Raw genomic sequence first — 72,089 nt, forward strand, 5'->3', positions numbered from 1 at the left:
CAATTTCAGAGCTTGCTGTTGGCCTATTCAGGGATTCAACTTCTTCCTGGTTTAGTCTTGGGAGGGTATATGTGTCCAGGAATTTATCCATTTCTTCCAGATTTTCTAGTTTATTTGCATAGAGGTGTTTATAGTATTCTCTGATGGTAGTTTGTATTTCTGTGGAATCAGTGGTGATATCCCCTTTATCATTTTTTATTGCATCTATTTGATTCTTCTCTCTTTTCTTCTTTATTAGTCTTGCTAGCAGTCTATCAATTTTGTTGATCTTTTCAAAAAACCAGCTCCTGATTTCATTGATTTTTTGAAGGCTTTTTTGTGTCTTTATCTCCTTCAGTTCTGCTCTGCTCAGTTATTTCTTGCCTTCTGCTAGCTTTGAATGTGTTTGCTCTTGCTTCTCTAGTTCTTTTAATTTTGAAGTTAGGGTGTCAATTTTAGATCTTTCCTGCTTTCTCCTGTGGGCATTTAGTGCTATAAATTTCCCTCTACACACTGCTTTAAATGTGTCCCAGAGATTCCGGTATGTTGTGTCTTTGTTCTCATTGGTTTCAAAGAACATCTTTATTTCTGCCTTCATTTCTTTATGTACCCCATAGTCATTCAGGAGCAGCTTGTTCAGTTTCCATGTAGTTGAGTGGTTTTGAGTGAGTTCCTTTATCCTGAGTTCTAGTTTGATTGCACTGTGGTCTGAGAGACAGTTTGTTCTCATTTCTATTCTTTTACATTTTCCAAGCAGTGCTTCACTTCCAACTATGTGGTCAATTTTGGAATAAGTGTGATGTGGTGCTGAGAACAATGTATATTCTGTTGATTTGGGGTGGAGAATTCTGTAGATGTCTATTAGGTCTGCTTGGTGCAGACCTGAGTTCAATTCCTGGATATCCTTGTTAACTTTCTGTCTCATTGATCTGTCTAATGTCGACAGTGGGTGTTAAAGTCTCCCATTATTATTGTGGGGGAGTCTAAGTCTCTTTGTAGGTCTTTAAGGACTTGCTTTATGAATCTGGGTGCTCCTGTATTATTGGGTGCATATATATTTTGGATAGTTAGCTCTTCTTGTTGAATTGATCCCTTTACCATTATGTAATGGCCCTCTTTGTCTCTTTTGATCTTTGTTGGTTTAAAGTCTGTTTTATCAGAGACTAGGATTGCAACCTCTGTCTTTTTTTGTTTTCCATTTGTTTGGTAGATCTTCCTCCATCTCTTTATTTTGAGCCTATATGTGTCTCTGCACGTGAAATGGGTCTTCAGAATACAGCACACTGATGGGTGTTGAGTCTTTATCCAGTTTGCCAGTCTGTGTCTTTTAATTGGAGCATTTAGTCCATTTACATTTAAGGTTAGTATTGTTATGTGTGAATTTGATCCTGTCATTATGATGTTAGCTGGTTATTTTGCTCGTTAGTTGATGCGGTTTCTTCCTAGCATTGATGGTTTTTACAATTTGGCATGTTTTTGCAGTGGCTGGTACTGGTTGTTCCTTTCCATGTTTAGTGCTTTCTTCAGGAGCTCTTGTAGGGTAGGCCTGTTGGTGACAAAATCTCTCAGCATTTGCTTGTCTGTGAAGGATTTTATTTCTCCTGCACTTATGAAGCTTAGTTCGGCTGGATACGAAATTCTGGGTTGAAAATTCTTTTCTTTAAGAATGTTGAATATTGGCCCCCACTCTCTTCTGTCTTGGAGAGTTTCTGCTGAGAGATCCGCTGTTAGTCTGATGGGCTTCCCTGTGTGGGTATCCCAACCTTTCTCTCTGGCTGCCCTTAACGTTTTTTCCTTCATTTCAACTTTGGTGAATCTGACAATTGTGTGTCTTGGAGTAGTTTTTCTTGAGGAGTGTCTTTGTGGTATTCTCTGTATTTCCTGAATTTGAATGTTGGCCTGCCTTGCTAGGTTGGGGAAGTTCTCCTGGATAATATCCTGCAGAATATTTTCCAGATTGGTTCCATTCTCCCTGTCACTTTCAGGTACACCAATCAGACATAGATTTGGTCTTTTCCCATAGTCCCATATTTCTTGGAGGCTTTGTTCATTTCTTTTTACTCTTTTTTCTCTAAACTTCTCTTCTTGCTTCATTTCATTCATTTCATCTTCAATCACTGATACCCTTTCTTCCCACTGATCGAATTGGCTACTGAAGTTTGTGCATTTGTCATGTAGTTCTCATGCCATGGTTTTCAGCTCCATCAGGTCATTTAAGGACTTCTCTACACTGGTTATTCTAGTTAGCCATTCGCTAATCGTTTTTCAAGGTTTTTAGCTTCTTTGCAATGGCTTCAAACTTCCTCCTTTAGCTCAGAGAAGTTTGATCATCTGAAGCCTTCTTCTCTCAACTCATCAAAGTCATTCTCCGTCCCACTTTGTTCCATTGCTGGCGAGGAGCTGTGTTCCTTTGGAGGGGGAGAGGCACTCTGATTTTTAGAATTTTCAGCTTTTCTGCTCTATTTTATCCCCATCTTTGTGGTTTTATCTACCTTTGGTCTTTGATGATGGTGATGTACAGATAGAGTTTTGTTGTGGATGTCCTTTCTGTTTGTTCATTTTCCTTCTAACAGTCAGGACCCTCAGCTGCAGGTCTGTTGGAATTCGCTCGAGGTCCACTCCAGACCCTGTTTGCCTGGGTATCAGCAGCAGAGGCTGCAGAACAGCGAATATTTCTGAACAGCAAATGTTGCTGCCTGATCATTCCTCTGGAAGCTTCGTCTCAGAAGGTTACATGGCCTTGTGAATTTACCATTGAGTCTCCCCTGCAGGGGGGTGCCTCCCAGTTAGGCTACTCAAGGGTCAGGGACCCACTTGAGGAAGCAGTCTGTCCGTTCTCAGATCTCAAACTCTGTGCTGGGAGAACCACCACTCTCTTCAAAGCTGTCAGACAGGGACATTTAAGTCTGCAGAGGTTTCTGCCGCCTTTTATTCGGCTATGCCCTGCCCCCAGAGGTGGAGCCTACAGAGGCAAGCAGGCCTCCTTGAGCTGCGGTGGGCTCCACCCAGTTTGAGCTTCCTGGCCACTTTGTTTACCTACGGAAGCCTCAGCAATGGCGGGTTCCCCTCCACCAGCCTCACTGCCGCCTTGCAGTTGGATCTCAGACTGCTGTGCTAGCAATGAGTGAGGCTTCGTGGGCATGGGACCCTCTGAGCCAGGCGTGGGATATAATCTCCTGCTGTGCTGTTTGCTAAGACCATTGGAAAAGCACAGTATTAGGGTGGGAGTGACCCGATTTTCCAGGTTTAGTCTGTCACAGCTTCCCTTGGCTAGAAAAGGGAATTCCCAGACCCCTTGCCCTTCCTGGGTGAGGCAATGCTTCACCCTGCTTTGGCTCACACTCGGTGGGCTGCACCCACTGTCCAACAAGCCCCAGTGAGATGAACCCAGTACTTCAGTTGGAAAAGCAGAAATCGCCTATCTTCTGCATTGCTTATGCTGGGAGCTGTAGACTGGAGCTGTTCCTATTCGGCCATCTTGGAACTGCCTTTCTTTTTGATTTTCTAAATGCACATTGTGTCATCCATGAAAAATGATAGTATGATTCTTCCTTTCCTAGACTAATAGCTTTTATTTCTTTTTCTTGTTCTGTTTCACTGACCAAGGCATCTGATAAAATAAAGGATGGATGTAATGATAGGAGATATCCTTGTCTTACTTCTGCTACCAGGGATAAAGTTGGAACCTGAATTTACCATTGAGTATGATTTAGGTTTGCTCTTATTCAGTAAAAATGTTTCAAAAATGCATTTGCTCTTGTTCAGTAAAGATGATTAAAAAAAGATAATGGATGTTAAATAGCATTGATTTTTCCAAATCTATCGAGGTGAGTATATACACAATATATGTGTGTACATAAACATATATATGCTTTTTAATATGTTAATGTGGTGGATTATATAAATTGGTTTTCTCATGTTTTACTGTGCTTTCATTCCTGGGATATAAACACTATAGGCTGATGTGGTGTATTTTCAAATATTGTTTGATTGAATGTAATATTTTGTCAAGGATATTTGTATCTATATTAATGAATAAGATTTACCTTTAATTATTATTTCTTGGATTTCCTTTGAATTATCTTAGACATCAAGGTTATACTAGCCTTATAAGGTAATTCAGAGTATATTCCCCCATTTTTTAATTGGCATTTTTTTTTAACATTTAAGTTGAGGGGTACATATGCAGATTTGTCACATAGATAAACTTATGTCATGGGGGTTTGCGATACAGATTACTTCATCACCCAGGTATTAAGCCTAGTATTCATTAGTTATTTTCCCTGATTCTCTCCCTCCTCCCACCCTCCACCCTCCACCCTCCAATAGACCCCAGTGTGTGTTATTCCCCTCTATGTGTCCATGTGTTCTCATCATTTACCTCCCACTTGTAAGTGAGAACATGTAGTGTTTGGTTTTCTGTTCCTGCATTAGTTTGCTAAGGATAATGGCCTCCAGCTCCATCCATGCCTCTGCAAAGGACATGATTCCATTCTTTTTTATGGCTTCATAGTATTCCATGGTGTATATGTACCACATTTTCTTTATCCAGTCTATCATTGATAGGTATTTAGGTTGATTCCATGTTTTTGCTATAGTGAATAAATAAATAAATTTCTTTATATAAAATTCTGTGTGCATGTGTCTTTCTGGTAAGATAATTTATATTCCTTTGGGTATATACCCAGCAAATGATATTTCTGTCTTTAGGTCTTTGAGGAATCACCACACTGTCTTCCACAATAGTTGAGTTAATTTACACTGCTACCAACAGTGTATAAGTGTTCTTTTTTTCTCCACAACCTTGCCAACATCTGTCATTTATTAACTTTTTATAATAGCCATTCTGACTGCTGTGACATGGTATCTTATTGTGTTTTTGATTTGCATTCTCTAATCAGTGATGTTGAGTATTTTTCTCATATGATTGTTGGGGGCATGTATATCTTCTTTTGTCTATTCATGTCCTGTGCCCACTTATTAATGGAGCTGTTTGTTTTTCTTGTGAGTTTGTTTAAGTTCCTTATAGATGCTGGCTATTATACCTTTGTTGCATGCATAGTTTGCAAAAATTTTGTCCCATTCTCTAGGTTGTTTGATTACTCTGTTGATAGTTTCTTTTGCTGTGCAGAAGCTTTTTAGTTTAGTTAGATCTCATTCATCAATTTTTGCTTTTGTTGCAATTGCTTTTGGTGTTTTCATCATGAAATCTTTGTCTGTACCTATGTCCTGAATTATATTGCCTAGATTTTCTTCTAGGGTTTCTATAGTTTTGGGTTTTACATTTAAGTCTTTAATCCATCTGGAGTTAATTTTTATATGTGGTATAGATATGGGGTCCAGTTTTAATCCTTTGCATATGTCTACCCAGTTATATTGTGATGAATTTGTAACAGATGAAAAGAATTTCTTTGTTGACTATTTGTTAAAACTTCCAGTTGAAGACACCTGAAACTGAATTCTTCAAATTTCTTGTCACTGATATTACTTTAACAGTTTTAGGAGACTTTCAGCTTTCTAGCTTTTCTGAAATATGCTTTGGAAAGTGTATTATTAAGGCTGTAAACAAGTAGTTCAGTTCTCCTCCTTCCAGGTATCTGATAGAATTGAATTGTCCCATTGTCCTTTAAAGTAGCTGCAGTCCTCTACCTGCCTGGGCCAATGAAATGTGAATAGAAGCAGTAACTGTGGTTCAGTCAGCAGAGAAATTTTGTATCTAAAAATATAAAAATATAAATTATTTTTTAAAAGATGGTTTATAAGCTTTTGTGCCTCCGTGGGAGGTTGGCTTTTCATTTCTGAAGGCCTCGTGTCATGTAAAACTCTTACTAAATAAATTTGTTATCCTATGGTGTTCTTGTGATAGTGAGTGAACTCTCATGAGATCTGATGGTTTTCTAAGGAGCTTTCCCCTGCTTTGCTTGGCATTTCTCTCTCCTGCCACCATGTGAAGAAGGACATGTTTCCTTCCCCTTCTACCATGATTATAAGTTTTCTGAGGTCTCCCCAGCCATGCAGAACCATGAGTCAAAAGAACCTCTTTCCTTCATAAATTACCCAGTTTCAGGTATTTCTTCATAGCAGTGTGAGAATGGACTAATATATTTCCCTTTGCTGTTCTCATCATAGTGAGTGAGTTCTCATGAGATCTAGTTGTTTGAAAGTGTGTAGCAGTTCCCCCTTCACTCTCTCCTGCTCCACTATATGAAGACAGTACTTGCTTCTTATTTGCCTTCTGCCATGATTGTAAGCTTACTGAGGCCTTCCAGCCATGCTACCTGTACAGCCTGCAGAACTATGAGTCAAATAAAACTCTTCTCTTTATAAATTACCCAGTCTCAAGTAGTTCTTTATTGCAATGTGAGAATGGATTAATACAGAAAATTGGTACCAGCGAGGTAGGGCATTGCTATAAAGATACCTGAAAATGTAGAAGTGACTTTGATACTGAGTAACCAGCAGAGGTTGGAACAGTTTGGAGGACTCAGAAGAAGACAAGAAGATGAAAGAGAGTTTGGTATTCCTAGAGACTTGTTAAATTGTTGTGACTGAAATGCTGATAGTGATATGGACAGTAAAGTCCAGGCTGAGGTCTCAGATTGATATGAGGAACTTATTGGGAACTGAAGTAAAGGTCACTCTTGCTATGCTTTTAGCAAATAAACTTATGGCATTGTGCCCCTGTTCTAGGGATCTGTGGAGCTTTGAACTTGAGAGAGATGATTTAGGGTATCTGTTGGGAGAAATGTGTAAGCAGCAAATCATTCAAGATGTGACTTGACTCCCTCTAATAGCATACATTCATGTGCATTTGTGAAAAGATGGTCTGAAATTGGAACTTACATTAAAAAGCAAAGCAGAGCATGAAAATTTGGAAAATTTGCAGCCTGACCATGTGGTAGAAAAAAAAAACAAAAAACATTTTCTGGGGAGGCATTCAAGCCTGCTGCAACAATTTGCATAAGCAAAGAGGAACCAAATGTTAATAGCCAAGACAAAGGAGAAAATGCCTCTATGGCATTTCAGAGATTTTATGGCAGATCCTCTCATCACAGGCCTGGAGGCCTAGAAGAAAAAAATCATTTCCTAGAAGAAAAAAAAATGGTTCCTCTCATCACAGACCTGGAGGCCTAGAAGAAAAAAATGCACAGGCCCCTCTGCTCTGTGCAGGCAGACATGGTACTCTGCATTGTGGCAGCTCCAGCTCCGGCCGTGGCTATAAAGGGCCAAGGTACAGCTTGAGACATTGCTTCCAAGGGTGCAAGCCCCAAGACTTGGTCGCTTCCATGTAGCCTTGGGCCTGTGGGTACACAGAGGGAAAGAGTTGAGCCTTGGGAGCCTGTGCCTAGATTTCAGAGCATATATTGAAATGTCTGGATGTCCACGCAAAAGTCTGCTGCAGGGGCAGAGTCCTCATGGAGAACCTCTGCTAGGTCAGTGGGGAAGGGAAATGTGGGGTTGGAGTCCCCACACAGAGTCCCCCCTGGGGCACTGCTTAGTGGAGCTGTGAGAAGAAGGCCACTGTTCTCCTGACCCCAGAAAGGTAAATTCACCTACAGCTTGCATCATGCACCTGGAAAAGATGAAGGCACTCAATGCCAGCCCATGGAAGCATCTGAGAGAGCTGTACCCTACAAAACCGCAGAGATATGGATTCCCAAAGTCTTAGGCACCCACCCCTTGTATCAGTGTGGCCTGGATTTAAGACATGGAGTCAAAGGAGATAATTTCAGAGCTTTAAGATTTAATGATTTCCCTGTTGGCTTTTGGACTTGCATGGGTCCTGTAGCCCCTTTGTTTTGGCCAATTTCTCCCTTTTGGAACAGGAGAATTTATGCAATATCTATACCCCCATTGTATCTTGGAAGTAACTAACTTGTTTTTTATTTTACAAGCTCATAGGTGGAAGGGACTTGCCTTGTCTCAGATGAGACTTTGGAGTTGGACTTTTCAGTTACTGCTGGAATGAGTTAAGATTTTGAGGGACTGTTGGGAAGGCATGATTGTATTTTGAAATCTGAGAAGGACACGAGATTTGAGAGGGGCCACGAAGGAAATGATATGGTTTGGCTCTGTGTCCCCACCCAAATTGCATGTTGAATTGTAATCCTCAGTGTTGTGAGAGGGACCTGGTGGGAGGTCATTGGATCATGGGGGCAGATTTTCTCTTTGCTGGTCTCATAATAGTGAGTGAGTTCTCATCAGATCTGGTTGTTTGAAAGTGTGAAGCACTTCCCCCCTTTGCTCTGTCTCTCTCCCCTGATCTGCCATTTGAGGACAGTGCTTGCTCCCCCTTCACCTTCCACCACAGTTGTAAGTTTTCTGAGGGCTCCCAGCCATGCTACCTGTACAGCCTGCAGAACTTTGAGTCAAACTTAATTTCTTTATAAGTTACCCAGTTTCAGGTAGTTCTTTATAGGAATGTGAGAACAGACCAATACACAGTCATGAATTTAGCAATGAGTAAGGAAAAGTTATTACTTTTTGTCCCTTACAATAGTGATGTATTTGTACAACATTTGGCCCAGAAAAAAAACACAGTTATTTTGGTATTTTCATGCTGATGAAATTTATTGAATTGGACTATTTAACATTAGTATCATATATGCTTTTCAATTTTAGATTGTGGAAATGGGCCATAAGTATTTGAGGGCAGAACTATTTTCTTGCTTGATTCCCCACACAGAGTATTATGGACATTACAGAGTATTATGGACAGTTCCCAATTTACGATGGGTTCAACTACAATTTTTCGACTTCACAACTTTACTATAATATAAAAGCCATACACATTCATTATACTCCTTGACTTAGGATGTGGTTTATCTGGACATAACCTGATCATGAGTCGAAGAGCATCTGTACTCAGTAGGTATTTATTGCATAAATTAATAAAATTGGTGAAGTGTTGCATTATGCTTTTTCTGCTACCTCTACTGGCTACCATTGAGGTTTTTCTTTTTCTTTTGTGGAGGTAAAACTGTTTTCAAATATCTGTCTAAAATTATGCTTTCTTCTAATATAATCTAAGAGTTTTCTCTGTGGTGGAGGAATAATGTAAGCAGTTAAAACTCTTCAAAAGAGCAAAGAGCAGAGGCATTGTTGGTGTTCCTTGAAATTCTGATTAGCTGGGAAACTCCTGCAAGGAGATCGGGCTACTGAAAGAAGGGCTTCTTGTCCTACCTCTCTTTGAATAGAATAAGGTACATGAAAAGCATGTATGAAGGAGAGGAAGTATAATCTTAGAAAATATGCTGCTTCAATGTTCCTTCTGTGATGAGCGATACAGCCATATAGTATCTTCACTATCTATACCATTTTTACAAAATGTATTCATTCAGCAACTGAACAGCAGGCATTTGGGCTTCCTTGGGAATATGTAAATAAATTAATTTTCTTTCCACAGGGCCCATGCATTCAGAGGAGGAATGATCCCTGTCCATGAAAAAAAAAAAAAAAAAAAGAAAGTAGAAAAGTTCAGAGAAGAGAAAAATTTTCCACTTGGGAGTGAGGGCATGAGAGCAGTGGGGAGGTGGTAGATATACTGACATGTTAATATATTAGGTCTTGTATTTCTTTTGTACATAGTCTCTCTTCTTTGACTGCCTCATTCATTCATTTCCACTATTTGAAAAATTATTTAATTTACAAGCATGTGCCAAAGTTCTACATCATGCTTCCTCTACGATTCTATGCAAGCCAGTTCAAAGATTTCTCTCTTAAAAATATTTGCATGAAAAAAAGACATGGCTAGGAAATCACTGTTCAGTAGGATAAAATAAAAGTGCAAGCAAACAAGTGATAGAGAACCTCTGCTTAAAGAGCTTTACCCTCCTGACTGATGGACTGATATGGAAACATTAAGATGAAGAATTTCCTAGCAGTTGTGAATCTCATTTAGGTTTATCAGAAAATTGTGGGGCAGGGAGAGTCAAGATGGCTTACTAGATGCACCCACCAAGAGAGACAAGATCATCAGGTAGACCAACACACTCCAAATAGATCTTCAAAAATAAGGCATTGAGTGTGAACAGAGGGCAGATGCAGGCCCCAGGCTGAAAGCGAAGGACTCTGGGAACTGCCAAGCACCAGGACATATTTCTGACACTAAGTGGCTCCTAGAGAAGGGATAAGCGAAACAGACATAGAGTGGCCCACTCTTGCCATGAATCTCCAAGATCCCAGGACCAGGAGACCCCATGACCCCCTTGGACATCTGGTCCGACAGGGAGAACTGCCTTAAGAGTTGGCACAGACAGAACTCCAGCCTGTGTGGAGTCCAGAGGGCTTGGTGCAGGAATGGCTGGCTGCAATGCAGCACAGCCATAGGCACTCATCGCTCAAGGCTCACCATATTCTTCTAGGTGGCTCTAGTCTGTTATCAGCTGCATCTAAAGAGGAGGGTTGTCTTGCCCATGGGATGGAGGCAGTCTGACCTGAGTAACCCACTGCCTGCTGGCCTCTCCCAGGGTCCTTGCCTTGCAGCACCTGCTTGCGGGGCAGCCTCAGTTTACCAGCAGCCACTGCCACAGCTCTTTTGCCAGCAAACCCTGCCTAACCATCCATGTGCTTTTATAGATTGACTCCCACAAGCACTCACTCACCTGCACATTTCACCCTGCCAGCGTTTTTTTGGCACCACCTGCAGCCCTTCCCCACCAGCACACACTTATCCACAGCATCTCCCTGCTCCCTCACCAGCACCCCAGCCAGCACACACGCACATGGGGACCCATTATCATCTCTTCCAGTGCACATGCACACAGGGACCCCTCCCACATCCTGCCAGTGTGTGTGCGTGCACACACACACACACAGGGACCTGCCACTGCCCTGGTGGCATGCATACACATGGTGACCTCTGACTGCCTCACTGGCATGCATGCATGCAGGGGTCTATTGCCACCCCTCCAGAGGACTCTTGCCAGCAGCCCCCATCAGAGCGTCACTGTCAACAGACTGGGAACACCTTGGCCCTTCCAATGTATCAGGTGCTTAACTCAGTGGGCAAGAGAATAAAGCTGCAGGCCTATTCCCAGTCCCTCAGGGATAGAGCACATAGCCAAAGAGTGCTGAGCTGAGCCTTTGCTCTCTGGAAGCAGTTAGAAATGAAGCCAAACAATTAAACCTAAAGTATACTATAGTCAAACCCTCAGGAACATTAAAAAATATGAAAGCAAAAATTTCCATCCAGAAAACAGCAACTTCAAAGATTAAATGAACATCAGCCCACACAGATGAGGAAGAGCCAATTCAAGAACTCTGGCAACTCAAAAAGCCAGAGTGTCTTCTCATGACAAAAAAAAAAAAATGACCACACTTGTTCCCTAGCAATGGTTCTTAGCCAGACTGAAATGGCTGAAATGGCAGACATGGAATTCAGAATCTGGATTGCAAGGAAGCTTATCAATCTATAGGAGAAAGTTGAAACCCAATCCAAGGAACATAGTAATATGGTCCAAGAGTTGAAAGATAACATAACCAGTTTGATTTTTAAAAAGAATCAAACTGAACTTCTTGAGGTGAAAAACTCACTACAGGCATTACAGAATGAAAATGGAAGCATTAATAACAGAAGAGACCAAGCTGAGGAAAGAATTTCAGAGTTTGAAGGCTGTCCCTTTGAATCAATGCAGGCAAACAAAAATAAAGAAAAAATAATTTTTAAAAATGAACAAAACCTCCAAGAAATATGGCATTCTATAAAAAGATCAAACCTATGACTCATTGGCATTCCTGAAAAAGATGGAGAGAGAGCAAGCAGCTTAGAAAACGTATTTGAGGATATTGTCCATGAAAAATTTTCCAACCTTGCTAGAAAGGTCAACATACAAATTCAGGAAATTCAGAGAACCCTTGTGAGATAATACACAAGATGACCATCCCCAAGACACCGTCATCAGATTCTCCAAAGTCAATGTGAAAGAAAAAAATCCTAAAGGCAGCTAGAGAGAAGTAGCAGGTCACTTACAAAGGAAACCCCATCAGGCTAACAGTGGACCTTTCAGCAAAAACACAAGAAGCCAGAAGAGATTGGGGGCCTACATTCAGCATAATTAAAAAAAACAATCTAACCAAGAATTTCATATCCAGCCAAACAAAGCTTCATAAGTGAAGGAGAAATAAAATCCCTTTTAGACAAGCAAATACTAAGGGAATCCTTTACCACCAGGCCTGCCTTACAAGAAGTCCTTAAGGGAGTGCTACACATAGAAACAAAAGACAAACACCTGCCGTCACAAAGACACACTTATGTAGATAGCCCACTGACATTATACAGCAACTGTACAATCAAGTCCACATAACAACCAACTAACAACATGATGACAGGTTCAAATCCTCATATATTAATATCAACCCTGAATGTAGTTGGGATGAATACCCCACTTAAAAGACACAGAGTGGCAACTTGGATAAAGAAACAAGACACAACTGTATGCTGTATTCAAGAGACCCACATCACATGCAATGACACCCATAAGCTCAACAGATGTAGAAAGATCTATCAAGCAAATGGAAAACAAAAAAGAGCAGGAGTTAATATGCTTATATAAAATAAAACAGACATTAAACCAACAACAATAAAAAAGGACAAAGAAGGGCATTACATAATGATAAAAGGTTCAATTCGACAAGAAGTCTTAACTATCCTAAATATATATGCACCAACACTGGAATACCCATATTCATAAAATAAGTTCTTAGAGACCTAAGAAGACCTTCCTACCCCTACTATTATTGTGTTGTTATTAGTGAACAACACAATAATAGTGGGAGACTTCAACACCCCATTGACAGTGTTGGATCGACAAGAAAGAAAACAAACAAAAATATTCAGGACCTAAACTCGATGCCTGACCAAATGGACTTAACAGACATGCACAGAATACACTACTCAACAACAATAGAGTATACATTCTCATCTGCACACAGCACATACTTTAAGATTGACTGCACACTTGGCCATAAAGCAATTCTCAACTAATTTTTAAAAACTGTAATCATGCCAACTACACTCTCAGACCACAGTGCAATAAAAATAGAAATCAATACCAGTAGATCTCTCAAAACCATACAAGTACATGTAAATTAACCAACCTGTTTCTGAATGACTTTTGGGTAAACAATGAAATTAAGGCAGAAAAAAAAAAAAATCTTTGAAACTAATAAAAACAAAGATACAACATACCAGAATCTCTGGGACACAGCTAAAGCAGAGCTAATAGGAAAGTTTATAGCACTAACCACCTACATCAAGAAGTTAGAAACATATCAAATTAAAAACCTAATATCACACCTAGAGGAACTAGAAAAACAAGAGCTAGCCAAAGCTAGCAGAAGAAAAGAAATAAGCAAAGTCACAGATGAAGTGAATGAAATTGAGACATTAAAACCCATACAAAGGGTCAATGAAACCAAAAGTTGGTTCTTAGGAACAATAAATAAGATTGATAGGCTGCTATGTACATGAATAAGGGAAAAAAGAGAGATCCAAATAAACACAATCAGAAAAGACAAAGGGGACATTACCATCAACTTTACAGAAATACAAAAAGAAAAAAAAAAGCCCTCAGAGGCTACTACAAAACCTCTATAAAACACAAACTAGAAAACCTACAAGAAATGAATAAATTCCTGGTAACATACAGCCTCCCAAGATTGAACCAGGAAAAAAAAAATTGAAACCCTGAAAAGATCAATAACCAGTTCCAAAATTGAATCAGTAATAAAAAACCTACCAACTAGAAAAAGCCCCAGAACAGATGGATTCAGTCAAATTCTACCAGAGGTACAAAGAAGGGCTGGTACAAATCCTACTGACACTATTCCAAAAAATTGAGGAGGAGGGACTCCTCTTGAACTCATTCTATGAGGCCAGAATCATCCTGATACCAAAACCTGGCAGAAACACAGTGAGAAAAGAAAACTTCAGATCACTATCCCTGCTGAATATAAATGCCAAACTCCTGGACAAAATACTAGCAAATCTAATCCAGCCGCACATACGAAACTATTCCACTATGATCAAGTAGGCTTTATCTCTGAGATGAAAGGTTGTTCCAACATAGACAAGTTAATAAATGTGATTAATCACATATATGGAACTAAAAACAAAACCCACATGATCATCTCAATAGATGCAGAAAAAGTTTTCAATAAGATTCAACATCATTTCATGTTAAAAACCCTCAACAAACTAGGCATCGAAGGAACATACCTCAAAATAATAAGAGCCATCTATGATGAGCCCACAGCCAACATTATACTGAATAGGCAAAAGCTAGAAACATTTTCCCTTAGAACTGGAACAAGATAAAAATATCCAGTCTTAGTACTTCTATTCAATATAGTACTGGAAGTCATAGCCAGAGCAATCAGGCAAGAAAAAGAAATAAAAGGCATCCAGATAGGAAGAGATGAAGTCAAACTATCTCTTTTTGCAGATGATATGATTCTATACAGAGAAGACTCCATAATCTCTGCCCAAAGGCTCCTAGAACTGATAAACAACTTCAGTAAAGTTTCGGGATACAAAATCTGTATAAAACTCAATAGTATTTCTATACACCAACATTGTCCAATCTGAAAGCCAAATCAAGAATGCAGTGCCATTCACAATAGCCACAAAAAAATAAAATACCTAAGAATACAGCTAACCACGGAAGTCAATGATCTCTATAATAAAAATTACAAAACACTACTCAAAGAAATCAGAGGACACAAACAAATGAGAAAAATGTGTATGCTCATGGATAGGAAGAATCAACATTGTTAAAATGGCCATGATGCCCAAAGCAAGTTATAGATTCAATGCTATTCCTATCAAACTTCCAATGTCATTTTTTACAGAATTAGAAAAAAAAAACCATTCAAAATTCACATGTAACCAAAAATAGCTCAAATAGCAAAGGCAATCCTAAGCAAAAAGAACAAAGCTGGAGGAATCACATTATCAAAGTTCAAACTACTACAAGGCCACAGTAACCATAATAGCATGGAATTGGCACAAAAATAGACACATAGATCAATTGAACAGGTTATAGATCCCAGAAATAAAGCTGCACATCTACAACCATCTGATTTTTTACAAAGTTGACAATAACAAACAATGGGGAAAGGACTCCCTATTCAATAACTAATGCTGGGATAACTAGCTAGCCATATGCGGAATATTAAAACTGGACCCCTTTCTTTACCACATACAAAAATTAACTGAAGATGGATTGAAGACTTAAATGTAATACCTAAAACTATAAAAACCCTAGGAAAAAAACCTAGGAAATCATTCTGAACATAGGCCTTGGCAAAGATTTCATGATGAAGATGCCAAAAGCAATTGCAACAAAAACAAAAATAGACGATTGGGACCTAATTAAACTAAACAGCTTCTGCACAACAAAATAAACTTTCAACAGACTAAACTGACAACCTACAGAATGGGAAAAAATATTTGCAAACTATGCATCTGACAAAGGTTAATATCCATAATCTATAAACAACTTAAATCAATAAGAAAAAAACAAACAACCCTATTAAAAATGGTCAAAGGACATGAACAGACACTTCTCAAAAGAAGACATACATGCAGCCAACAAACACATGAAAATAATTCTCCACATCACTAATCATTAGAGAAATTCAAATCAAACTACAATGAGATACCATGTCACACCAGTCAGAATGGCTATTGTTAAAAAGTCAGAAAACAACAGCTATTGGTGAGATTGTGGAGAAAAAGGAACACTTATACACTGCTGGTAGGAATGTAAATTATTTCAGCCATATAGAAAGTTGTTTGGAGAATTCTCAAAGAACTTCAGAAAGAACTATCATTTGGACCAGCAATAACATTACTGGATATATACCCAAAGGAATATACATTGTTTTACCAAAAAGACATATGCACTCGTATGTTCACTGCAGCACTGTTCACAACAGAAAACACATGGAATCAACCTAGATGCCCATCAATAGTGGAATGGATAAAGAAAATATGGTACATATACACCATGGAATACTACACAACCATTAAAAAAGCAATCCTGTCCTTTGCAGCAATATGGATGGAGCTGGAGGCGATTATCCTAAGCAAACTAACACAGGAACAGAAAACCAAATACTGCACATTCTCACTTATAATTGGAAGGTAAACATTGAGTACTCATGAACACAAAGTGGAGAGCAATAGACACCAGGGTGTACTTGAGGGTGGAGGTTAGGAAGAGTGTGAGATGAAAAACTACCTGTCAGGTACTATGCTCACTACCTGGGTAATGAAATCATTTGTATACCAAACCCCAGTGACACGAAATTTACCTATGTAACAAACCTGCATATGTACCCACTGAACCTAAAATAAAAGTTGAAGAAGAAGAAAAGTAACTGAAAAAGGAAATTGCCCAAGCATTTTATTAGAGATGTGAATTATTTTTCAAAAATTTTTGAAATATATTAGGTTAAAATATTTTTTCTTAGACCAAGTTTGGCTCAATTTTTCTTTGTCAGATTCTGCTTTTGAAGGAAACAATCATAAAGGATCTGGTTGTGTTAGAAAAATATCTGAATATATTTTCGTGCTAAATGTATTAATTGAATTTCTTGCTTAGTCAAAATGTATACTTAATATAGATAGCAGTAATGGGAGCTAGGCTAAATTAATACAATACAGCCCTCTCAATAGACAGAGCTGTGAAATATATGTATGTATGCTAACCCATGCATACATACTTATCTACCTTTCTGTATCTATCTATATGTATATTAAATATGAATTCATACTGATATCTCCAACTCTAATCCAGCAACACAGGGTGTATTCTCGTCCTCCCTTTCTGCTTATTTATAACCTATTTCCATGACGCTGAGAATTCTGGCTCTTATTATGTACTGCAAGGGTCAGCAAACTTTTCATGAAGAGATAGTTTTTCCTGTAAAAGACAGTAAATATTTCAGGCTTTGGGGGCCATAATGTCTCTATCACAACTCCTCAGCTTTGAATTTTTAAATAATTTTCATGTGTTATAAAGTATAATTTTTCTATTGATTATTTAAGCCATTCAATAATGAAATTTAAAAAACAAAAAAGGTTCTTTGTGGGCCATAGAAAAATAAGCTAAATTTGGCTCACAGTCCATAGTATACCAACCCCTGTTCTACAGTACACTTATTTGTTCACTGTAGTGCTTAAATAGTTTCAGAATTGCTAATCCATATCCCATGCTAGACAAGTTTACCAACTAAAGCACAGTGTTTGTATACAGTGCTTTTTGCCTTTATCCTTATAGTCAAGACACTATATTCCAAAGTTATTAGGTCTGCTCCTTTCTTCCTCATTTGCATCAATATAATAATGTTACCCCAAAATGTGGCACCTTGGCGTTTGAGAAAATAGCAGGAGCAGGAAAGTCTCTCAAGCTTTCCCTTGTCCTTCTCCCCTGAGGCAGGTTATAAAACCTAGGAAGGATTTTCTGAGCTGTCCCTGAAGCAGGTTATAAGACCAACATTCCAAAGGTGCCCTCTCTTATCTTCAGAGATAAGGAAAAGAACATTCTTATCTCTGAAGACAAGCAGGGACACAGAAAAGACTCTCACATGAGAGGAAGTCTACACTTGCTCACATAGCCATTTCTGGCAGTGTTGGAGGTTAAGCCACATTTTTTCTGTGGTATTTTGGTAGAGGAGCTATTTTCTATTAATAAATGTTTTCTATCTATCCATCTAGGTTGCTCCTGTCCTGGCTCTTAGGCTAGATAGACTCGAGAAAGTAGCACTTCTTGTTGTTGTTGTTTTTGTTGTTTTTCCTTTGGTGTTTGCCTATTGATGTTTCTGAGTTGCTGGCTTCTCCAGTGCCCGGTTTGGAAAATATGTGTCAAACACACACACACACACACACACACAATTCACCACTGATCACTCCTTTGATTCCAAAGTTGCTCGCTTGTCTGACTTCTTTCCACCTTTTAGAGTAGTAAACATCTATTTCTCCCCTGCTGACCTTGGTACTCAGGTTTTCATACATTTTGCTTTAATTTATGCTATAAATCTCAGGCTACATTTTTATTATTTTTTAAAGCGTAAATTATCTTTTAAAGAGATTTAAATAATGAGAAAAAGGTGTTATATATTTACCCATGAAGTTACCATTCTGATGATTCTTCATCTTTTGTGGAGATCAATATTTACATCCTACCCAAGACTTGTTGTTATCTGTCTTTTTTATTATAGCCGTGCTAGTAAGTATAAAGTAGTATCTCATTGTGGTTTTGATTTGCATTTCCCTAATGGCTAATAAAGTTAAGTATTTTTTCATGTGTTTGTTGGCCATTTGTGTATCTTTTCAGAAAACTATTTGCTCATATAATTTGTCCATTTTTCAATTGAGTTATCTTTTTATCACTGAGCAGTAAGTATCCTGAATACAAATCTGTTATCAAATATGTGATTTGAAAATATTTCCTCCCATTTGTGGTTGTCTTTTCATTTTCTTCATAGTATTCTTTGAGGGACAAAAGTTTTACATTTTGATAATGTCCATTTTATCCATGTTTTCTTTTGTTGCTTATACTTGTGTTTTCATGTCTAAAAACTTTTTGCCTAGCCTAAGGTCATGAAGATTTGCTCCTATATTTTCTTTGAAAAGCTGTATAGTTTTAATTTAGGTCTAAGATCAGATGTAATTTTCTAGTATGGATTTAGGAGCGTGTTCTTCTTCCTTCTTTTATGTGTGCATATTCAATTATCCCAGCACCATTTATTCAAAAACTATTTTCCCCTATTGCGTTGTCTTGTCATATTTTGAGCATAAATGTGAGAGTTTATTTCTGGGCCCTCAATTCTATTTAGTTGGTCTATATGTCTGTCTTTTTGCTGTCTTGATTACTGCAGTTTTGTGGTAAGTTTTGAAACCAGAAAGTGTGACTTCTCCAAATTGGTTTTGATTTGTTGAGTTTAAAAAAATTTTTTTTTTTTTTTAGCTATGCTGAACCCTGTGAATTTCCTCATTGATTATAGAATCAGCTCTTCAATTTCTGCAAAGAAGCCTGGTCAAATTTTGCTAGTAATTCTGTGGATCTGTAATCAATTTGGGAAGTATGTCTATGTTAATAATATTAAGTGTTTTTATCCATGAACATAGATTTTTTTTTTTCATTTATCTAGGTCTTCTTTCACTTCTTTTAAAAATATTTTGTAGCTTTCAGAATACAAGTTTTGCATTTCTTTTGTTAAATTTATTCCTAAGCACATTGTTCTTTCTGGTCCTATTGTAATGTGAATACAACCCCTTATTTTCTTCCTTCTTTGTATGACTTGTCTTTTTTTATTGGCTGTCGTTAATTGTTAATTTTACCTTGCCGGGTGCTGGATATCTTTGTATTCCTATAAATCTTCTTGAAAATTTTTTTCTGCATAGAATTAAGTTACTTGGAAACATTTTGGTCATTTCAGGTTCTGCTTTCAGATTTGTTAGGTGGGCATGGAACACTGGTCAGTTTAGGACTACTGCCCACTATTGAGATTAGACCCTTCTGTGTACTTATGTAACCCCCATGAATCTTATTAGCTTATTTATTCATTTATTTGCTTACCTACTTATTAACTTAATTAGTAATGACAGGGTCTTGCTATGTTGCCCAACCTGGTATTGAACTCCTGGCCTCAAGCAATCTTCCCACCTCCACCTCCCCAAAGCACTGGGGTTATAGGAATGAGCCACTGCACCCAGCTTATATCCTATGAATCTTGAGGTAAAGCACTATTTCTGGCCCTTTGAGAGCACTTTTTTCTCTAATCCTTTCAGTTGATTCTTTCTCCATCCTCAGGTAATTTTCTCACACACGTACTAATTGATACTCAGTGGGGAACCCTCTGCATTGGAATTCTTTTCCCACAGTTCTCTTACAGCCCTATCCTTTCTGGTACTCTGTCCTACCAACTCTAGGCCACTTTGTTCTCCCTAGATTCTCAGCTCCTCTTAAATTCGGGGCATCTGTGGACTCTTCCTGATTCCCCTCTCTGTGTCATGGACTAGAAATTCTCTGAAGATAATTATAGTGCTCTCTTCATTTGTCTCCCTTCTCTCAGGTTCACTGTCCTTCACCTTCTCAGACTAATGTAAAGTAAAGTTATAACTAGATTGGTTGCATGACCCACCACTGATAATAAAATCTACAGATGCTTGAGCCTCTACTATGAAATGGCATGGTATTCAAACATAACCTACACACATCCTTCTGTATACTTTAAATCATTTCTAGATTACTTTTTGATTGCATTATTCTAAATTTGAGGTCTGAACTCGAAGGAAGGTGATGTCATAATAGTTTTCAGATGGGAGTACAATGTGAGGATAAGAGACTTCCAGAGAGTAGCAACACCATGTAACAACCATAACAGAATTGTTTCATAATAAACGTTCAGGAATTTAGTTCTTTTTGTCACTTTGCTTAGAGTTGTCTCTAGTCATGGAATTCCCAAAAGTAGATAGAAACATAAAAATTAACAGACTCTTTTGAGAATGCATAGTCGGGGGTGGTGAGGCAAAAGTCATTTGCCATCTGGGTAGAATATGCTGAAAGCAAATAATAACTTTTTATTGTCTCACATTTAGAAAAGACATTACTCTAAAGACCTTTTTATTTTGTCTTCTGAGCTACCAGTGTCTTCTCCCACTTAAATATAAAATTTGTTAATAAAAAAATTCATATACAATCACACTAAAAAATGACATTATAACTTAATTTAAAAATTTAAGCTGTAGCTTTTAACTTTTCTAAGCATATTAGAAATTTTTTCTATAGTGTCAACTATATTTAAATATAAATGAGAATACATAAATGAAAACTATTGTTTGGTGATCAATCACTTTTGCTGTTTTCATCTTTATTCACTTTGATTTCTTTAACAATTTTCCAGATAACCTAAGATTATTTATTAATGACACCAATATAATACCTATAGAAGACTTTAAATTATAATTGCTGGCCGGGTGCAGTGGCTCATACCTGTAATCCCAGCACTTTGGGAGACCAAGGCCGGTGGATCACCTGAGGTCAGGAGTTCGAGATCAGCTTGGCCAACATGGTGAAATCCTGTCTCTACTAAAAATACAAAAATTAGCTGGGCGAGGTGGCATATGCCTGTAGTCCCAGCTACTTGGGAGGCTGAGGCAGGAGAATCACTTGAACTTGGGAGGCAGAGTTTGCAGCAAGCTGAGATCGCGCCACTGCACTCCAGCCTGGGTGACAGAGAAAGAACTCCGTCTCTAAAGAAATAAATAAATAAAAATTTCAAGATCCTTGTTTAGCTGTAAGTTAATTAAATAACAGTGTAGTCACTACTGATATTAAAAAATAACTTCCCAGAAAATTTTAACACCCTGAAATTTCACCTGGTACAAGTGAAGTAATTCTTGGGTTCACATAATTTGAAACTGTGCTTGGAGTTTACAAGAACAACAATAGCAAAAAAATCATAAGGATATTACCTATTGTAATTCAATTTAGTTGAACATCCATGTTTAAATTTACATGTCCTAAAATTTTTGTATCAGTAATGATTATTTATCTGACCCCATAAAACAAGTATAGAAAAGTTCCAGTTAACCACTTTTGTAAGAAAATAAAATCAAGTACTGTATATATAAAGTGCTTTATATTATATTCTACACTGTGGTAAAGTAAGAAAGAAAACATGTAACTATCTTTTAAAACAAATCTATCAAAACAGTTTAATTTGCCCATGTCTTACTATAACTAAAAGTAATAAAAGAACTTTTGTAATCCTCTCATATTTATCAGAAAATATTAAAACTATTTTAATTTTGCTTTAAAGTCACCATTTAGAAGAGTTTCTTAAAACTGGCCTTATATCAACGTACCAATGTTCATTTCTTTGTTTCTTATCATAGTAACCTAAAGTTCACCCATATACCTAAAACTCAATTGTTCCCTTTTAGGCACAGTTTTTTTGTTTCTTGCTTTTTGTCTATGCATTCTTGAGACTATTTATTCTAAAATTATATGAACTTAGTTCCTAGACCAATTACAATACGAGCTCCATTAAATACGATTAATTTAACAACATTGTTAATTTCCATCCAGATTAGTCAATTTAGTTCCACAAAAATGTGTAACTAAGGAGGGAGATCTCTTTACGCTCTACCTAGATCCTACCTCAGGGAAAGATTTGCCTCAGCTTCTGGGAGAGATGTCAGAGATGTGTCAGCCAAAGGTAGCCACAAAATTTCCCCCATTACTCTGATCCAAATGGAGATGGAAATGTCCAGATCTCTCTACCTAAAAAGGAACAACTCTGAAGCGTTATTTTAACTGCAGAGTGCCCCCAAAACCATTGTAGGGTTGCCCAAAACCATTGTTAGGCTGGCACTACAGGTTGGCCTTCTCCTTCTGCCCATGCCTGTTTAAACCTCTTACCTCCCACAGGTGTTGATCCCTTCATAAATATTATGCATGCCAAGTTCTCTCTCAAGGTCTATATCAAGGAGAACCCAACCTGCAACATTAAGTAAGTAAACAATTTGCCTTTGATAATATTACTTATATCTCCAGAGTTAGTTCTATCTCTTTCCTATTCTAGCCAATCCCTCAGTCACTGTGCCTAGCACAGGAAACTGCCTTTCTCTTTAACGTCACAGAAGAAGATAGCATATTTTTGTGATATTAGCTGAATCCATTTCCATTCCTTCTTCATCTCAAAGTGGACTTGTCTGTTTGAACTCATGTTCTCATGGTGCACGCAAATGACCAATTCCTGTGATCAATTACCTTTAAGTTTCCAGAGATATTTTAAGCAAACAGGCAGTTCTGTATCTAGAATCTCTCTGACCACAAACACAAAGAAGTATAAATGACTGTTTATAGACATAGGCCAACATGTGAAAAATTGCTGGGCAAATTATACAGTTTTAGCTGAAAGAAAAATGAAAATAACACACAAAATCCCTATGGAAGAAACCCAAAATAACTTCCGGCAACCAAAAGAAATAATTGATTATTTGCCCACTATATCTTTTCTAGGGGCTTTTGTCATCCCCTAGTAATATAATTGCTGACCAAAAGCCTATGGTACCATACCCGAATCTCCTTTCCTCCAGTCTTATGGCATCCTTCAGACATTAAATGACATTTCCAGGCATTCGCGGGAGAAGCAGGGGTGGTGACATTTATTGTAACTGTCCAAAGCATAAGAACACCCAGTACTCTAGCTCCAAACTTTCTCTAAAAGTTTTCACCATCAGATTTTGAAAAGCAAAGCTCTAAAATTGAGTCCAATTTCTATATCTCATCAAAACAGTCAATAGCAGTAGCTGCAGAATAGTAAAGCCACGAATATCTGAAGCTTTCAGTGTCATTCTTGGTATGGTGTTACTTGACTCAAAGCTGTTCTTGCTTCACTTTGGTGAGTACCAAGATAGTGACTTTAGCCATCTTGGGAGTGCCTCCAAATTCTTAAGGAAAATATATATAACAAATTCATTATTTCAAAGTTTTATTTTAAGTTTGATGCAAGAGACTAAGCATCTAACTCAGACAAGTGAAATATTTTACTCTTTGTGGAGACACAGGAAAAAAGACTGATTGGAAAAAGAAATCATTATTAGAATGAGTAAAAAATGAAAAAGAACCTTTGTTTAAAGACATTTAGACTGCTACTAGATACATAACTGAGTAGGTAGTAAATAATATCACCAATTTTTTAAAATTTTATATAGATTTAGCAGAACAACCCCCAGGCAAATTATCAGGCATAACAATGACTGCTCTGAAGGAGGCTGGTAATTACATCACACTAGGTTTGAGTCATTTCTTTCCCTTACTCATCTCTAATCCAAATTATCTTACCCTTCAAGATCTAGCTCAGTATTTCCTTTGGAAATGGAAATGGCATTCCAGGGTGAAGGTGGAGGACAGGAGCAGAGAAGTATGGTTGGGAACGTGAATATACAAAAATATAGAAGAAAAAGCAGTATGATAATGCAGAAGTCAGGATGAGATCCACCTAATTCAGGTAGGCACTGCTTACTAGAGACACAGGAGGAAACTATTCCAGAGATAAATGAAAAATTATACGGAGTCCTCACATTTTTTCAAGTGGGAGAACTAAGGTTATTTGCTTTCTCATTCATATTTACCAGGTTACTGACTGTGCAAGAACCCTTTGATCATGTACCTTACAGACCAAGGTAAGTGAGGATGCCCATGTATAACCAACCTGCTGTCTTTCTGGTCTCTTACATTTTTTTTACCAGAAAGGGACAACTTTTTGGGTAACCATAGGTCTCCAGTATATCTGTGATTACAATAAAGATTTTTGATATACCAAAACTGATGAACCTAAATTCCACTGAAATAGAGAGTAAATGGAGTTATTTTAACCTTTGCAGTATACCAGGGTGAACTTTTTACATGATTTCTTGCTCCAAAGGGAGAGGTGTATGACAAAGTACTTTTAAAGACTCTAACTGATCATAGAAAAACTATTAATGGCATTGGGAAAAAATGCAGACTAATGAATCCACTACTAAATTTTATCTATCTTGTAGCTCTTAAATTGCACTGTTTAGAATACACTATGATAGCCGCTAAACATATGGCTACTTGAACTTGAATTGGTTAAAATCAAAATTAAGAATTTAATTTCTCACTCACATTAGCCACATTTCACGTGCTCAACAGACACATGTGACTAGTGTCTACCATATTGGACAGCATAGATTTAAAGAACATTTCCATCGTTGCAACATGTTCTACTGGTAAGTGTTGCTAGACAATGTCTACAAAAAAGATAATGTCTAAACAATATCCAGACTAATGTGCCCACCATTGTATGTCTTATATTTACATATATATGTACACATACAGAAGGTGTATATATTAATGTGTACCCCAGGCAGTCTATATAACAGTACATTTTAATATAAAAATGGTCCACTCCCAATTATAATACCTTATTTTAATATATTTCCTTCAACTTGCATATATAATTTTTATGCTGTCATATATGATATGCCACTTTACATTCTGCTGGTTTTACTTAACATTATATGAAACATTTTGTTTATGTTTCAACATAAACTTAACTATCATTTTAATGCCTGCATAATATTCTATCACGTTACTATACCATAATTCATTAAACCAGTTCTCTAATATTAGACTTTTTCTTAGTGTTTCTTTCTTTCCTTATCCTGATTAAGGTTACAAGGCATTTTCTGTGTGTAATTGTTTCTTATCTTCTCTTCTATTTCATAATTATTTCCTTTATTCACATGTGCTTTACAATGAATATTCCATTTAGAGCCTCTATAGTACCCAGAACATAAAGCTGTCTCTAAGCTAATCCAAGAACACTCAAAACAAATAGTTTATGGGAGACAGTGGATTTTGTAGTTATTTAGACTGTATGCCTTTGGTGGATGACCTTGATTTAATTGTGCAATTTTCATTGTACTGCAGCTTTCATTCCCTTATATCCTACAATGCTTTCAGCCCCAGAGGCAGTTTCTAGAAGAGAAGTCATATGAACCAACAGAAATAACTGTCAGTCCCTATTTGAATTTCACCTGTAAGCTCAGTCCTCCTTCCACCTTTGAGTTATATTCCTGACAGAAGTGGGGAGACTAGGATCTGTTGGTCAAATTTTGTCTATGCTGTGCCTATGTTATTCCCCAATTTCCCTCTACTTACACCCAGAACAAAGATCTAGGATTCCACAGGCATCCTTATGGCCTCTTACTCAGGCCTAAAGCGAAGACTGGAACACCTACTGCTTTGCCATTTTTTCCAATTTATAGTCTCCAAGACTAGTGCTTGCTTCACCTTTTAAGCTAAATTTCAGGAGGGTCCAAGGTCTCAGTCTTAAAGATAGGGTTTAAGGGTGTGTTAGTTTGTTTTGCATTGCTATAAAGGAATACCTGAGGCTAGATAATTTATAAAAATAAAAGGTTTATTTGGTTCACAGTTCTGTTCTGTAGGCTGTACAAGAAGCATGGTGCCAGCATTTGCTCAGCTTCTGTTGAGGGACTCACAAAGCTTACAACTGTGGCAAAAGGTGCAGCTGGAGCAAGCGTGTCACATGGCGAGAGAGGGAGCAAGGGAGAGGGGAGGAGATGTCAGGATCTTTTTACCAAGCAGATCTCACAGTAACTAATAAAGCACAAACTCACTCATTACTGTGTACCAAGCCATTCATCAGGGATCCATTCCCACAACCCTAACACCTCCCACTAGGCTCCACCTCCAACTTGGGGGATCACATTTCAACATGAGATTTGGAAGGTACAAATATCCAAACTACATCAAAGGGTATAACAATCACCCAGGGTCAGACAATTGAAATGACTTACTTCACATGTAAGGCTTTAATAAGGGCAAGTATAGCAGAAGAAAGAAAATACAGTGAGTCATTGAGGGGTTTAACATGTCCAGGAGCAGCTCACAGAGTCCTTTATCAATTGCAAGGGATGTGCTTTGCATCCAGATTATAAAAAACTAAGATATGTGCAAGATATCTTAATATCAAGGAAGCTAAGACACAAGTTTATTGAAGGTTTTATCCTCCACTGATCACAAATAAAATCAGAATGTGTAAATGATTAAAGCAGGTGCAAACCATCAATCTATACATTCTTAAACAATGTAGACAAGCCAGCAGAAGACACCTCCAAGGGAATTTTGAACTTTGCATAGCACAGTATAAATCATTAACCAGCACATTCCATCCTTATGTTAGACAAGGATCAGTACCAGACTTTCAGACATCTCTGGAGATAAGCATTTATCTATCTCAGTCCAGGTGTAAGTTAATACACTATCCTCACATAGAGAGATAAGATATCTAGGGGTTATGAATTTTGAGGGGGCAATATCAATGTATTGAGGATGCATCCTCAAAATTGCAATGTTGCAATGATGGAAATGTGCTTTAACTCTATGTTGTCCAATATGGTAGACACTAGTCACATGTGTCTGTTGAGCACGTGAAATGTGGCTAATGTGAGAAATTAAATTCTTAATTTTGATTTTAACCAATTCAAGTTCAAGTAGCCATATGTCTAGTGGCTACCCCAGTGTATTCTAATCAGTGCAATTTTAGAGCTACAAGATAGATAAAATTTAGTAGTGGATTAATTAGTCTTCAATACATTGGTTTCCTCCATCCGTCTCCATTGCTTAAGGTGAAAAGTACTCCTGTTTAACATTAAGTTTGCTAAAGGACACATGAGAAGTCTCACAAAAGTTGCTTGGGTTTATTTCTTTTCTTCAGGTTGAGGATTTTCAATTTAATAAATCCTCTGAACTTTAACTGATTAATTTATTGAGTAGCTAGAAGAGGCTAGGATAAGAAAAAAGATCTGGGAGGTAAATCAAAGAGACTCTCAGATGCCATTGGAAAAGTGCTACAGGGCATCTTAGAGCAGATGGGTAAATAGCCATTCAGTTCACAGTCTTATCCAACTCTGAAAGAGAAAACTGTAGGGAAATCTTTCCAGGAGCTTCTCCGTGTACTTTTCTCAAGAGACTAGAGCTATCCACAGGAAAATGAAATGTGCTGAACTATACCTGGGGGCTACCACGTTTGAAGGGACACAATTCATGAACTCCATAACAGGCACATATTGAAAATCAGACTGCTTATCAAAACGTCTAAAGCATCCTTTTCTTTGCACTCTTTCTCCTCTTGACATGAGCTGTTATCAGGATACGCTGTGGTTGATACCGCCTTCTGTCATGGAAGAATAATTTCCTCATGGCCAAAGTAACAAGACGTGTATATAAGGAGGTAGACATAACGTAGTCTTCTGGCCAGGAATCAACTGTGGACCCATAACTAGGGACCAATGTGAGTTTTCAAAACATAACAACCAAGGCAACTTTGTTGCGATGAGTGACCATTCAATGCTATATGGTACATGAAGCCCTTAAAATGAACAGGGAGGATGCTTGTCTGTGCTTTGAGGAGAGAAGTTAAACAATAAAACACAGAGCTGGTTCTTTGAAAAGATCAATAAAATTGACAAATTTCTAGCAAGACTGTCAACGGAAAAAAGAAGACACAAATAACTAATGTCAGGAATGAAAGAGTATATTATTACAGACCCTGCAGACACCAAAATGATAATAAGGAAATACTTCAAACAACTCTACACTCATATACTTGACAACTTAGATGAAACAGATAAACTTTTAGAAAAACATAAAGTACCTCAGCTTACCCAATATTAAATAGTTAATTTGAATTGCCTTATGACTATTAAATAAATTGAATTCATAATTTTTAAAACTCCCCAAATGGAAACTCTAGGCCCAGATGGTTTCACTGGAAAATTCTACCAAATGTTCAAAAAGAATTACTAATAATTATATACAATCCCTTGCAGAAAGTAGAAGAGGTAACACTTCTCAATTAATTTTATGAAGCAATTATTACTCTGACACCAAAAGCAGACAAAGATAGTGCCTCAAACTAAAAGTATAGATTAATAACTCTCATAATCTTTGATATAAAACTCCTCAACAAAATATTAGCAAACTGAATTCTATGATGTAAAGAATTATACACCATAACCACCGGGGTTAATTCCAGGGATATAAGCTTAGTTAAATATTTAAAAATAAATAATTTCATTCCACCATAATAACATGGTAAAGAAGAAACATTAATGATTTTGTCAATGGATACATAAAAAGTATTTAATAAATTTTAACACTCATTTATTACAAAGTCTTAGGAAAATAGAAACAGGACAACTTCCTTAACTTGGTAAAGCACATCTACAAAAACCCTACACCTAACATTATACTTAATGGTGAAAGAATGAATGTCTCCCAGCTATGATCAGAAACAAAGTAAGGATGTCTACTGTCACTGCTATTATTCAGCATAGTGATGGAAGTTTTAGGCAATGCAATAAAGAAAAGTAAAGAAATAAAAAGGCATACAGGTGAGAAAAGAAGAAAGAAAGAAAGAAAATCTATTAATAAAAACTCCTAGGTCTAAGTGAGTTCAAAGTCACAGGATATTAGGATATTAGAACAATACATCAAACAACAAAAATCAATTGCGTATCTATATATTGATAAAAAACATGCAGAAACCAAAAGTTAAGACACCATACTACTAAAATTGCCAAGTAAAATAAAATAGTTAAGTCAACAAAACACATATAGGGTCTGTTTGCAGATTTCAAAATGATGATGAATGTAATCAGAGAAAACCTAAATACATGAAGAGACATGCCATGTTCATGAATTGGGAGACTCAACACAGTATAGATGTCAATCCTCTCTTAATTTATATAAAGGGTTAACACATTTTATCAAGGCGTTTTATAGTCATATACAAGCTTATTCTAAAACTCATAGGGAAAAGCACAGGCCCTAGAATAACTAAGATAATGTTGATAAAGAAGAATAAAGTGGGAGGACTTACTCTACCCAATATTAAGACATACTATATAATCCAGTAATCAAGACAATATGGTATGGTGAAGGGACAGATGCATACATAGATCAATGGAATAGAATAGAGAACACAGAAATTGCTTCCCCACAAGTGCAACCACTTGATTTTTGACAAAGGTGCAAATATAATTCAGTAGAGGAAGGATGGCCTTTTCAAGAAATGGTGTGGGAGCAATTGGCCCTCCATAAGCAAAAAACGAACTTTGCCCTAAACCTCACACCTTATACAACTATTAACCTAAAATGGATAATAGACTTAAGTGTAAAATATACAGAAAAAAACAAAAGAGAAAATCTTTGGGCTCTAATACTAGAGAAGATTTTTTTAGCCTTGATACCAAAAGCATGATTCATAAAAGGAAAAACTGATAAATTGTACCTCATTAAAACTAGAAACTTTTACTCTGTGAAAGCCCATATGAAGAGGATGAAAGGCAGTCTACAGACTCAGAGAAAATATGTGCTAACCACATGTTTGACAAAGGACTATTATGTAGGATATAAAGAAATCCCAAAATCCAACAGCAAAACCACAAACAATCCAATTAGAAAATGGGCAAAAGGCTTGAAAAGATATTTCACCTAAAAGGATATACAGATGGAAAATAAGCATATGAAAAGATGCTCAACACTATTAGCTAAGGAAATGCAAATTAATACTAAAATGAGATATCATTACACATCTATCAGAATGACTAAACAAAAAAAAATAGATATAGCACCAAATGCTTGAGATGCTGTAGACACTGAATCGCCTGCATTGCTGATGGGAATGTAAAATGGTATAGGCACTGTGGAAAACAGTTTGGCAGTTTCTTATACAGCTAAACATGCAACTACCGTACGACCCAGCAGTTGTATTATTGGATATTTATTCCAAAGTTATGAAAACATGATCATACAAAAACCTGAACATAAATGTCATAACAGTTCAATCTGTAATAGTCAGAAATTGGAATCAACCTAGATGCCCTTCAAGGAATGAATAGTTAGAAAAACTGTGGTATATACACACTCAGCAATGAAAAAGAACAAACTATTGATACATGCAACAACTTGAGGAATCTATGAGAAATCATGCTGAGTGTAAAAAGTCTATCTCAGAAGGTTACATAGTACACTATACTATACTATAATATTTTATTTTTAATTAACAACAATGGTATATGTTTATAAGGTATCAATGTCAATATCTTGGTTGTGATACTATACTATACTTTTGCAAATTATTATCATTGTTAGAAACTGGGTAAAGCATACAAAGACTCTCTCCATATTGTTTTTTACAACTGCATGTGAATTTACAATTATATCACAATAAAAATTTCAAAACCATTTTGGAAAGTACTGAAACATACACTTCACCAAAGAAAATACAGAGATGGCAAATAAGTACGTGAGAAAACATTTCAAATCTTTAATTATTAGAGAAATGCAAACAAGAATGAGGAGATACCACCACACATATATTACAACAGCTAAAAAATACTGACAATATCAACTGTTTGCAAAATTGTGACACATCTGGAACCTTCACCTGGGAATGCAAAATGGTATAGCCACTCTGTGAAATCATTTGGCAGTTTTCTTATAAAGTTAAACATACATTTACCATACTATCCAACAATCTTATTCCTTGGTATTTACTCTAAAGAAATACAAACTTATATTCATACAAAAACCAGTAAATTAATACATATCATAGCTCTATTATAATTGTCCCAAACTGTAAGCAACTCATATACCTTTTTTAAAGCGTGAGTAGACAAACTGGGATATGCCCATGCAATGGAATAATACTCATCAATGAAAAGGAAGAAATTATTGATACATGGAACAACATCAATGAAACTCAAAGACATTATGCTAAGTGAATGAAGCAAGTCTGTCAAGGTTATATAGTATGTGATTCTACTTATAACATGTTCTAGAGAGACAAAACAAATCAGTGGTTGCCAAAAGCTGAGAGGGGGGAAGAGGGTGTGATTATAAAGGAAGAGCATGAAGTCATTTTTGAGGGGTGATAAAACTGCTCTGTATCCTGATTGTGGTGGTACCAATAGATACATTAACTTATACATGTGTTAAAACTCATAGAAATGCATGCCAAAAAGTCAGGAGGGAGTAGAAAAAATTCATATGAAACCTTTGATAACCTATAGCCCATCCTAGCAATTTGTACTCAATTCTTTCAATGTCTGAGTAGTGACTCAGAGACTTGAAGACTCAGTAACTAGTTACCTACATATTTTGTCTTGAACTGAAGCGTCTGTTCTGCCTGCCCATGTCATTTGAGAACAGGGAAATTGGAGATGAGGTGTCAGTTGCCTTTTCAAAATTCTGGCTCCTTTCTTCACACATGACATAGAGACAAAATTACGTGATAACTTTTTTTTAATGTAGTGCAAGCTTCATTTTTCATGAATTTCTCTTCTCATCTAAAAATTGTATATTTCCACTGAATGCTTCTTAGTTTCCCTCTTATATAAGCAGTCTGCCTTATTTAAATGGCATTTTATGCCCCTCGAATTTCACAGGATCTCCGTAATTAGAAAACCTTTCCTATTAGAAAAATTGTATTATTATAAATAGTGACTTAAAGTCATATTTTTAGGTAGCCAAAATAAGTCTTAAAATAGCTTGTTTTCCTAAAGAGTTTTAATGCATAAATATGGTGAGAAGTTTTTGGCTACAATTTAGATTAATTTCATTAGAACAGCAGTATGGTTATTCATTTCCTAATTTTAAACCGTTTTCTCGGTATAGGTAGTTTCATGTTAACCGTTTTGAAACAAACTTGCTCAGCATGAATAGTCAAGTATTTAGAAATATCACCAAAAGCATACAAATTTGTCAAAAATAACATCAGAATTACTGTATTCTCTTTCCCTCCATCTTCTACCCACTTTAACCTAGAAACGGGAGTATCACTGAAATAGTTTGCCCCCCTCATACTTGTGAAGCCCTGTTCTGTGTGTACCTGCCACCCATTGGACCCTAAGGAACACTTTATTCAGCCAAGGAAATAGAGGGGTCGCTGCCATCCTCAGTTAAAAGTGTTATTTTACCTCTTCACATCACTGCCAAGTGTCATCGTTGCTTTCAAAACACCATGTGCTCAATAAAGCTTTCATGAATTAATTGCCTGAGTAAAACAGTTTTCCCATTACCATGTCCAAACATAAAACGTACGTCAGCTTTCCACTCACTAATTTCTATATCAATTCAATAATTCCTTACTTCCACATAATGCAGACACCTGAACGTTATGCTTATTCATTCAGATAAATGTTTGTTATTCAATTTTCTATGTATCATAAATGTATTCAGTCTATCATAGTGGTGCATTGAAATAAATTAACCACATTCCAGAGGAAGTTATGATCTGCCTTTCTCTGCCAAGCATGCCTCCATTTATGAATTGATACTTAATAAATACTTTCAATGGCTAATAAGGATGACTTTATATAACTGAAGAGGCAAATAGATTTTTTATGGCTGTGACAAGAGATACAGAGAAATTAAGAAATTATATTTCCAATAATGCCGTGAGCTATTATCGGATCTGAACACTATCAAAATGTCCCGTCTTTACGATATTTAAGATTCTGATAGAATAAAGTCTTTAGTATTACTTTGATTATCCCAATATCACAGTAGTTTCAGGACAGTAGTTGATTTTAGGGAAGGGCTGGCATCAAGAAATGATAAGAAGGTTTGCTTGGATTCTGAATGCAATTTTACCTTTCCAGAAAGAAAAATAAACAGCTATGAGAAACCAAGTTCAATAGATCCTGATCAAACTTAGCATTTACTTCAAAACAGATATTCTGTCCACAAACATCAACACTTAACTTGTGTGTTGAATGGAGCATATTGGAAAGCTTTCTATGTGAAGGATATTTTTGAAATTAAAAGCAAGTGGGGATAAAAACAAATGAGTCATCATTTAAAACCTTGTGGCCATATGTGAACTGAAGTATTTCTGACCCGTAAAGATAAATGTTTCATTTAGAATCAAGTGTCAGGCTCTGCATATTTGAGATTTGCGGGACAGGGGAAAAACAGATTTCATAATTTTATCACATTTATTACAAAACATTTCCAAATGTTGGCTATTATCATTTCCTTTGATTTTCTTCTCTGAACCTCTCTTACCTCAGCAAACACAGGTTTTATAATAAAAGAATATGATTTTCTCAGCTGTCTCTCAAGCTTAGGAGAGTGGCCATGCACCCACATATTACTCACTGTCTTTCAAGATCTCATAACTCGGGACAGCAAATTTCTCTTTTTTCTCCAGAACTAATTTCAGGCTTAGAGCACGGGAAACCCTCTGGGCTGCTACCATTTCTGAAAAGACATCTAAGGCAGTGATCACCTGGTAGACATGTTTAAATAAATCACTTGGCTTTGCTTTTTGCTTTTGCAAGGTTATCACATCTTCAAGAAGACTGATTGAAGGAAATGATAAAGCCAGGCTCTTTATTCATTCAATACAAGGGTCTCCAAAGGGTTCGATCTTTAATTTGGTTTTGTGGAATGTTAACAGGGAAAACAGATCTTTCACAGTCAGGCTGTAACAGTGGTTACTAGAAATGTGATTTTTGTGTTTTATCTACGATGTCAGATACTGATTCCTAAGCTTTTAAATAAATCTTTTAAAAAATTTTCTGTCTTAAGAGGGCTCATAGTTACTTCCTAAGTAGTACTTAACCTTATTCTAATTTATTTCAAATGAGATTGCAAAAATAAACACATGTTCTTTGTCTTACTTTAGCCCCTCTCAAAAGTAGACTCTGAGGTGAGGACAAGGGTACAAATTTTTTATTTGGGAGGTGAGCATAGGAAGCAGAATGAGGAAGTTAGTTAGTGAGAAAATACAAAAGGAAAGTTAATGAAGTGGGTATTCATTAGCAGCTTATCGCTGTAGGCAACTGGAGCTTAATTTTGCCAGGGCACCTCTGAAATATCACATGGAAGAGGCTTGCCAAGGACTGTGGTGGAGGTAGGTGGGGTTGAGTGGGAGGCTGGAGCACTTATTCACAGATCCCATCCTTCACTGGCTGAGTTTGTCTCAAATAGCATGAACTGCCCATACTTCCATGTTGTGCCTGTATATAGTAGCCTAAGTTTCCATGCTGGATAAAATCCTCAGCCCAAGAAGACAGACTGGTGACTGAGTTGGGAAGCTAACAGGTGCCGGTAATTGTCTTTATTTGCATCTGCAGGTGAATTTGTGTAGGCCAAAGAAATACGAAACAGAGCATCAACAGTGTCTACTCTATGCTTTGTTCTGTATCTAGAAGGGGCTTAGTAGAAGTTATTCACAATGAGAGGGAGTAACGCAAATGCCTTTCAAATAATTAAACCTAACCTATAAAGAAGCTGGCTTGGCTGGGCGTGGTGGCTCACACCTGTAACCCCAGCACTTTGGGAGGCTGAGGCAGGCGGATTACCTGAGGTCAGGAGTTCGAGACCAGCCTGGTCAATATGGTGAAACCCTGTCTCTACTAAAAATACAAAAAAGTAGCCAGGCATAGTGGTGGGTGCCTGTAATCCCAGCTACTCAGGAGGCTGAGACAGGACAATCACCTGAACCCGGGAAGCAGAGATTGCAGTGAGCCAAGATCGCACCATTGCACTCCAGCCTGGGCAACAAGAGCGAAACTCCATCTGAAAAAAAAACAAAAAACAAAACAAAAAAACCAGCAGCTAGCTTTTGAAAAATGAACACTGGTCTTACTACAAAACATTAATGTTTACAAAAGTTCCCCATTTGACTAGTGTTTTATCCTTACCGATGGAGTTCCACTTGGGTCAAGATTCATAGTCAGCATTATATATGAGTTGATGGTACATCTGTAACTCTCCTTCCTCCAACTGCCTCTTTCACTGATGGCCAATGATATTATTTAGCAAGAAGTACCAACTGAAGGAACTAATTGAAGGTACCAACTGGAGGAACTTTGATCCTTGCACGATTGCTTCTTTAGATTGGAATTCTGCTTTATGGCTTAGTTATATTAACTGACACTCCAAGAAACAGCCCTAATTAATTCACTATTTCATTTAATGTAGATGTGTTCGGAAGAAAATTGTCAGGTACATTGCTCAATATGCTTACTTAGAGACTCACATGAAAAAGTTATTCATATTTGAAAAGTGTTTTTCCCCTGACACTAAATATGTGTTAACTTTACCAACACAAATTCACTGATTCTTTGACACACACTGAGTGTCTGACACTTCAATCCAATTCAGACCCTACCTATCTAAAGTTAGCACAGACCCCACAAGTTAAGGGCTCATTTCACAAGTCTGCCTTCACTTCAGATGTCAGTCACAAGTTCAATGTTTCCATCCATACTTATTGACAAGCCGTAAATTTGGGGGTTCACACAATCCCCTTTTTAGATTCAGTAATTCATTAGAATAACTCACAGAACTCAGGAAAGTGCTTTGCTAGTAACAGTTTACTATAAAGGATACAACTCAGAAACAGCCAAATGGAAAGTATGCATAGGGCAAAGTATGGGGTCAGTGGGCCCAGAGCTCCCATACCCTCTCTGAGCACACCACCTTCCCAGCATACTCACTAACCCAGAAGCTCTCTGACTGTCATTTAAAAATTTTTATAAAGGTTTCATTATGTAGTCACAATTGATTAAATCATTGACCATTGGTTTTTGAACTCAATCTCCTGTCTCTTTCCCTTCCCCAAACGTGGTGGGGGGATGTGGTGAGGGGGCTGAAAATTCCAACCCTCTAATTGTGCCCCCATCCTAAAGCTATTTAGGGGCCCTTAGCCAGCAATCATCTCATTAGCATACAAAAACACCCATCACTCAGGAAATTCCAAGGGTTTTAGGAGCTCTGTGCCAAGAACCAAGGACAATGACCAAATACTTATTTTGCATTATACCACAATACCTTACTACTAGGTAAAATGTTTATGCCTCAGGTAATTGGAATCTCCCTCTTCCCATGAACAAGGCAAACTGAAATGGAGGATGTTACCATTTTTGGCCATTAAGGACTTCAGAACCAAATTTGTAGATCACGTGGGCTACTTATTTATATTCTAAAGCCTCATCTCCATAAATTTAATTTTTTACTAGCTAAACACAAATATAGTCTTACGATAATAGATTTATACAGTGAGAGTTGTAGAGAATTAAACGTGAATGTTCCATTTACTGTGCCCCCAATACTCAACATAGTCTTACCTAACTAAAAGTAAGCAAATGTATCATGGATATATATATTTTTAGTCCTTTTCTATGTATAAATAGAGAATAATATGTATATACTTACATATATGTTTATGAATATGAATAGAATCATGCTATTAACTTTCAAACACATATGTGCATATAGGTATATATATATATTTCTGTCTTGAATTTGTTTACATAAAGACATATTAGATACTATTCCTTGCCAACACATACAGAACTTTCTCAATCTTTTTATTATTACATAGTATGCCAAAGTAAATACTTTTCATTATTTAATTAACCATTTCTCTAATGATGGGTATTTAGGTTGTCTTTAAGTATTTACTAATACAAATGATTTTACAGTTATGCGTGAGGCAGGCATGAAGTTGAACATCTGAAGTTGGTATTTGACCTGTTTTCCAGAACTTTTTGAGTATCTTTGAAATGTCTAGAGAATTAGAGTCTCATCTCTATAATTTAGCATTCAGGCAACTCACCTCCACAGGTTCCTTTCAGCTAGGGCACAATCATATGATTTAGCTATAACCCTGCTAAAGTTTGATTGGTGAAGAGCAGCTTCCCTACTTAATACACTTTCCTGGGAGGATTATAATGACAGTGACAGGAGGCAGCCAAATACCTAGGCAGATAGGGGCAGGTCCCCGGTGAAACCTCACCTTCAAGCCAAAAACAGCCCTGAAGACTGAAAGACTAGACTGCTGGTCCCGGATGTCAATAGCAGAGTCTTCTGGGTGTCAAGGGAGATAGTAGCAGGCAAGTTGAGTTCCTGGTATAGAAGTGAGTTTGGGGCTAACAGCAGCAGCTACTTCAGTCATTTCTGGTAGACAGCAGCTGTTCAATCTGCAGCATCTAGGATTTGGTAGCAGCAGGGGAAACAGCTGTGTTTTTCTTCATTATTGAATTCTGTAGGTTGCTTTCTGGCATTGACCATGGAAACTTAGCCTAAGACACTCTCAATAATTCTGTGAGCCATCCAATACCCTTTTTAAAAAACTCTCTTTTTGCCTAATCAGCCAGTCAGTTTCTGCTATATGCAGCTAAGAATCTGGAAAGATATAGAAATTGGAACCAGAAGTTGATGCAGACAACAGAACCCCTGGGAAATGGGGAAGTTTTGTGATTGGTTAGCTGGCATGGCAGCCATGGAAACATGCTGCTCAGCTCTCTCAAGAGAACCTGCTCCATGAGCAGTGAACATAGTGACTGGTAGCTTCCAGCTGCTGTTCCTCCCAGCCAATGCCTGAGCATGGCAGAGGTACTAGGGCCAGCTCACTCCTGCCTCAAACTGGGATTCCTCTAAGGGGCAACTTTGGTTTGGGAAGTTCCTTTCAGCCAAGTGGAAACTTTCTCAGAACTGCCCTATGGTCTGAGGCTCTTCCTACCCAATTCTTCCTTCTTTCTCTTTTTCCATCCTTGCATCACAGACTGAAGCCTCTCACCTCCTAAAATGCTCCCTCTGCCTTTACCCTTCATAGGCATTTCCACCTATAAATCTCTCACCCCTGATCCCATCTTGGCATCTGCTTCTCAAAAGACCTAACCGACACAGGTGGTACTGACAGTGGGCAGCAAAAACATGTAAAAATGGGATTTGGCCACTGGCTCACTAAGTACCTGGCTGAAAAGGAGGACACCATACTGAGTATCTCTACAAGAGCATGAATATTCCCAGATACAATGTGTCAACCCAATTGTTGGTGATTTCACCAGTAGTGATCTGGGAAAATTTCACAGTGGAGGGGAATGCCCTTGCTGGTTTGGTGATTCAGGTACTTGAAAGAGACAGGTAAAAATACCTGTAAGGACAGGAGAGTTGGCTTGATAGGATTAAGTTCGATCGACACCCTGCAGAGAGATAATGGAAGTCTGCAGGCTGTTAACAAACAGTTAAAGACTAACTATGAGAGCAGGAGTGCCCCTGTAGTTGCTTGAAATAAACCTTAACTCCTGCAGCTGAAGGGCAGACATAGGTGTTAACAGGAGTGGACACAAGATCTGATTGAGCTGCAGAATTTCAGAGGCATTTAAATGCTGAGCCAAGGCAGGCTTGTTACATGAAGTTCCAGCCCCTGATAGGGACAATCTGGGCCCCTGAAACATGAAATGGAAACATCAGGATGCTTGCATTTGATGATTATAGCTCTTCAGACCTCCCTGAACCCTTAGAGCTTGTAGAGATAATCATTTCTTCTTAAGACCAGCATTTCCCCCATATGGGAAAATGCTGCAGGCTTTTGCCCTGTAAGACAACAGGTGGCACACATCAGGAGCTGCCCCACCTCCTCTCCTGGTTGTTAGGCTTATTACTAAGGTTAAATCTCAGTATAACCTGTATGGAAAAATGCTAGGTCTGATAAGGGAATAAAAAGATTATACACAGTAGGAGCGTCAAGAATTACCTAGCATGCACTAGCAGGAGTCAGAGAGTGTCTAGAACAGGATTTTAAGGTGTTTGAAAGAGACTGGAACATATGACTAGGTAAGCAAAAATTAACTCACTTGGGAATACTTTTTCAGGACATGAAATTTAATGACCTGGCAAGGACCCTAAGGGATGGGGCAAATGTACTGACAAGTTAGCTTTTAGAAGCCTGGAAGAAGTGATAGTTAACAAGGATCAAGTGACAACTGCCCTGGCAGACAGTAGAGAAGGGAATGAAGAGACTGAGGGAAGTGGGCATGCTGGAATTAATATATTACATGAGACCAGAAGATTCGTCATAGGCTTATGTTTCATGAGAGGGCCCAAAGGGCATCCCCTTCCACCCAGGCCATCAGGAATGTGCTGGTGAGATGGGAACCAGCATCGCTGACTTCAGTGGTAGTTATCCTCTTCAAGCCAGGGCAGACAGTAGGCAAGGCAGTGACAGAGCTGGGCTCACTGATAATTATCGGAATTGTGGTGCCTTGAAGTAATAGAGCATATATATGAATAGAGGAGGGCTTAAGTGTAAAGATTTTTGTATCACACCTTAAGGGTCACCAGGAAGCATTTGCCACAGAAGCGGGGCAGAAAAATCAAAAAGACAAAATGTCTTGGCCAGTTGATGTTAAGCAGCCTTCATCCATGGCTATGATGATTCAACGAAAACGCTCTCCCTGCCTACGCCTGTTTCTGCCCCCGTTATCCTTCACAGGAATCCCCCACATCCCATTTCTGACCAAATCTATTGTACATCTAATTCTATCTGCTTGTTGGGACACCTGGTTAGTATTCAAATATTGGACTTAGCAGTTCATAGTACATAGCAAACAATAACTTAAGTTATCACCTGTGATCACTAAAAGTAAAGTACCCAGTAAAGGCACAGCTTTGAGGGATATAGTAACTACTTTCAAAAAATCTTGAATAAAGGCAATGAGGAATTCAGGGATTGTAGGGGTAATCTTAAAGTTCTAACTTCTTGGTTTAATGCAAAAACTTAAAATGATAGAATTTTTATGACCATGTTAAAGAATCTCTTGTTTGTAGCTGTAGAGAGGAAGTGGCTGAAAACTATACTCAAAGTTTGGAAACATATATTGGGAAATTAATATCATTTAACTAATCACTTCATTAGGTCTCATATATATAAAATAATGATTAGCAAAAAGTGGAATGCCACGATTGGAACACTGTCACATGAGAGGATTCAGAATACTAAATCTAGCATAGTGTTTCTCCCATATTGTCTTTTGACTTTGCTCATGGTATATTTTTCCCATGTGAAAAAAATTTTTAAAGAATGTTTATGAGTTCAAATTTATCAGTCTTTTTAATGGCTGCCTTTGAATTGCGAGTCATAGAACTTCACATACAGGTTATAAAGTAATTCACTCAAGTTTTCTTCTACTGTTTGTGTGATTCAATTTATTTATTTTTACACTTAAATATCTAATCCATTTGGAATTCATTTTAGTGTATGGTATAAGGTATGGACCCAGTTTTATTTTTTTTCAAATGACTATCCGTTTATCTCAACCCAGTCTAAGTCCCTCTTCTCCCTAGTGATGCAAGATGCCACCTTTATCATATCCTAAATTGCCATATGTTCTTGGGTATATTTCTGGACTGCTCTGTTCTATTCTACTGTTCTGTCTGTCTTTTCATGTGCCAGCACTAACAGTTTTAATTATAGAAGAGTTATAATATGTTTTAATAGCTGGTAGGATTCGTTCAGCTCTTTGCTCTTCTTTTCCAGGGCTTTCCAAGATTTTGCATGTTATTTTTCCAAACAAATGTTAAGAATCAATTTATCTAGCTCTTTTAAAAAGTAAATATTTTATCTTTATGCACACACACACACACACACACACACATATAAACATAGAGAAGATTTTATTTCTTTATGATCCTGAATCCTGCTATCCAAGAAAAAAGGCTTTCTTTGCATTTGTGTGTCTAACCTGTATCTTAGTTGTATTAATATTTTCTCATAAAGGTTTTGCAATTTTTAATTGTGTACTTATAAGTATTTTATCATTTTGTTGTTATTGCAAATTGGGTTATCTTTTCCATTGCATCATTTCACTAGCTGCTTTTATATATGAATGATATTGGTTTTTATTTATTAATTTCATATCCTACTAAATTATCAACTTGTTTTACTATTTGTGTTAGTTTTATCATTGTCCTCATGGGTTTTCCAGGTAAACTATGTATCATATCATCTACAGATAGAGATAGTGTTCTTTTTTTTGATTCAATTTTATACCTCTAGTTTTTCTCTTTTCTGATTTCATTTCTAGTAATTACAATAGAATGTAAAATAGCAGAGGAGGTAGTGGGCATTAATGTTTCATTCCTGACCTTTGAGAGAATGCCTAATATTTCCTCATTATATAATTTGCTTGCTTGAGGGGCACACACACACACACACACACACACACACATATTTAAGGCTACATATATAGCCTTAAATACTGAGCAATAAAAACAAAAAAAGCATACGGATGAATTTGAATCTATAAGACGAACAGCATCATAATTTAAAAGGAAGCAGACTGAAGGAATTAATAAAGATAAAAGGGTGTATGATTGATGTAGAAAACAGAAAAAAACTAGAAATAATAAACCAAAATTCTGGTACTGTAAAATTCAATAAAATAGACAAACCACTAACTAACCTAGTTAAGAAAAAAGGAGGGAAATCCCAAATATAGAAAATAAAAATTGACAAGGAAGAAATAAAAATGAGATGGAGAAAAATTTTTGACCATGAGACTGCTTTTCAACATTTTATGCACAGAAACTTGAAAACCTAGATGAAACAGATTATATATTCTAGAAAAATACAATTTACCCAAAATCAACTTTATTAGAAATAGAACATTTAAACAGAGAAATTTATTGGTTTAGTAGAGGGTAGATGAATAAGCTTCACAAAGTAGATTGTTGATGTTTTGATGGTGATGCAAGTTTGTTTTTATTCCTCAAAGATCTGCTGTTCTGGTAGCATGAAATAAGTATATACCAATTTTTTTTTTTTTTTTTGAGACAGAGTCTTACTCTGTTGCCAGGCTGAAGTGCAATGGTGCAATCTCTGCTCACTGCAACCTCTGCCTCCCAGGTGCAAGCGATTCTCCTGCCTCAGCCCCCCGAGTAGCTGGGACTACAGGCGTCCACCACCACGCCCGGCTAATATTTATATTTTTAGTAGAGACGAGGATTCACTATGTTGGCCAGAATGGTCTGGATCTCTTGACCTCGTGATCCGCCTGCCTCAGCCTCCCAAAGTGCTGGGATTACAGGCGTGAGCCACCACGCCCAGCTGCATATACCATCTTGAATCCTGTTCTCAACTTCTCAGAAAGGAAAAGACCGGAAGGTTTCCTCCCCTTTGTGGTTTCCATATCCTTTTTAATATTTCCCACTATTTCTCCCCCTTCCAATCACTCATGCCCCCACCAATGCAGCTATCCAACCCATCCTGGTATCCACTACCACCTTTTCTGTCATTTATCTATTAATCTGACAAATATTTATTGAGATTCTGAGATGTGTGCTGAGACTGGGTGTAGGAAGACACAAAAGACATGGTACTCATTTCAAGTCGTGTCCCATCCCCCACAGAAAAAAAAGCTCTGACATGGAGATTAGCATGTAGAAATTGTACTAGGGAGTAATCTTGAGATGAGTGTCTGTGAAAGAAGAGAAGAAAGCAGAACTGGGCAGAGGGCAATGTTAAGCTGTGACATAGTAACAGGAAAGACCTCAGCCTAATTGATGCTGAGATCTGAAGCTGGAATGGTCATATAAAGTTGTCCCCAGTATAGAGTTGTTCCCAGTTGAAGTGATGAGACTGGACTCTTATATTCCCAAATCAACCAGTCATTGAATGCAGGCTTCCCCCGGAAGGGAGATGTGACCTTGGGTGAGGTATCTTTCTCCAGCCAAAGGCAATTCTTGGAAAGAGGGATGACAGCTGAGGGTTGAGTGCCTGCAGCACTTCCAACATGAGGGGAAATAGGTTTTTCAGTCCTGAAGGAGGCACCTGGTCAGTACATTATAGGATCCACTACAGTCCCTTTCCTAAAGTAGTCACTGTCTGGGTCAGGGAGGTGATGGTAGTGTAGACAAACAAATGGACGATGAGTCTTCACTGTTGTCCAGTCTAATTTGGTCAGTGCCTACTGAACTGTCTTTGTTCACAGCACTTCTGACATCAAATGTATGGGTTTTTTCCATACCAACAACCAGTTCTCGACTCTTTGGACAACAAATGGGCATCCTATAATGGAAGTAAATTCAAACACTAACTACTCATAGTGTCAGACCCAAAGTTCTAAGGCCTCAATCCCACAGAATGACCCTCACTTCAGATAGCAGTAGCAAGTATTGGAGGCCCAGGGTACCCATACTTCTGCCCACCTTGGCTATAAAATTGGAGGTTCCCACACATCCCCCTTTTATATTTGATAATTTAATAGAATAACATAGAAATCTGGAAGACATTTTACTATCACTGGTTTATTAAAAACAATACAAATGAACAGCCAGATGAAGAGGTACATAAGGCAAGGTCCAGACATGTCTTAAGCCCAGCTTTGTCTCTGTGGATTTTGGGTGCACCAATCCTGGCACATGAATATGTTTGCCAGTTCCAAAGATCTCCAAACCCTGTTGTTGAGGGAATTTGTGGAAGTCTCATCACATAGGCATGATTGATTAAATCACCGGTCAATCTTCAGGCCCTCTCACCTCTCTAGAAGTAGGGAGTGGGAGTGAAAGTTCCAAACCTGTAATCAGGTGGTTGGTTCCTTTCGTGACCAGTCTCCATCCTGAAGCTATCTAGGGCTCACCAGGAGTCACATTATTAGCAAAAACTCAGGTATGGTTGAAAGGCACTTGTAGTGAATAATAAGACACCCCTATCACTCAGAAAATTACAAGAGTTTTAGGAGCTCTGTGTCAGGAACCAGGGACAAAGACCACATATGTATTTCTTATTATGCTACACTTACCTCTCAGCCTTCAAACTTACCCTCTTCGCTACATTATAAACATACTGGCCTTCCCTCTGTTTCTGTAGTAAGCCAAGTTTTTTCCCCACTAGAGACTTTGATTTTCTTTTCTTTTCTTTCTTTTTTTTTTTTTTTTTTTTTTTTTTTTGACAGAGTCTTGCTCTGTCACCCAGACTGGAGTACAGTGGCACGATCTCGGCTCACTGCAGCCTTGGCCTCCCAGGTTCAAGCAATCCTCCCACCTCAGCCTCTGGAGTAGCTGGAACTACAGGCGTGTGCCACCATGCCCAGCTAATTTATTTTTTTATTTTTTATTTTTTTATTTTTTTGTAGAGACGGGGTTTCACCCTGTTGCCCAGGCTGGTCTTGAACTTCTGGGATCAAGCAATCCTCCCACCTCGGCCTCCCAAAGTGCTGGGATTACAGGTGTGAGCCACCACACCCGGACACCTAATATTGATATTTATATTTCAGAAGCTAAAGTCTATGCATTTTTACATGGGTAAATGGAATTCTCACATTTAGCTAATTGACAATTTTTTTTTTTTTTTTTGAGACAGAGTCTTGCTCTGTCACCCAGGTTGCATTGCAGTGACGCTATCTCAGCTCACTGCAACCTTTGTCTCCTAGGTTCAAGTGATTCTCCTGCCTCAGTCTTCCAAGTAGCTGGGACTATATGCATCCACCAGCATGCCTGACTAATTTTTGTATTTTTAGTAGAGACAGCGTTTCACCATGTTAGCCAGGCTGGTCTCGAACTCCTGACCTCAAGTGATCCGCCTGCCTCGGCCTCCCAAAGTGCTGGGATTACAAGCATGATCCACCTCACCCGGCCTGATTTGCTTTTCCATTTGTCTACAGGGGTGGCATTCTGGTTCTTCAGAGCTAACTTGTTCTCATTATTCAGTTTGAATTCAGTTTGAATCCAGTTTGAATGATGAGAAGATGAACAAATGTTACCTTCTTAATGAGGTGTTTCCCTAACCACCTACTTCTTTGCCCTGCAGCAATAATGAGAATAACAGCTAACACTTTCTGGAAACTGTGTGCCAAGCACTCCTCAAATCAGTTGCAACAATCCAAATTAACTAATTTAGTCCTTACAACAACTTTGTAAAGTAGCTATTATATTTGTATTTTACAGATAAGTAAACTATAAAATGAGGCACAGGGGTTTTAATTTGTCTCAGGTCTTAGCAAGTAATGGTAATGCCAGGTCTGGACCTCTAGCAGTCAGTCTCCAGAATCCATGCCCTTAACCATGACATTATGCTGTCTCTCCTAGCCACTAACATTTAAAATTTTTTAAATTTTCATTAATAGCATTAATCCTTCTCACTAATTATCTTGCTTCTATGTTTTATGTTTTTTCTGACTTCCCCAACTATCAAGTAAAATTCATTATGTCGGCCGGGCACAGTGGCTCATGCCTGTAATCCCAGCGCTTTGGGAGGTCGAGGCAGGTGGATCACAAGGTCAGGAATTTGAGACCAGCCTGGCCAATATGATGAAACCCCATCTCTACTAAAAATACAAAAATTAGCCAGGCATGGTGGTGTGTGCCTGTAGTCCCAGCTACCTGGGAGGCTGAGGCAGAAGAATCACTTGAACCCGGGAGGCGGAGGTTGCAGTGAGCCAAGACCGTGCCACTGCACTCCATCCTGGGTGACAGAGCAAGACTCCATCTCAAAAACAAAACAAAACAACAACAAAACAAATTCATGATGTCAGCGACTTCATCCATCCTGTTTATTGCCCAGTGTCATGCCCCTTTTCCTGAAGAGCAGCCACATCTGATGACTAGTTATTGCAGAGAAACTGTGGTGCAGCTCCCTTGCTCCAGTTCAGGACAACTCCGAAGGGCCATCTTAGCTCCAAATCTCCCTATGGGGTCAACTGCAACCTTTGTTGTGACTGCATTACAATTCAACTTCTCCCTCTGCCAAACCTGATTCTTCATTCCCGTACTGATGCTGAGCTCCAGACTACTCCCCAGTAAACTTTCAGAATACACATCTCCATCTCAGAATCTGTTTCCTGGGAAAACCCAGCCACCTAGATATTAGAATTCCCTAAGGGTCTTTTAAAAATTTCCCAAGCCCATGACCCACAGCAAACCAATTAAATCAGAATATCTGAGGGTGAGTCCTAGATATTTATAATTTTGAAACTTCCAAGATGATTCTAACGTGCAAAAAGGATAGAGAACCACTATCATATACAAGAGCTGCAGAAGCAATAAGGGTCTGTATTGACTTCCTTGACCAACTCAAAATAAACAGAAATAGAATAAATGGAATAAAATTATTTGTTCTAACCACATAGTGATGGTAAGAGGGGTGGGAGAACTGAGGATCTTCTCAGAGAACATAACATAGAAATCTCTCTCAATCTGTATATAACCTCTACCTTTAAATATGGGTGAGCAGCACCGTGTGTGTGCTAAGGCAGGGACCAAGTGAATCAAAGGGCTCTGACTTCCATTCTCAGCATTACCATTAGAGCTGGAACATCCATCTCTAATTTGACTCCAGCAGATAATGCAGAGCCTGGCCCTTCCTAGCCCAGTTTTTAACTGGAAGAAGAGGCCATTCTGCAGTTCACAAACAGGCTCTTTTTCCATTTTCCTCTTCACTAGACTTTTGAGGCACTGAGGGAGCAATACAAACAACATATTTGTCAGTAGTTAATATACTGTAAACCACTCCAAGATGATTGTCACTTGTAAGCAAATTCTGTGCTTGAATTAGAGCTGTCTGGCACTTTGGTATGCACAGGGAAAAGAAGCATGAAGGAAGGAAGTGCCACTTAGACAATGCTATTTCATTTGGAGTAGATACCATTTCACATGAAAGTCAACTTCCCTCAGTACTAAGTATATGTGAGGAGGAGGGGATTGAGGAGGGGTTAAAGCATACCTGCATGTATCAAAGAGTAGAGGCTAGATTATGCTATAGTGACAAACACCCTCCAAAATCTCAATGGCTTAAAACAACCAAAGTTCTTGTTCCCATTGCATGTTTACTGTAGGTCAGTAGAGGGTTCACATCTATGCCATCCTCAGTAATCCAGTTCTGAGGGAGGCTCCACCTCTGTTCTCACACAATTGCTGAGGGAGAAACAGAGAATGTGGTGAACTGTGTACTGGTTCTTAAAGGTATGATCCAGAAGTGACACACATTTCTTCTGCTCACATTTCATTGGCCAGAGCAACTCACATCTATCCACCTAACTTCAAAGGGTCAGGGAAATTCAATTCTATGATACACCCAAGAGAACTGGGAATGTTTTCTAGCTGGATGATGACATGGTTTGGATATGTGTCCCCACCCAAATCTCATATTGAATTGTAATCTCCAATGTTGGAGGAGTGGCCTGGTGGGAGATAATTAGATTATGGGCAGATTTCCTCCTTGCCGTTTTCATGATAGTGAGTCAGTTCTCACGATATCTGGTTGTTTAGAAGTGCGGGCCAGGCGCAGTGGCTCACGCCTGTAATCCCAGCACTTTGGGAGGCCAAGGCAGGTGGATCACCTGAGGTCAGGAGCTTGAGACCAACCTCAACATGGACAAACCCCGTCTCTACTAAAAATACAAAAAATTAGCCGGGCATGGTGGTGCATGCCTGTAATCCCAGCTACTCGGGAGGCTGAGGCAGGAGAATTGCTTGAACCTGGGAGGCGGAGGTTGCCGTGAGCCGAGATCGCGCCATTGCACTCCAGCCTGGGCAATGAGAGTGAAACTCTGTCAAAAAAAAAAAAAAAAGAAGTGCGTAGCACCTCCCCCTTTTCCCTCTTCCTCCTGCTCCAGCCATGTAGGATATTCCTGCTTCCCGCTCACCTTCTGACATGATCGTAAGTTTCCTGAGGCCTCCCCAGTTATGCTGCCTGTAGAGTGTGTGGAACCATGAGCTACTTCAACCTCTCCTTTGTAAATAACCCATCTCAGGTATTTCTTTATAGCAGTGTGAGAATGGACTAATACCAAAAATTGGCACCTGGAGTAGGGCATTGCTATAAAGGTATCGGAAAATGTGAAAGTGACTTTTGAACTGGGTAACAGGCAGAGGTTGGAACAGTTTGGAGGGCTCAGAAGAATACAGGAAGATGAAGGAAAGTTTGGTACTTCCTAGAGACTTGTTAAATTGTTATGACTGAAATGCTGATAGTGATATGGACAATAAAGTCCAGGCTGAGGTGGTCTCAGATGGAGAAGAGAAACTTTTGGGGAACTGGAGAAAAGGTCACTTTTGTTATGCATTAGCAAAGAGATTGGAGGTATTATGCCCCGGGTCTAAAGATCTGTGGAATTTTGAACTTAAGGGGGATGATTTAGGGTATCTGGTGGAAGAAATTTCTAAGAAGCAAAGCATTCAAGAACTGACCTGGCTGCTTCTAGCAACATATGCTTATATGTGTGAGCAAAGAGATGATCTGAAACGAAATGAAAACTTATATTTTAAAGGGAAGCAGAGCATAAAAGTTTGGAAAATTTGCAACCTGGTCATGTGGTAGAAAGGAAAAACCCATTTTCAGGGGAGGAATTCAAGCTGACTATAGAAATTTGCAAAAGTAAAGAGGCACCAAAGACAAATAGCTAAGACAATGGACAAAAAGACTTCAAAGGTATTTCAGAAACCTTTGCAGCAGCCTCTCCCATCACAGGCCTGGAGGCCTAGGGGTGAATAATGATTTTTGTGGACCAGGCCCAGGGCCCTGCTACCCTGCATAATATAGAGAGTTAAACCAACAGCACTAGACTAAGAAGAAGTTTGGTTCCTATTTTTTTGTTTTATTCATAACTATTTTGACAACATCATTTCTCCACTTTAAAGTATAATAAAAGGCTTAAACTAAATCAGTGTCCACTAAATACCCAAATGCTTGTTCATGATAAGGCATTCATTAGGACCCAGAGAACTAAAAATTTAAATTAAATTAAATTTAAAAAGGAAATGTAGCAATTCTATGTGTATTGTTAGTTCTCACTTTATCAGTATCAAACCTTACTTTACTCATAAGAAAATGTCAGTAATAACATATAATATTATTTAATACCTTTAATAATAGTAATAGTCAAATGTATACAGGGCTTTTTTAGGTGCCAAAAACTGTCCTAAGTACTTAATATAATTAACTCATTTAATCCTTATGAAGTAGGTACTGTTATTATCCCTATTTTATAGATACGGAAGAGATAAACTAATTCCCTTCTCAGGTCACACTGGAAAGTAAAGAGTAGAATCTGAATTCAGATCCAGGCAGTGTGGCTTTAGAATCCTCACTCTTTATCACTAAGTCATACTAAACTAGCTTGGGAAAATCAAGTTTGGTAACTGTATTAGTCCATCTGTGTTGCTACAAAGAAATACTTGAGGCTAGGTAATTTATGAAGAAAAGAGTTTTAATTGGCTTGTGGTTCTGCAGGCTGTACAAGAAGCATGGTACTGACATCTGCTTCTAGTGAGGGCTTTAGAAAGCTTACAATCACAGCAAAAGGTAAAGGAGGAGCAGGCATCTCACATGGCAAGATCAGGAGCAAGAGAGAGAGGTAAGAGGTGCCACACACTTTTAAACAACCAGATCTCATGAGAACTCACCCACTATCATGAGAACAGCAACAAGATATTCATGAAAGATTTGCCCCCATGACCCAAACACCTCTCACTAGGTACCACTCCACCATCAGGAATTACATTTCAATATGAGATTTATAGAGGAGAAACATCCAAACTATATCATTCTGCCCCTGGCCCCTCAAATCTCAAGTCCTTCTCATATTGCAAAATATAATAATCTCTTCCCCTCAAATCTTAACTTGCTCCAAAATCAAGTTCAAAGTCTCATGTCTCATCTGAGACTCATATCCTTCTGCCTATGAGCCTGTAAAATAAAAACAAGGTATTTAATCCCAAGATACAATGGTAGTATAGGCATTGGGTAAACATTACCATTCTGAATGGGAGAAATGAGCCAAAAGAAAGGGGCAATAGGCTCCACACAAGTCTGAAACCCAGCAGGGCAGCCATTAAATCTTGAAGCTCCAAAATAATCTTCTCTGACTCCATGGCCCACATCTAAGGCACACTGGGGCAAGGGGTAGACTCCCAAGACCTTGGGCAGCTCTGTCTCCTGTGGCTCTGCAGGGTGCATCCCACTTGGCTGCTCACATAGGGTGGAGTTTAACGCCTTCAGCTTTTCTAGATGCAGCATAGAAGCTGCCGGTGGAGCTACCTTTCTGGGCTCTAGAGGGTGGTGGCCCCCTTTCCATAGCTCCACTAGGTAGTGCCCCAGTGAGAACTCTGTTTGAGGCTTCCAACCCCACATTTCCCCTTGGCATTGCCCCAGCAGAGGTTTTCTTTGAGGGTTCTGCCCCTGTGGCAGGCTTCTGCCTGGGCACCTAGGCTTTCTCATATATCCTCTGAAATCTAAGTGGAGGCCACCAAGCTTCATTCATGCTTGCATTCTGTGCACAGGCTTAACACCATGTGGAAGCCACCAAGGTTTACAGCTTGTACCTTCCAGAATAGTGGCCCAAGCTATACCTGGGGCCCTGTGAGCCACAGCCACAGCAGCCAGCATGTGGGAAGCAGTGTCCCAAGCTTGGATAGGGCATCCTGGTCCTGGCCTTAAAACCATTCTTTCCTCCTAGGCCTCTGGGTCTGTGATGAGAGGTGCTGCCTCTGAGATCTCTGAAATGCCTTCAAGGCCTTTTTCCCATACTCGTGGATACTAGTACTTGGCTCCCTTTTTGTCATGCTAATCTCTCTAGCAAGTGGTTGCTCCTCAGCCTGCTTGGATTCTTTCTCTACCACAGGGCCAGGCTACACATTTTCCAAACATTTATGCTTTGCTTTCCTTTTAAAAATAAATTCTAACTTTAAAGTCATTCCTTTGCTCCTACATCTGATCATATGTTTTTAGCCAGGCCACATCTTAAATGCTTTGCTGCTTAGAAATTTCTTCCGCCAGATACCCTAAATCATCACTCTTAAGTTCAGACTTCCAAAGATCCTTAGGACATGAACACAATGCCACCAAGTTCTTTGCTAGAATGTAGCACAGGTGACCTTTGTTCCAGTTCTCAATAAACTCCTCATTTTCACTTAAGATCTCATCAGCCTGGTTTTCACTATCCATAATTCTATCAGTATTTTGGTCACAATCATTTAACCAGTCTTTAAGAAGTTACAAACTTTCCCTCAACTTCCTGTCTTCTGAGCCCTCCAAACTCTTCCAACCACTTCCCATTACCCAGTTCCAAAGTCACTTACATATTTTCAAGTATCTTTACAGCAATGCCCCACTCCTCAGTCCTAATTTTCTGTATGAGTTCATTTGCGTTGATATAAAAAAATACCTGAGGCTAGGTAATACATAAAAAAGAGGTTTAATTGGCTCATGGTTCTGCAGACAGTACAAGAAGCACGGTGCCAGCATCTGCTTCTGGTAAGGGCCTCAGAAAGCTTGTAATTATAGTGAAAGTCATAGGGGAAGCTGGCATCTCACATGTTGAGAGTGGGAGCAAGAGAGAGTGGGGAGGTGTCACACACTTTTAAGCAACCAGATATCAAGAGAACTCACTCACTGTCTTATGGACAGCACCAAGCCATTCATGAAGGATCTACCCCCATGACCCAAACACCTCCCACTAGGCCTCACCTCCAATATTGGGGATTGCATTTCAAAATGAGATTTGGAGAGGACAAGCATCCAAACTATATCAGTAACCAAGTATTATGTCCCAATTCTGGGTTTTATTGTGTGTTTTTTTTTTTAATTCTAAGTTATTTTACAGTTCTACTTTAAGACATTAAGAAACATATTGAGAAGTTAGTATGTCCCACAGAATCACTGGGTTACACTATGTATTATATTAAGACAGACTTGCAAATTTTGATATATCATGCACCCATATTTTAAAGCTTCTTACATATTATGAAAATCAATTTAACTCTAAATTTTTATAATATTCAGTGTATTGCAATGGTAAGAGAAATAAGCAAAGATAGCTGTAATTTTTCATTTATTTGGGAGGAGAAAATTCCGTGGAATAAGTAAATATTTGGTTCCATTCTCTTTACGTTAGACTTAAATTATCTGCACTTTCCTTTTTCCTATATTGTAGCATTTTATTTTGTCTCCTGATGTGATTGTGTGCATCTTTCCCAACAGACAGATTTTTGGAGACAAAGACTGTTTTATATTTTTGGCTGTGCCTCCAAATGAACCTTACATGATGCCTTATCCATTCTAGGTACCCAATTCAAATTTGTTTGGCTGATTAAATAAATATTTGTCTCTTTTGAGATGACTTCAACACAAGTTGTGGAAAACAGGATGGAGTCCGGATGGTCTCTTTCTAAGCAAACCAGTTTAACTCTTGGAAATGATAGTGAATAACCATAAACATTTTAGAACCCAAGGGGGCACCTAACATAGCCTGAACTTTGGGGAAGTAAACTAGGTTTCTGACCTCTCAAGTGTCAGCCCTGGGGAATGGATATTAGACAAGGAACTGTGCAAAGCTGGCAGAAGACTGCCCAGGTGCAGCATAAATTGATGAAGCCAAGGCTTAGCACCTGAACACACCAGCAATGATCCAGCCAGTGGAGACAGAGCATTTGGGGATGCAGGTTGGAAGAACAAAACTTCTTAGTATGTAACTTGCTGTCAATTGAAGACAAGGCTTCTGTATAAGCTTTCTTATATAAGCACAAAAATATACCTGTTTCAGTAAGAGGATAATAGAAATAACTTCTTAAAGAATTTGGGCTTTGGTTGGATGATTTGGAGGAGGGTCTAAGAAAGCAGGAGTTCACTCTATATTGGATACTGCAAGAAAGTGAGGGCAATTCTATGATTAGGTGTTTCGTGGGTGGTACAGTGACCTTGATTTTGTCTGTGCTTAGACAAAATTTTGAAAGTGGCCTTGTTTTGTTTCATTTTATCGTTGTCGTAGAGTAACCTTGTCTGTGGTTGGTGTTCTGTGAGATTGTATGTCTCCAAAGAAAGAACAAAATAGCCTTGCCTTGAACATCAGACTAACTTATAAATAATGTTGGGGTCTAGCTGTGAATGTCAGATCAATTCTGGATGTGAGAGCCTGCTTTTTTCTTTCTCACCCATTGTGGTAGTAGGCCTGAAAGCAAAGCTGGTGACAAGTTGGTACTCGTAACTGAGTTAAGACGTAAGAGACTGAGGAAGAATGAGGTTTCTGACACTACACCCTAAGCATAAGTTGCTTCCGCATACATTAGGTGTTTCTGGAGTTTCTGGGAATATCCATCCTTTAATAAAAACCAGGGCAACAGCTGAAAAGCCCCAAATCCCTGTCAATTTAGCTGTAGATAAAACTGACAAGAAGCAAGAAGCACCCTGTTATAAACTGATTTTTGTTCCCCCAAAATTTATATGATGAAGCCCTAACCCCCAGTGTGATAGTATTTGGAGGTGGAGCCATTAGGAGGTAACTAAAGTGAGATGACATCATGAGTGTGGAGCTCTCATAATGGGATGAGTGCCCTTATAAGAAGGGACACCAGAGAGCTTGTTCTTTCTCTCTCTCAGAAGTCATGTGAACATACAAGATGGCGGCCATCTACCAACCAGGAGGAGAACCCTTACCAGAACCCAATCAGAATGGCACTGATCTCAGATCTTCTGCTTCCAGAACTGTAAGAAAATAAATGGGCCGGGTGTGGTGGCTCACGCCTGTAATCCCAGCACTTTGTGAGGCCGAGGCGATCAGATCACTTGAGGTCAGGAGTTTGAGACCAGCCTGGCCAACACGGCAAAACCCTGTCTCTACTAAAAATACCAAAAAAAATTAGCCAGGTGTGGTGGCAGGCACCTGTAATCCCAGCTACTCAGGGGGCTAAGGCAGGAGAATCACTTGAACCTGGGAGGCAGAGGGTGCAGTGAGCCGAGATCGTGCCACTGCACTCCAGCCTGGGCAACAGAGTGAGACTGCATCTCAAAAAAAAAAAAAAAAAGGAAGAAATAAAAAGAACAGAAATGTCTATCGTTTAAGCTACCTATCTGTAGTATTTTGTTATGGAGCCATAGCTAAGACACACCCGTAGGTGTTACATTATTTAATTATGTGGGGTAATTCTATTTTGTCCCTGAGTGAACCACCAGGCCCAGGTGCAGGAGTTTGTAACTTTACCTCATCAGAACTGAGAGTTAAGCTGCTTATGAAATGGTAATCAGTGTTACAGTACAAACCTAAGTTTTGAAAATAGGATGGTCTTGAAAGTATCTGAATTGACTTTCTGTCCCTCTTCACGGTTCCAAAAACAGAGTTTGAGCTGCAACAGACTCAATATTTTGCTAGATTTTACAGCAATTTCCCAGGTGAGTTGGGTGCCTGCAAAGCACTGTTTTCCTATAAGACTTCCCTGGCATCAGGAGAGTCATTTTCTCCACCCACATTCATCCCTCATTTCGTTTAAACACAAAATGACATCAAATGACTGAATTTAAACCATCCCATTTTGCTCTAAAACACAAAACAAAATCTGTTTATTCTTGGCTCCTCAGGCAAAGTGAGCTTTCTGTATTTCCTGACTTTATATTAGTCAGAAGTGCTACTCCCATTTATCTACCATCTTAAGGATACGCAAAAGAAATGGGCAGCGCTGGTAACCTGAAAGGAGGGGCAACAGAGGACATCTTTCGTTCTTAATCTTGGTAAACAGGGTCTTCTAGAACTGAATGTTACAGTTATGGTGCGAAGACCATTTCTGCTTCTTGATTAAACTTTGGTTTCCTAGCACCTTCCCTGGCCCCTTCTCTTTCATTGGCCTCCAATCTGACCATATTCTTGACTGAGCTCCGCAGGTGGCAGCCTACTAATGGTGCCTACGTGCCCACACTCCTCCCCTCCTGCTTCAACACACACAAAGGTTCATGCTCACACATCAGTAAGAAAATGCCCTCATCCCTTTTCTCTGCTAAATTTAGTAAATGGGGCTTTGACTCCCCTGCTAGAACTGGTTTGTAAACTCCAACTCTTCACCCTCAACTGCCCTCCCCACAGTCATGAGTTGTGACACTCATTTTCACAGAATTGCTTGTCTTTTAATTACATATATGTCAAAAATAAATGTAATAACAGAATTACAGACCATTAGAGAAATAATCTTGTATGACCACTATAATGTACCCCAATTGCCTAGTAGAGTCCTTGTCATACAGAAGGTACACAATAATTATTGATTGTATGAATGAACCCATGATTTTTATAACTGAAGCAACTGAGGATCACTGATACATCAAATTTCTTACTCTGGCAAGTTAGTGTAGAACCTGTATTTTAAACTTGCAGAAACATTTGTAGTGTTCAGTGGAGGGTGACAAATCACTGAGAGAGAAACATAAAACGTTTTTGTTTTTTCAATTACTGACTGTTTCCAACGGTGCTCTCAATCTCTTCTTTCTTAGTGAGGAGTTTAATAATATCTTAATTTTATGCCTTTCCAGCCGCTTTCAGTTATCCATTCAAGTTTCCATTATTCAATCCCATTCATTTTACAAAGTCAATTCCATATTCAGTCCAGTTTTTTTCTTCTCCAGAGGAAAAGATAAATTTGTGTCACTATCAGCTTGCATGAAGGGGATTCTAAGGGTCTGAGGGTGAAAGTGAAGCACCAGATCCACTCTTTTTTTTTTTGAGATGGAGTCTTGCTCTGTTGCTCAGGCTGGAGGCCAGTGGAGAGATCTCGCCTCACTGCAAGCTCCGCCTCCCAGGTTCACACCATTCTCCTGCCTCAGCCTCCCTCCCGAGTAGCTGGGACTACAGGCGCCCACCACCAAGCCCCGCTAATTTTTTGTATTTTTAGAAAAGATGGCATTTCACCGTGTTAGCCAGGATGGTCTCGATCTCCTGACCTTGTGATCTGCCCACCTCGGCCTCCCAAAGTGCTGGGATTACAGGCATGAGCCACCGCGCCCGGCCCAGATCCACTCTTATAACCACCTTCCACTTCATCTTCTTTGCAATAACTTGTACATAAAAAGAGTGAGGAAAGCCTAATGTGCCATTACATAATGGTCCATGGTGGTGTTGATTTCCTTTCCTTGCTTAGTTCTAATTGCCACTCTGATCTCTTGGTTTTGGATTCTGTGGGCAGGCAGTAGCTCTCATAAGCCACACTGATGAAGGCTCTCTCTTATGCTGCTGCCCTAGGCATTGGTCAGCTGCTTCCCCCCACATTCTGCTAAAGTTCATGACTCTGCCACATGCAGTGGTAGACCCCAACAATGTTATAGTCTTTAATTTCTTCAGTGGCTCCAAAATCTAGTATCTTTGAAAAGAAGAAGAAATGACTCTGATCACAAACATAACAATCTTCCTAAAGAAGACTTTTTCTTTAGGATTGCTTATTTGAATTTATGGGGGAGAGGAATGGCCAATTCTGTCCAATAGTACATCTCAGCAAGCCATAGAGGGAGGTGGCAACCTCTAACATCGAGTCAGGACAGTGTTCTGTTAGGTGCCTTGAATACACACACATGAACATACATATATATATTATGTGTGTGTGTGTATATACGTATATATATTTTGTGTGCATATACAATATTGTGTATATACTATATATGTGTGTGTATATATACGTATATATATGCATATATGTGTATATATATGTATATATACGTATATATGCATGTATACATATACACACACATAATACAAATGTATAATGCATATATGTTTATAGTTATGGTATATGTGTGTATATGTATATATTCACACATTCATCCTATATATACACACGCGTGTGTGTGTGCACGTGTATATATGTATTCAGCGAGTTGGGATGAGAAAAGGAGAACCATCGAATTTTGCTGGGTTGTGTGTATAATGCAGATTCATGGATCCCCTTTCTCCATTTTTTCCTATTTATTTAGTGTGGCTTAATTTTCTTTAAGTAAGAAGGTTCTGAGATTAAGCTTAATCAAAAGAAAATGTCAAATGGAATCTTTTTAATAAAGAAAGAATTTGAGAGTATTAAAAGAGGAAGACAAAAAAAAAAAAAAACTCTATATATAGAAACAAAAGATGACGAATGGTAGCAATGAAGGAAAATAAACATACATAGACCCGAGTGGGATGAATGGTATGAATGAGCTAGTAGTGAGAGGGGCTGGATATACTAGGACTTTATTCTTATAAACCTTCTGTACTAGATCCTAGAACCTATGAAAGACAGAGGAAAATGAGTATTTAAATTCAATATTATTCCTATCTCACCATAATGGCAAAAATTCAGAACTGTAATAAAACAACAGAAGGTGGAAGATGTAGATCAAAGAGAGCTCTTATACATTGCTAGCATGAATATAAATTGGTGCAACTTCTTCTGAATATAATTGAGTATAATCTGACAAACTTGAGCATGTGCACATCTTATAGTTTAGCAATCTTACACCTAAATATGCTACACCTAAGTATGTATAACTAAGAGAAATTCTCACACATATGTTCTAGAATATATACCACATTTTTTTTAGATTCAGGGGGTACATGTGCAGGTTTGTTACATGGATATATTACATAATGTTGAGATTTGGGGTATAATTGATCATGCCACCCAAGTAGTAAACAGAGTACCCAACAGATAGTTTTTAAACCCTTGCCCCCATCCCTCCCTGCTTTTAGTGTCTATCGTTTCCATCTTTATTCCATGTATACCCAACACTCAACTGCTACTTATAAGTGAGAATATGTGGTATTTGAGTTTCTGTTTCTGCATTAATTCTGTTAGAATAATAGCCTCCAAATGCACCCAGATAGCTGCAAAAGACATCATTTCATTCTTTTTCATGGCTGCATAGTATTCCATGGTGTATACATACCACAGTTTTTAGCCATTCTACTTTTGATGGGCACATAGGTTGATTCCACGTCTTTGCTGTTGTGAATAGTACTGTGATGGATATTCAAGTGCATGTGCTTTTTTGGTAGAACAATTTGTTTTCCTTTCAGTGGATACCCAGTAATGGCATTGCTAGGTCAAATGGTAGTTGTTTCAAGTTCATTGAGAAATCTCCAAACTGCTTTATGCAGTGGCTGGACTAATTTACACTCCCACTAACAGTGTATGAAAGTTCCCTTTTCTCCACAACCTCGCCAACATCTGTTGGTTTTTGACTTTTTAATACTAGCCATTCTGATGAGTGTGAGACTATATCTCATTGTTGTTCTGATTTGTATTTCTCTAATAATTAGTGATGTTGAGCATTTTTTCGTATGTTTGTTGGCCACTTGTATGTCTTTCTTTGATAAGTCTCTGTTCATATCCTTTGCTCAATTTTGAATGTTTTTCTGTTTCATTTCTTGTTGATTTGTCTAAATTCCTTGTAGATTCTGGATACTAGTCCTTTGTTGCATGCATAGTTTGCAAATATTTTCTCCCAATCTGTAGGTTGTTTGTTTACTCTGTTGATAGTTTCTTTTGCTGCACAGAAGCTCTTTGCTTTAATTAGCTCTTTCATTTAATTTAATTAGGTTCCAATTGTCAGTTTTTGCTTTTGTTGCATTTGCTTTTGGGATGTTCATCATAAGTTCTTTGCCTAGGCCAATGTCCAGAAGAGTATTTCCCGGGTTTTCTTCTAGGATTTTTATACTTTGAGGTCTTATATTTAAGTCTTTAATCCTCTTGAGTTAACTTTTGCATATGGTGAAACTTGGTAAGGATCCAGTTTCCTTCTTCTGCATATGGTTAGCCAGTTTTCCCAGCACTATTTATTGAGTGAAGTCTCTGGCTTTTTTTGTTCGTTTGCTTTTGTTTTTGTTTTTTTGTTTTTTTTTTTTGTTTGTTTGGTTTTTTTTTTTGGCTTTGGCTTTGACTTTGGCTATTCGGGCACATTTTTTGGTCCATATGAATTTTAGGAGAGTTTTTTTTTCTAATTCTGTGACACATGACATTGGTAGTTTGATAAGAATTGCACTGAATCTACAGATTGCTTTTGGCAGCATAGGCATTTTAATGATATAACTTCTTCTAATCCGCAGGCATAGAATTTCTATTTTTTTGTGTCATCTATGATTTTTTTCAACAGTATTTTGGAGTTCTCCTTAAAGAGTTCTTTCACCTCCATGGTTAAGGGCATTCCTAGGTATTCTATTTTTGTATGTGTGTGCCTGTTGTAAATGGGATTGTGTTCTTTTTTGAAAAAAAATAATTTCTAATTTTTCTGAGTAAATTGTAGGTGTGTGTATTACATGAGATATTTTGATACAGACATGCAATATGTAATCATCACATTAAGGAAAATGTGGTATCCATCCCCTCAGCATTTATCCTGTGTGTTACAAACAATCCAATTATATTTTTTAGTTATTTTAAAATGTACAATTAAGGTATTATTGACTATAGTCACCCTTTTGTGCTAGCAAATACTAGGTCTCATTCATCCTTTCTAACTAATTTTTTGTATGCATTAACCATCCCCACTTCACCCCCCCACCCACCACTTCACACTACCCATCCCAGCCTCTAGTAACCATCCTTCTACTCTCTATATCCATGAGTTCAATTGTTTTGATTTTTAGATCCCACAAATAAGTGAGAACATGCACAGTTTATCTTTCTGTGCCTGGCTTATTTCACTTATACTGACCTCCAGTTCCCTCCATCTTGTTGCAACTGACAGGATCTCATTCTTTTGTGTGGCTGAATATTACTCTATTGTGTATAACTAGCATATTTTCTTTATCAACTCATCTCTTGATGAACACTTAGGTTACCTTCAAATCTTAGCTATTGTGAACAGTGCTGCAACAAACATGGGAGTGCAGATACCTCTTCGATGTACCGATTTCCTTTCTATTGGGTATATACCCAGAAGTGGGATTGCTGAATCATATGGTAGGTCTATTTTCAGTTTTTTGAGGACCCTCCAAACTGTTATCCATAGTGGTTGTAGTAATTTACATTCCCACTAACAGGGTACAAGGGATCCCATTTCTTCACATTCTCACCAGCATTTGTAATTTTCTGTCTTTTGGATACAAGCCATTTTAACTGGAGTGAGATGATATCTCATTGTAGTTTTGATTTGCATTCCTCTGATGATCAGTGATGTCAAGCACCTTTTCTTTTTTTATTTTAATTTTATTATTATACTCTATGTTCTAGGTTACATGGGCACAACATGCAGGTTTGTTATACATGTATACATGTGCCATGTTGGTGTGCTGCACCCATTAACTCGTCATTTACATTAGGTATATCTCCTAAAGCTATCCCTCCCCCCACCCCACAACAGGACCCAGTGTGTGATGTTCCCCTTCTTGTGTCCAAGTGATCTCATTGTTCAATTCCCACCTACGAGTGAGAACATGCAGTGTTTGGTTTTCTGTTCTTGCAATAGTTTGCTGAGAATGATGGTTTCCAGCTGCATCCATGTCCCTACAAAGGACACAAACTCATCCTTATGGCTGCATAGTATTCCATGGTGTATATGTGCCACATTTTCTTTACCCAGTCTATCATTGATGGACATTTGGGTTTGTTCCAAGTCTTTGCTATTGTGAATAGTGCCACAATAAACATACGTGTGCATGTGTCTTTATAGCAGCATGATTTATAATCCTTTGGGTGAATACCTAGTAATGGACTGGCTGGATCAAATGGTATGTCTGGTTCTAAATCCTTGAGGAATCACCACACTGTCTTCCACAGTAGTTGAACTAGTTTACAGTCCCATCAACAGTGTAGAAGTGTTCCTATTTCTCCACATCTTCTCCAGCACCTGTTGTTTCCTGACTTTTTAATGATCGTCATTCTAACTGGTGTGAGATGGTCTCTCATTGTGGTTTTGATTTGCATTTCTCTGATGGCCAGTGATGATGAGCATTTTTTCATGTGTCTGTTGGCTGCATAAATGTCTTCTTTTGATAAGTGTCTGTTCATATCCTTTGCCCACTTTTTGATGGGGTTGTTTTTTTCTCATAAATTTGTTTGAGTTCTTTGTAGGTTCTGGATATTAGCCCTTTGTCAGATGAGTAGATTGCAAAAATTTTCTCCCATTCTCTAGGCTGCCTGTTCACTCTGATCATAGTTTCTTTTGCTGTGCAGAAGCTCTTTAATTAGATCCCATTTGCCAATTCTGGCTTTTGGTCAAGCACCTTTCCATATGCTTTTTTGCCATTTGTATGTCTTCTTAGAAATGTCGAGTCAAATCATTTGCCTGTCTTTTGATTGGATAATTAGATTTTTCCTAGAGTTCTTTGAGTTCCTTATATATTCTGGTTATTAATTCCTTATGAGATAAGTAGTTTGTAAATATTTTCTCACATTTTGTGGATTGTTGCCTTTGCTGTGCAGAAGCTTTTTAACTTGATGTGATCCCATTTGTCCATTTTTGCTTGTTTTGCCTGTGCTTGTGGGTTACTGCTCAAGAAGTCTTTGCACAGACCAATGTCCTAGAGATTTTCCTCAATATTTTCTCTTAATAGTTTCATAGTTTGAAGTCTTAAAGTTTTAAGCCATTTTGATTTGATTTTCATTTATGGTGAAAGATAGGGGTACAGTATCATTCTTTTGCATATGGATACCCAGTTTTCCCAGCACCATTTATTGAAGAGACTTTATTTTAAACAGTGTATGTTCTTGGCAGTTTTGTTGAAAATGAGTTTCCTGTTGGTGTGTGGATTTGTTTCTGGGTTCTCTATGCTATTTCATTTGTCTATGTGTCTGTGTTTGTAAGTTAGGTAATGTGATTCCTCCAGTTTTGGTTTTTTTTCCCCCCTCAGGATAGCTTTGGCTATTCTGGGTCTTTTGTGGTTTTATATAAATTTTAGGATTTTTTTCCTTTTTTAATTTTTATTTTAAGCTTGGGGGTACAAGGGCAGGTTTGTTACACATGTAAACTTCTGTCATGGGGGTTTGTTGTACAGATTATTTATCACCAAGCTATTAAGACTAGTATTCATTAGTTATTTTATCTGATCCTCTCCCTCCTCCCACCTTCCGCCCTCCCAAAGTTCCCAGTGTGTGTTATTTTCCTCTATGCGTCCACGTTTTCTCATCGTTTAGCTCCCACTTATAAGTGAGACCAGGAAGTATTTAGTTTATGTTCCTGTGTTAGTTTGCTAAGGATAATGGCCTCCAGCTCCATCCATGTCCCTGCAAATAACATGATCTCATTCTTTTTGTGGTTGCATAGTATTCTATGGTGGATATGTACCACATTTTCTTTATCCAGTATATCATTGATGGGCATTTAAGTTGATTCCGTGTGTTTGCTATTGTGAATAGTGCTACAATGAACATACTCATGCATGTGTCTTTATAATAGAATGATTTTTATTCCTTTGGGATTGCTGGGTCAAATGATATTTCTGGTTTTGGGTCTTTGAGGAATTGCCCCCTGTCTTCCACAATGCCTGAACTAATATACATTCCCACCAACAGTGTATAAGAGTTCCTTGTTCTCCACAACCTTACTAGCATCTGTCATTTTTTGATATTTTAATAATAGCCATTCTGACCGGTGTAAGATGGTATCTCATTGTGGCTTTAATTTGCATTTTGCTAATGATCAGTGATGTTTTATCTATTTCTGTAAAGAATGTCACTGGTGTTTTCATAGCTATTGTACTAAGTCTGTGGGTTGCTTTTGGTAGCATGGACATTTTAACAATGTTGATTCTTTCAATCCATGAACATGGCTTATCTTTTCATTTTCTGGTGTCCTCTTCAGTTTCTTTCATCAGTGTTTTATAGTTTTCATTATAAAGATTTTTCACTTCTTTGGTTAAGTTAATTCCTAAGTATTTCATTATATTTGTGGTTACTGTAAATGGGATTACTTTTGAAATTTCAGATTCTTCACTGTTGGCATATGGGAATGCTAGTGATTTTGTATCCTGCAAAATACTGAATTTGTTTATTTGTTCTAATAATTATTTGCTGAAGTTTTTAGGTTTTTCCAAATATAAGATTATATCATCTGCAAACAGGATAATTTTACTTCTTCCATTCTAATTTGGATTCCATTTATTTTCTTTCACTTGTCTGATTGCTCTAGCTAGGACTTCTTATACTATGTTGAATAATAGTGGTTAAAGTAGGTATCCTCCCCATGTTTCAGAGCTTAGAAAAAAGACTCAATTTTTCCCTATTCAGTATGATACTCGCTCTAGATTTGTCATATATGGCTTTTATTATGTTGATATATGTTCCTTCTATACAGTTTTTATAGAGGTTTTATTAAGGGATATTGAATTTTATCAAATGCTCTTTCAGCATCAATTAAAATGATCATATGGATTTTATCCTTCTTTCTGTTGATATGATGTATCACATTGATTAACTTGTGTATGTTGAACCATTCTTGCATACCAGAGATCAATTCCACTTGGTCATAATGAATGATCTTTTTAATATATTGTTGAATTAAGTTTGCTAGTATTTTGCTGTAGATTTTTGCATCAATATTCATCAGAGATATTGATCTGTAGTTATCTTTTTTTTTTTTTTTTTCTTTGATGTGTCTTTGTCTGGTTTTGGTGTCAGGTCAATACTGACCTTGTAGAATGAGTTTGGAAGTATTCCCTCCTCTTCTATTTTTTGGAATAGTTTGAGTAGAATTGGTATTAGTTATTCTTTAAATGTTTGCTAAACTTCAACAGTGATGCTATCAGGTCCCTGGCTTTTCTTTACTAGGAGAGCTTTTATTATGGCTTCAATCCTGTTACTTGTTATTGATCTGCTCAGGTTTTGTATTTCTTCCTGGTTCAATCTTGGAAGGTTGTATATGTCTAGAAATCTGTCCATTTCTTCTAGATTTTCCAATTTATTGGCATATAGATGTTCATAGTAGCCACTAATGATCCTTTGAATTTCTTCAGTATCAATTATAATGTATCCTTTTTCATCTCTGGTCTTATTTATTTGTGTCTTCTCCCTTTTTTCTCAGTCTGGCTAAAGTTTCATCTATTTTGTTTAACTTTCCAAAAGGTTAATTCTGTTTTATTGATCTTTCTTACTTTTTCATTACAATTTCATTTATTTTTGCTCTGATCTTTTTTTTTTTTTTCATTTGCTAATATGGGGTTTTGTTTGCTTTTGCTTTTCTAATTCTTCAGGATTCATCATTAGGTTTTTTTTTTTTTTGAAGTTGTTCTTCTTTTGTGATGTAGACATTTATAGCTATAAACTTTGTTCTTACTACTGCTTTTGCTGTATCCCATAGGTCTTAGTATGTTTTGTTTCCCTTGTCATTTGTTTCAGGAAATTTTTCAATTTTCTTCTTAATTTTTTCATTGATCCATTTGTCATTTAGGAGCATATTGTTTAAATTCCATATATTTGTATACTTTCCAAAATTCCTCTTATTATTGATTTACAGTTTTATTCCATTGTAGTCAGAGAGGATGCTTGATATTATTTCAAATATTTTGAATGTTTTAAGACTTGTTTTGTGAGCTAACATATGGTCTAACCTTGAGAATGATCCATGTGCTGTGGAAAATAATGTGTATTCTGTAGTCATTGGATGAAATGTTCCATAAATATCTATTAGATTTATTTGGTCTGTAGTGCAGATTAAGTCTAATATTTATTTGTTGATTTTCTGTCTGGGAGATGTGTCCACCACTGAAAGTGGGGTGTTAAGGTCTCTAGCTCTTGTTGTATTGGGACCCATCTCTCTGTTTCACTTTAATAATATTTTCTTTTTTTTTTTTAATTTATTTATTATTATTATACTTTAAGTTGTAGGGTACATGTGCATAACGTGCAGGTTTGTTACATATGTATACTTGTGCCATGTTGGTGTGCTGCACCCATATAATATTTTCTTTATAGGTTGGTGTGCTCCAGTGTTGGGTGCATATATTTAAAATTATTATACTCTCTTGATGAATTAACCCTTTTATCATTATATAGTGACCTTCTTTGTCTCCTGTTGTAGTTGTTGTCTTGACTTCTATTTTATCTGATATATGAATAGTGACTCCTGTTCTACTTTGGTTTCCATTGGCATGTAATATCTATTTCCCATCCCTTTAGTCTATGTGTGGCTTTGTAGGTGAAGTGTGTTTCTTGTAGGCAACAGATTAATGGGTCTTGTTTATTCATCCATTCAGCTACTCTATGTGTTTTGATGGGAGGGTTTAGTCCATTTACATTCAATGTTATTATTGATAAGTAAGGACTTACTTCTGCCGTTTTTTAAATTTGTTTTCTAGTTGTTTTGTGGTCTTCTCTTCCTTCTTTCTTTTCTTCCTGTTTAACTTTAGTGAAAGTGATTTTCTCCCGTGATATGATTTAGTTTCTTGTTTTTATTTTTATTTTTTTGTATCTATTGTAAGATTTTTGGTTTGAGGTCACCAGGAGGCTTGCAAATACTTTGTTATAATTCGTTATTTTAACTATATAACAACACTATTTGCATGAACAAACAAACAAGCAAAAAGAAAACAAATAAAAACTCTATGGCTTAACTTCATCTCCCTGCTTTTTAAATTTGTTATTTCCATTTATACCTTGTTGTACTGTTTATGTCTTAGAAAGTTGTTGTAGTTATTATTTTTTATTGGTTTATTGTTCAGTGTTCCTATGTAAGATAAGAGTAGTTTACATGCCACAGTTACAGTGTAATAGTATTCTGTGATTTTCTGTTTACTTACTATTACCAGAGAGTTTTGTACCCTCAGGTGATAACTTATTTCTCATTAACTTTCTTTTATTTCTGATTGACGTACTCCTTTAGCATTTCTTGTAGGACAGGACTGGTGTTGATGAAATCCCTCAGCTTTTGTTTGTCTGGGAAAGCCTTTATTTCTCTTCCATGTTTGAAGGATATGTTTGCCAGATATATAATTCTAGGGTAAAAGCTTTATTCCTTCAGCACTTTAAATATATCATGCCACTGTCTCCTGGCCTGTAAGGTTTACACAGAAAACTCTACTGCCAGATGTATTGGAGCTCCATTGTATGTTATTTGTTTCTTTTCTCTTGCTGCTTTTAGGATCCTTCCTTTATTCTTGACCTTTGGGAGTCTGATTATTAAATGCCTCGAGGTTGTCTTCTTTGAGTGAAATCTGCTTGGTGTTCTACAACTTCCTTGTACTTGGATATTGATACATTTCTCTAGGTTTGTGAAGTTCTCTTATTATTTCTTGGAAAAAAACTTTCTACCCCTGTCTTTTTCTTTCTCTCTCTCTTTATTTTTTTTTTCTCTTGAGTTGGAGTTTCACTCTTGTTGCCCAGGCTGGAGTGCAATGGCGTGATCTCAGCTCACCACAACCTCCAACTCCCAGGTTCAAGTGATTCTCCTGTCTCAGCCTCCCAAGTAGCTGGGATTACAGGCATGTGTCACCATGCTCAGCTAATTTTATATTTTTAGTAGAGACGGAGTTTCTCCATGTTGGTCAGGCTGGTCTCGAACTCCTGACTTCAAGTGATCCTCCTGCCTCAGCTTCCCAAAGTGCTGGGATTACAGGCATGAGCCACCGTGCCCAGCCCACCCCTGTCTTTTTCTGTAGCTCCTCTTTAAGGCCAATAACTATTAGATTTGCCCTATTAGATTTGCCCTTTTAATTTGCCTCTGGAAGCTATTTTCTAGATCCTGTAGTCATGCTTCATTGTTTTCTATTTTTTTTGTCTTTTGTCTCCTCTGTGCATTTTCAAATAGCCTGTCTTCAAGCTCACTAATTCTTCTACTTGATCAATTTTGCTATTTAAAAACTCTGATGCATTCTTCAGTATGCCAATGGCATTTTCCATCTCCAGAATTTCTTCTTGATTATTTTAAATTATTTTCATCTCCTTGTTAAGTTCATCTGACAGAATTCTGAGTTCCTTCTGTATTATTTTGAGGGTTTTTTTTTTTTTTTTTTTTTTTTAGTTCCTCAACCCAGTTGTTTTGAATTCTCTGTCTGAAAGGTCACATATCTCTGTTTCTCCATGATTAGTCCCTGGTTCCTTATTTAGTTCATTTGGTGAGGTTATGTTTTCTGAGATGGTCTTGATACTTGTAGATGTTCTTTGATGTCTGGGCATTGAAGAGTTATGTATCTATTGTAGTATTCACTGTGTAAGCTTGTTTGTACCTGTCCTTCTTGGGAAGGCTTTCCAGATATTTGAGAGGACTTGGGTGTTGTGATCTGAGCTATATCTACTTTAGGGGGCACCCCAAGCTCAGTAATCCTGTGGATTTTGCAGACTCATAGAGGTACCACTTTGACAGTATTGGATAAGATACAGGAGAATTAGCTGGATTACCAAGCAGAGACTCTAGTTCTCTTCCTTTACTTTCTCCCAAACAAATGAAGTCTCTCTCTCTGTTCTGAGCCACCTGAAGTTGGAAGTGGAGTGACACAAGCACCCCTGTGCCACTACTTATATGACTGTGCAGGGTTAGACCTGAAAGCAGCACAGTACTGAGTCTCATGCAAGGCCTGCTGTAACCACTCCTTAGCTACTGACTATGTTCACTCAAGGCTCTGGTGCTCTGCAATTTGCAAGTGGCAAAGCCAGTCAGGCCACTCTTCAGGTTGGCAAAATTAACCATGCCCCAGGTGGGTCCAGAGGTGCCATATGAAGCCAGCGACTAGAGTCAAAAACTTTAGAAATCTACCTGGTGTGCTATTGTACTGTGGCTGAACTGGCACTCAAATCACAAGACACAGTCCTTACCACTCTTGTCTCTCTTTCCCAAAGGCAGAGGAGCCTTACCCCATGGCCTGCACCATCACAGGACCAGAAGGAGTACTGCCAGACTATAGGTGATGTTCTCTTATGACCCAAAGGCTCTTCAGTCAGCTTGTGGTAAATGCTAGCTGGCCTGGGATTCACTGTTCAGTGAAGTGGGTTCCCCTCTTGCCCAGGGCAGGTCAAGAAATGCTGTTCAAGAGCCAAGTCCCGGAATCAGGGACTTCAAGGGCCTGCTTGGTGCTTTACTCCCCTGTGGCCAAGCAGAGGAGTACCTAAGGTATAAGACAAAGTCCCCTTTACTTTTCCCTCTGCTTTTCTCAAGTAGAAGAAGTCTTACCCCATAGCCACCACAATTGGAAATGTTCTGAGTCTCACCTATTGCCAACAAGCCTCAGAGTCTTACTGAAGGTCCTTAATGTAGTACCTGGGTATTGCTGCTGGTTTTCGGGGGCCCAAGGGATCTTCATATAGCCTGTGATGAATGCTGACAGAACCGGATCCATCCCTTCAGAAGGCAGTAGGTTCCCTTCTGGCCTATAGTATGTCTAGAAATGTAATCTGAGAGCTAGGGCCTGGAATGGGGGCCTCAGGACTCTGCGTGGGGCCTTATCCTGCTGTGGCTGAGCTGGTATCCAAGAGGCAAGACAAAATCCTCCCCACTCTTCCCTTTCCTTTCCTCAAGCAGAAGGAAGGGATCTCTTTTGGAGTCATGAGCTGTGTAGCCTGGAGTACACAGGGGAGGGGTGATGCCAGCACTTTCTCAGCCACCATAGCTGGTGTCTCAGTATGTCACGTGCCCCCACAGTCCACTGTCTCTGGGCCTAGTTCAGCACTAAGTGTTACCTAAGAGTTGCAGTTCTTATGGCCTAGGCTGCCTTTCAAGTTTATTTGGAGCCCCAGAGCACTTCGGCCCTCATTGGTGAGGCTTGTGGGAATTCAAGTTCCAGCTGCTGAAATGAGCAATTCCCCTCTGGCTAGAGCTGATTTAAATGCTCCCTCTGTGAGCAAGTGTCACCTGAGCGTGGTCCGATTTCCCTTTCGGCTATAACAGGACAGCACTGAGTTCAATGCCTCAGAATGCCTCCGAATTGCTGTGCTCTCCCTCTCCCATTACACAGAAATGCTTTCCGCACCATGCAGCTACTGCTGGGGGATAGGGTAGGGGTGGCATCAGCTATTCAAGACTGTTTGTTCTACCTCTTCAGTGCCTCTTTCAGTGATACAAAGTTAAAAACCAGGTATTGTTGAGTGCTTATCTAATTCTTGGTTCTTATAAAGGTACTTTTCTGTGCAGATAGCTGTTAAGTTGGCATCTTCCAGGGGGATGATCAGTGGAGCCTTTTATTCCACCATCTTGCTCTACATCTTGGGGTTTTGTTCTTGATTTCATTCTCAGCTTGAATATTATTGCTGTATTGAAATGCTACTGATTTTTGTATGTTTCTTTTGTATCCTGAAACTTTACTGAAGTCTTTCATCAGGTCTAGGAGTCTTTTTGCAGAATCTTTAGGGTTTTCTAGTTTATATATACCGGATTCTTTATTGCAGCAATACTTGTAATGGTAAAAACAAACATCCTAAAACTCAGAACAACCCAAATATTCAGTGACAGGAGAATAAATAAAATAGACTGTGGTATATTCACAAAAGAACTATCGTAAATCAGTAAAAGTCAATGAGCTAAATCATGGCAGATACTGGGTGGCTATTCACTGAAACTAGTTCCTCTTGTTCCTGGGCATGCACCTAAACTATATTTTCCAGCCTCCTTTGTATTTATGTGTGAGCATGTGTGTCAGTTTGGATCCTATGGGAAGTCAACATAAAGATGGAATTAGAAGTACAAGAATGTTACTGAGGATGAACTCTGTGAGCAACAAAGGGAAGAGGGAGCAAAAGTAGGTGGACAGAGACTTCAGACCAGGATGCTTGTCTGAGCCCTGTGAAAGGAGAGGATAACAAAGGAAGGGTGGGTAGAAAAAAGTCAGACTGCAATAAAGCTCTGAGAAAGTTTCGTACTCCCAGTGTTGGGTTCCAACACAAAGATTACCCACAGATGAATCCTACATTGGGCAGAAATTTTCCAGGCCCTAGTATACTTCCTGTTCTCAGCATCACCTAGAAACTGCCTGGGAAAAGCCTGGCCTCAGCTTGAATGTTGTGAGAGATTCTGAAGAAGCTGCAGCTGGCTCACTGGACCCTTTCTAGCATCTTCTTTCTGGGAGGGAAATCTGAGAAGCCCACCTCCATGGTTGTCACACCATGTGACTGAGCTTACACAAATGAAACAAGAGAAGAAATGATACGTGCCACTTCCAGTACTGACCCATAGCAATGTTTTATATGGATCCTCCATGTTTTTCCTCCCTCTGCAGCTTAAAGGAAGATAAGTATGGCAACCTAGGAAGCCACATGCCGAGGGCAGCAGAGAGTAAGATGAAGGAATTCTAAGTTTCTGACTCATCACTTGGATGAGAGCCATCCACTATTAATGCAATACATTTTAGATCTTATATGGGAAAGAAATGAACTTCTATTGAGTTGTAATATTGAGATTTGAGAGTTCACCTATTATGACTAATAATTATACCCTAAATCATGCTTTTAGCAACTCATTAAATTACAGATGAATCTTGGAAACCTCATTTTGACAGGAAAAAAGCAGAACCCAGAATATAAAGTGCAATTGTATAGTCTCCAAAACAAATACATCTAACAATCTATCACTTGAGTCATATGTTCAGAGCTATGAAATGATTTTAAAAATTAATGAGAATGGTTACTTCTGAGGGGAGGCAGGGGGCGAGATTAGGAAGAACATATAGATAGATGGGAAATGTATATAGTAAGATTAAGCACAACTTAGATAATAATTATTTCATCCTTTTCATTTCTCCTTTGCATGGGCATACTTGTTAACGGCAGAGGCTTCTTGTTACATAGAGAATCACTGCTATGGTTTCTTCAGGACTATCAAGTGTGCCTGTCAAAAATCTCTTATTTGTTGGGGGAACAACTGACATTTTGAAATGAAAATTATTCTCTAGGCCAGGTGCAGTAGCTCACGCCTGTAATCCTAGCACTCTGGGAGGCCAAGGTGGGTGGATCACCTGAGGCCAGGAGTTCCAGACCAGCCTGACCAACATGGCTCAGGATAATTAACATATCGATCATCTCAATTATCCCGATCTGATAACCCCATCTCTACTAAAAATACAAATAATTAGCCGGGCGTGGTGGCGGGCACCTGTAATCCCAGCTACTTGGGAGGTTGAGGCAGGAGAATTGCTTGAACCTGGGAGGTGGAGGCTGCAGTGAGCCAAGTTCGCACCACTGCACTCCAGCCTGGGCAACAAGAGTGAAACTCTGTCTCAAAAAAAAAAAAAGTTTCTCTAAAACATATCAAAAACTCACCAAACTTGAGACACAAACTGAAAATTCAAAACACTGTTTGTATGCTCAAATATCAGATACAGATTATCAAATTAAATTTGAAAGTGAATTCAGTTAGGAATTCTGTTTGGCTACAAGTACACATACTCAAAATTGTGGCTTAAACACACAAGGATTTATTGTCTCATATTAAAGAAGTCTGAAATTTGAAAGTCCAAAACTGGTAGGGACATCAACAGCGTCCTTAAAAAAAAAACCAGAATATCTTTGTCTGCTCTAACATACTAGTACATGGCTTCCATCCTTAAAAGTCAAGATGGCTGTTGGATCTCTACTATCTAACTTGCATTTCAGGTAGCAGGATGGACAAAAAGCAAGCTTGCAGCATCAGCTTTCTTTAGGCAGCCTCCTCGAAATTTCCACCCAACATTTATGCTTTAATTTCAGCAAGGGGGCTGAGAACAGTATCTATTCTGCATGGTCATGTGTACAGCTAAAAATCAGGGTTCCACTAAAGAAAGAAGAGGAGAATGTCTATTGGGAAGCACTGAAAGTCTCTGCCATTGAGTGGAAATAATGAAAATGTTCCCAGAAATAAAAAGCACCTTGAGTAAAATCGACCATATACAAATCTCATGACCCAGCCCTCTACTACTATTTAAATACCTTAGAGAAATTCTTGCAAATACACACTAGAAAGCATGTACAAGAATGTCTATAATAGCAATGTTCATAATATGAAAAAACTAGAAACAATGAAATTTCATTAATAATAGAATGGATGAATAAATTGCAATATATTTCATGTAATAAACTGCTGTAGTGAAGTGAAAATCAACCACATATTTCAATATACCACCGTAGGGT

Source organism: Macaca fascicularis, chromosome X (genome assembly GCF_037993035.2).
Source record: "Macaca fascicularis isolate 582-1 chromosome X, T2T-MFA8v1.1".
NCBI lineage: Eukaryota > Metazoa > Chordata > Mammalia > Primates > Cercopithecidae > Macaca > Macaca fascicularis.